This window comes from Argopecten irradians, chromosome 2 (genome assembly GCF_041381155.1).
Source record: "Argopecten irradians isolate NY chromosome 2, Ai_NY, whole genome shotgun sequence".
Taxonomy (NCBI): Eukaryota; Metazoa; Mollusca; class Bivalvia; order Pectinida; family Pectinidae; genus Argopecten; species Argopecten irradians.
Window position 1 is genome coordinate 21,543,078 of NC_091135.1, and position 72,089 is coordinate 21,615,166.

The 72,089-nt window shown below is 35.0% G+C and overlaps 5 protein-coding genes and 1 long non-coding RNA gene across 7 annotated transcripts in view; 2 read left to right on the forward strand and 4 right to left on the reverse strand.

Annotated features, from left to right (window-relative positions):
- Nucleotides 1-5,542, forward strand: part of LOC138314806 (galactose-3-O-sulfotransferase 2-like) — a 9,972-nt gene extending 4,430 nt beyond the window's left edge. Inside the window, exons 2-3 of the mRNA XM_069255355.1 lie at nucleotides 474-529; nucleotides 2,850-5,542. Coding sequence (XP_069111456.1) covers nucleotides 489-529; nucleotides 2,850-3,780 — 972 coding nt within the window. The 5' untranslated portion in view covers nucleotides 474-488 and the 3' untranslated portion in view covers nucleotides 3,781-5,542. The remainder of the gene's footprint in view (nucleotides 1-473; nucleotides 530-2,849) is intronic.
- A 14,260-nt stretch (nucleotides 5,543-19,802) lies between these two features.
- On the forward strand, nucleotides 19,803-39,539 carry LOC138314807 (uncharacterized). Its single transcript, XM_069255357.1, is given in 18 exon segments — nucleotides 19,803-19,939; nucleotides 21,666-21,704; nucleotides 24,479-24,568; nucleotides 27,769-27,858; nucleotides 28,365-28,493; nucleotides 28,895-28,981; nucleotides 31,049-31,168; nucleotides 31,418-31,504; nucleotides 32,088-32,192; nucleotides 32,806-32,898; nucleotides 33,325-33,501; nucleotides 33,946-34,041; nucleotides 34,237-34,552; nucleotides 34,820-35,014; nucleotides 35,413-35,720; nucleotides 36,255-36,757; nucleotides 37,114-37,191; nucleotides 37,850-39,539. Coding segments are annotated over 18 exon segments (2,883 nt in total). The 5' UTR covers nucleotides 19,803-19,883; the 3' UTR covers nucleotides 38,164-39,539.
- A 1,585-nt stretch (nucleotides 39,540-41,124) lies between these two features.
- LOC138314808 (homologous-pairing protein 2 homolog) lies at nucleotides 41,125-52,683 on the reverse strand. Of its 2 annotated transcripts, none has more exons than XM_069255358.1 (9): nucleotides 52,564-52,683; nucleotides 47,435-47,529; nucleotides 45,717-45,806; nucleotides 45,326-45,437; nucleotides 44,936-45,006; nucleotides 44,499-44,573; nucleotides 43,715-43,768; nucleotides 43,251-43,310; nucleotides 41,125-41,828 (listed from the first exon to the last, which is right to left on the reverse strand). In XM_069255358.1, the coding sequence occupies exons 1-9, from the start codon at nucleotides 52,586-52,588 to the stop codon at nucleotides 41,772-41,774; spliced, it is 639 nt and encodes a 212-aa protein (XP_069111459.1). In that variant the 5' UTR covers nucleotides 52,589-52,683; the 3' UTR covers nucleotides 41,125-41,771. The 2 variants fall into 2 exon arrangements, with proteins under 2 accessions (XP_069111459.1, XP_069111460.1); XM_069255359.1 differs by having other exon boundaries at nucleotides 47,435-47,526; nucleotides 52,564-52,639.
- A 5,553-nt stretch (nucleotides 52,684-58,236) lies between these two features.
- On the reverse strand, nucleotides 58,237-59,451 carry LOC138314809 (uncharacterized). Its single transcript, XR_011207420.1, has 2 exons — nucleotides 59,169-59,451; nucleotides 58,237-58,914 (listed from the first exon to the last, which is right to left on the reverse strand). It is a non-coding gene; the product is annotated as an uncharacterized lncRNA (long non-coding RNA).
- Nucleotides 59,452-61,973: 2,522 nt separating this feature from the next.
- LOC138314811 (uncharacterized) lies at nucleotides 61,974-66,735 on the reverse strand. The gene is made up of 4 exons (XM_069255361.1): nucleotides 66,299-66,735; nucleotides 64,703-64,851; nucleotides 64,073-64,200; nucleotides 61,974-63,468 (listed from the first exon to the last, which is right to left on the reverse strand). The coding sequence occupies exons 1-4, from the start codon at nucleotides 66,523-66,525 to the stop codon at nucleotides 63,277-63,279; spliced, it is 696 nt and encodes a 231-aa protein (XP_069111462.1). The 5' UTR covers nucleotides 66,526-66,735; the 3' UTR covers nucleotides 61,974-63,276.
- A 2,478-nt stretch (nucleotides 66,736-69,213) lies between these two features.
- Nucleotides 69,214-72,089, reverse strand: part of LOC138314810 (uncharacterized) — a 4,325-nt gene continuing 1,449 nt past the window's right edge. Inside the window, exons 2-4 of the mRNA XM_069255360.1 lie at nucleotides 72,062-72,089; nucleotides 70,319-70,449; nucleotides 69,214-69,943 (exon numbers count right to left, since the gene is read on the reverse strand). The exon at nucleotides 72,062-72,089 is cut by the window's right edge and continues 124 nt beyond it. Coding sequence (XP_069111461.1) covers nucleotides 69,686-69,943; nucleotides 70,319-70,449; nucleotides 72,062-72,089 — 417 coding nt within the window. The 3' untranslated portion in view covers nucleotides 69,214-69,685. The remainder of the gene's footprint in view (nucleotides 69,944-70,318; nucleotides 70,450-72,061) is intronic.

Genomic DNA, 72,089 nt, shown 5'->3' on the forward strand with positions numbered 1-72,089 from the left:
AAAACCCACTTGTCAGCGGTGGAGCATCTTTAAATGAAGGACTACCAAGTTTGTTCAGATGAATGACGTTGTCCTTCATTCAAAAAGAATAAAAATCTTTAAACGACTTCTTGTCATTTACTAAGGGCTACCAAGTTTGTTCAAATGAATAATATTGATCTTCATTAAAACTCGCAGGGGTCAAATAGGATAAACTCTTCTAGGAACTTCTTGCCAATAAATAATAGACCTAGTGACTTGATATTGGGCCTATATCATATTGGGATAAAGGGCTACCAAGTCCGCTAATTAGGACTTTGACATTCATTCAGGGTCACAGGGAACGAATAGACTACATCTTTAAACGACTTACTGTGCCCTTTAGTTCTATGATATATTGTATTAATAGTCAGATGACCATTACGGTCCTCTTTGCCCTCTTATTATCAAATGTTTTAGTATTTCAGTCTTGAACATTTTGCCTTGCTTTTCAGATATATGTGGTAACCATGCGTTTTTATTCGAAGTGGATCACAAATCTAGTGATTATGTAAGTACTTATTATTATTTTCGTCATAATGTTCTGTAAGTAAGTTTAGTTTTCCAATGTTGTGTCATTGCGTTAGGAGAGAAGTCAACCCTCTTTTTGGCACAGGGAGCTGGCACAATATTTGTTAACCAACAGTGTATATATATAATATCATAGTATCAAGGGTATGAATTCGGCGGTCGAGAAAAACAGACCTTTTTAAACCATAGTTTTTTAAATAAACATATTTTACCTTAAAGAGAAATAATTTATCTTTCCAATGGGTGCTTGATGAACAAAATTGGGCAAGTATTGACAAAGTTATGGCCTGATGAATCGGGAAACTTACGAAAAATATGCTAGGTAGAAATTTCCCTGTCCGCTCTAAGGTGTACCTCAAAACCAAGCTAAAATAACAAAATCTACGCTTGTGGTGGTAAACAGTACCCATAACTGTGTTCATCCACAATCTCCTTTGGAGGTGCCATGTCCCGTACTTTGTAGAAACTCCATTTAAAGGCCCACTACCTCTCTGAAACGGCTTTTAATTTTTAAAATGGGAATGAAAAACGAGATCGATAATTTTGTAGAGTCACAAAAGTTATTAACTTACCGTTAACTTACACATATCATCACTTTCTGAACAATTTGATTAAAATAAATAAAATGTTAATTTTCATAACGCGGGTCGTCTTATGTTTCCCGCTGTCGTCCTAAATACCGCACGGTAGTTGAGTATAATTGCGTCAGACGGCAAAACAGCGAAATTACTCTCCACTGTTATCATGTATTACGCAGGAAATGTTGTGCATGTTTGGTGTTGTAACCTCATCTTAGGCCATCGGTATATATTTTCTGTTGTTATTAAGGTTTTTAAGAAACCTTTATGTTTTGCTCCGGAAAGGTAGTGGGCCTTTAAACATCATGGTGTTCACTTATCATCACCGCCATGATCATTTCTTCTTCGGAACGCTTCTCGATTTTACCGACAAAGCGCATCACTACTTAATTTGCATAATGCAGTCACGATATGTAAAATCTAGTCTTGCATTCCCCTGCAGACTCTCGCAGCTGAACTCGTTCAGGGCGGCGAGAGTCTGGGGTTTGCGAGACTATGTAAAGTCTAAAAGCCTTCCGAGAAAAATACCATAATATATATGTGTGTGTATTCTGTTGGTTAAAAATATCGTGTCAGGTCACTTTGCTTCTGAGACTATTAGTATACATGTATGGCCATCGGCGGACACGCCCATATATGAATCATATCAATGGATTATTGTAATTTTAAATATATTATGGCGATGCATTCAATTATCATGACTATCATCTTAAAAATGAAATTAAATAAGTATAATCACTAAAATAAAAAATACAATATTTAAATTTCTTTGAATATGTCTGTATCCAATTACGTTCATACCACCTTTAACGCATTAACATGAATAAGTCTACTTTTGCATGTTCGTCGTCAAATTAAAAACGGTGTTGGGTAACAACGGTAGTCAGGATGACAGAAGATATAGTTCCGATTGGTGAACGTTATAGCTACAGATTGATTTGAAATGTAACTATGGAGTTCCCAAAACATTCCTGAAAGCCCCCCGGTTGTAGTCCCGTGCAGCCATTCATTTTGTTGTTTATTACCGTTACAATGTTTGAACACATATTCTATTTGGATGTCAAATACATATTAAATTGGATCTGATAAAACCTCTTTATTGTTATTTTGAAATCCGTCAGCTAATGACGAGGGCACTTGTTTACATTTCCTATAGCACTGTCAACTGAGTACTGACGAGCATAATATAATATACAATACAAAATACATACAAAGTGATTTGTATCAGATTTCATCTTAACCTTTATGATATATATTTAGTAAATAATAATCATTACTCAATAGTATATACACATTATGCAATGGTTACCAGATAATAAAGTAGAATTTGGAAATTTCTTTAGTTACAAGGTTTAACCAGCCAAAAGACCAATTATTCACAACGGGAAATGGTAGAATTATGTTGTTCCAGTTACATGATATTGGTTGTTTAAAAATGAATTTGTGTAAATACATCTAACTATCCTACACTAGAACAGTATCCGGAGGTAGTACATGTACAAGGCATTTACACAATGAAAACACAATATTTTACCTTAAATTTCGGGTATGTTTGTTAATCTTACTTTTTAGAATTACATAATTTTGACCCCCGAACGACGAGGTATAAGCCTGATGGCATATCGTGTCCCTCTTACACGCACGTATGACCATTGAAAATGCACGTGACGTGAAACATTAACTAATAAGAATGCTGTTTGACAGTTTTATTTTACTTTTCAGAGTCTCCATTACTGTCTTCATTTGGGTTATATCGTATCACCAGTATGATGGAAATATGACATATCGAACGGCGGATGGTCCATCATCTCCAGACGACACGTCCATATCCTTCCGCGTACCTCGGAGAACCTCACCCGCAAAAAACGTCGTATTCCTCAAAGTCCACAAGGTCGGGGGTTCTACACTGATGAACATGTTCTACCGATATGCTAACTCTAAGCATCTAAATCTTGTGGTTCCAATAGATACAACGGGCGATCACTGGAACTACCTGGGCTTCAATATCACTCTTCATACTCCAAATATAGTCCCCCTTCCGCGCGGTGAAGAGTATAATATTTTATGTAATCATGTTATCTATGACAAAAAGGCATTTTCTAAAATCATGCCAAAGGATTCGGTCTACCTCACAATTCTCCGGAATCCTGCTGATCAGTTTGTTTCAGCCGCGATGTATTACAACTTTCTGTCAGCACTAGAGGTTGCAACAACACACACTATTGGTAAACAACCGATCCCTGAAATCTTCCACGAGTACTTCCTTCACCAAGACAGATATTCAAGCCTGAGTACCTATCACGTGAGAAATCCTATGTCACATGATCTAGGACTTCCAATGTCTAGCTTTGATGACAAAGCGTTCATACAATATTTTATAGGAAATCTGTCCTTGGATTATAACCTTGTAATGTTGATGGAACATTTTACGGAATCCGTCATATTAATGAGACGATACTTATCTTGGTCTGTGGAAGACGTTATCTTTATCCCACTCAACGTTAATCATGAAAAGAAGAAAAAAGATTTTGTGCTTTATAATGACGACATTGACTTCTTATCTGAATGGAACTATGCAGATTTTGAACTACATCGCCATTTTGAACAAATATATATGATGCGGGTCGAAGCGGAAGGGCCGTCGCTGCAATAGGAAGTGACGTATTTTAATAAATTATTAAATCGTGTCCATTTGTTTTGCGATAGTGGCCACAATACCATGACGGTGGAGGAATCAAAGTGGTCAACAGCGTTTAATATATCGAAAGAGCAATGCGACATGATGAAGTCACCAGCTGTTCCTGTGATAAAGGCAGAAATTCGTAAATCGCGAGAACGTTACAATACGTGGGCTCGTTCAATCGGAAAACACGTTCTGCATTGATGTTGTTAAGTTCTCGTTCATCTAGGTATATCTTGTCTGTTGTACAAATATTGGAGCGGTCAGTATTCTAGATTTCCGCTTTGGGTTAGCGTTGATCTCATTCATTTATCTTACATTTTATCTGATAGCAGAAACATCGTGTTTTGATTCTAAACATCTATACATTGTCAAGCGGTGATTTCATAGCATTTTAAATCTTTTACAAATTGATAAAATCGCAGTTTTACTAACCTAAAAAGATGTTGTTGGGTTTTTTTTTGTGATTTGTAATATAACATCCTTAATACACTGGCTAATATCAATGGTTTGCATATAAGGCTGGCAGGCAGCTATCTGAAATACAATTATTTTGATTTCATCATTGATTAATTATCGATTAATGTTTAAGAATCTACGAATAGATCTTTTTCAAACGATTTTGGGGTCTGGAATAAATTCGGTAAAAATCATTCCATGATTTAATTTATTATATCTTGGCCTCCGTATGTATGGTCTGTTTAATTACGCACTGTCTATATGTTTGGGTACATGTATAGAGTATCTCGCTAGATTAGGATTGCAATAAAACTATAGTTCGTTTCGACATATATTGAAAGATTTGAAAGTATTTACCGCGCAATTGATCGTACGCCATCGAAGATTTGTGCAAAATTGAATTATTTTTATTTGTCAGTATTGGAGAAGTCGAAAGTGTAACGTGTTTATATCGTAATGTACGGACACACGGCGGATGGCAACGGGCAAAGGGGATTAAATAATATAGATCACTCGAGACTTCGTCTCAGGGTGACCTAAACACAGGCTAAATAGTATCAAAGAATTGCACCCCTTTGATAAAACGAGTTTATGAAGGGAAATAACTCCTGAGTCCTTAAATGTATACACAATAGCATTGGGCACTGACGACAGTCAATCGAAGGAAGTAGCCAATCGCAATTACCGTTTTTGAACATGAGGATTATTCTTAATTAAATCAAAAATGAATTCTTTTTAATTTACATTGTTACCTTTGATAATAAAACACTATTAACACGAAGCTGGTCCAGTCATGTATCTTCAACATTATCCTAATATCTTCATGCCTGCTGGTGTCTTTTGTTTATTTGTCTGATTTCTTTTTAGTTCCGCTATCTTGTGTGTAATATATCCCGTTTTTAACACTTTGTTGTGTTTTGTTTTTTTATTTCTATGATGATTCATGGCCTATTGACAGCTAAAGTCATTTAGAGTAACAGAATTGTTAATCTTATTGTTCAAATACCAGAAGAATGGGAAAGGAACAATCTGAAAGTTATAAAAAAAAATTGACGTTTTTTTCTTCGGTTATCTATTAGTAAGGTGTGAAAAATCCTTCTAATGGACAGACAAACATGTATGATGCCTTTAAACAATTAGCTACGACACAAGAAGTTTCGCACTGTAGAATTCTTGTTCTTATGCCTTGTGTATGTATGATGTTCAGATGGAAAAATTCTTGAGGGTTTTTCTTTACAATAATTACTTATAACACTGTAAAAATGTTACATGAAATTATAGATGTAAACATAATGAATTTTGTCAGTATTGCCAAAAGTCGTGTTCAGCGCTGATTTATATTTAAAATGAACACCTATGCATTGTAAGTATTGTTATTCTCAAAATGTCGTTAATTTTTGGTGGTGAATAACATATTAAAAACTCTTCTTGATTCGTGATTATGAAAATTACGGCACATATAACTACAGATGACCCCGGTAGTTATAGACGCATTACCTTAAAATTAATATGTGAGTAGTAATGTACGGGATCCGTAAGACGCCCTCGAAATTATGATACTCGGTGCTTCCCTATGTATTGACGATTGTAAGGGAAGTCGTGATGAAAGAGAGATGATGGCGTCAGCAGATAGTACTCGGATAGTACTGATCTGTATCTAACAATGGTCCTGAGAAGATAAAGAAGATACAAAAGGATAAATATCTAAGGAGTGTTGATTGAGATTATAAGTGATGATTTTACAATATAGACACAACAGTGTTATATGAGGCAGAGATACGGAATTCCATAAACGATTTCTGGGACAAAGATGTTAGGCTAGTTAGAAATGGATCATGAAGGAGATCATATGGAATTATATTTCGTTAAAATATCTGTTAACCAGACTCCGATTTCTCAAAACAAACTATAATTCATTAGAGTGCTTAATAGATATTTTCGGATTTATTTAGATTGTTAGGGATACATGTCATAGATAAAATGTTCGGGTTATAAGAACCGGGTATTTTAGTGTTCGATCGTCAGTCTTCAATATGGCTCTACAAGAGAATTTATACGGGTGTGTGCAACGATGAACTCCGTGTTAACATAAAGAAACTGATCCGAAGATGGACAACTTCAGTCTGTCGAAAACGAAGGTATGTACATGCGAAAAACATCTGCCGTATTTTCGTAATATAAAAACATGTTCTGAACACTATTGTAGATTTATCTATTAATCTTTTACAGGGGTTTCCCTAAGTGTCCAACGGGAGGCAATCGACGAGCATTGACAAGAAATAGACGCAGAAATAGTACGCGTCTCGGAGCTGGAGGCTTCTAACAAGTAAGAAGTCGTGGAGGATCTCTCGGAGCTGGAGGCTTCTAACAAGTAAGAAGTCGTGGAGGATCTCTCGGAGCTGGAGGATTCTAACAAGTAAGAAGTCGTGGAGGATCTCTCGGAGCTGGAGGCTTCTGATAAGTAAGAAGTCGTGGAGGATCTCTCGGAGTTGGAGGCTTCTAACAAGTAAGAAGTCGTGGAGGATCTCTCGGAGCTGGATACTTCTAACAAGTAAGAAGTCGTGAAGGACTTGCCCTAACCGTTTTTTTTAGTGTTACTCGTTTACAGAGTAAATATACCAGTGTCTACGTGACGCTCGTCGATATAAGAGTTTATTTCATGAAGAGAACTGACGATCCCGTCAACCCTACCAGATTCGGGGTGTCAATGAACATCTCAGAATGGAGTAAATGGATGCAGCGAAAGGCGGTATAAATAAAGAAATAACCGGAGGGAAACCCAAAGCTGACAAAGTGATGACGGATTGTATTTCCTTTTTCATTTCCCAGGAAGTGAAGGCTATGCCCGCATGTTGATGCAAACGTGTATGGTAACAAAACTATAAAGGAGCAAATGTTTGTTTTCCCAAATAATCGATCTCGAGTAACAAGTTTGAAAATCGCGCACGTAATATTAGTTTTAATATTGAAACCTCCTTGTGTGCAATATACATACAAAAAAGCTCGACGTGTTCACATGTTGGCACTAGTATTTCCTTTTGAAACATCAGCGAGAACTTAATGTTGTTGTATACATATTATTATTATCTTTAAGCTGATACATAGACTGGACCTAAGTACATGTTGACCAATACAGTTTATTCCCTCGTTTTGAAACCGTCTTTATAAACACGTTTATTTTCTGATATAGTCCACGGAATTACGTATATCTGCCTTATATAACACTGTTGTGTCTATATTGTAAAACCATCACTTAAAAGCTCAATCAACACTCCTTAGATATTTATCCTTTTGTATCTTCTTTATCTTCTCAGGACCATTGTTAGAAACAGATCAGTACTATCCGAGTACTATCTGCTGACGTCATCATCTGTCTTACATCATTACTTCCCTAACAATCGTCAATACATAGATAGGGGAGCTACGCGACGAGTATCATACAAATGTAATTTCGAGGGCGTCTTACGGATCCCGTACATTACTACTTAAGTGTCTTTTTTTTTATTCTTTAATCAGTTTTTGCCTGTACGAATAGACTGCGTCTTTGATTCAAATACCTTCCTTATAAACAGCAATTCGCTTATAAAACTTATTTAAACAATATGTAACCTCTGTACCTCTTTCAACCTTCAAGAATATCAAAGATACAACTTAGAAATGAATTCAATTTATTTTTTGCCTTTTTAGATCATTAGAAATTTTTGATACTGTTTGGAATGACGGGTGGCTTCTAAAGCTTTGCGATTTGGGCTTCATAGTTGTATTTGGACTATATTGAAAATATGTATACTGACACGTCAGTCATGTGGCTTTCGAATGTCATCAGTCTCCTGCTTAAATGGAAAGAGAAATTTGTGGATCATTATCTACAAAATGTGCTTGGTCTAATATAGATCGGTATGGTAAGGAGCAATGGATTCTAAATTTAATGTCGCCACACAAGCTGATATACGCCTATGTTTAATATATTACAGTAAGTTATAAATGGAGATTTTCGTACTCTGAAAATAAGAGTAAAATTGTCATTTTTACAAAAGGTATAAAGAAAGTTTTATAAAAAAAATATGCTACTTTGTTGTGGCATAGTCAGTGGTAGAAAATATAACACACGTGACATGTTGGTGTTATTTTGAGTTTTAATGTATGTTCGTCCGACAGGAATGATACTGAAATTTTGAGTATGGCTCATAAATTCTGGTGTGCATCTCATGGCCCAGCGAAGGTCATTTATAGGGCTGCCATAACTACTATCTTTAAAATCCAGGAACAAAATAGGAGTTAAGAGGTACTTTTGAGATAAAACGAATTTTTTTAAATGGTGTACGAAGGGCATTACAACCATATAATGTACGTGGTCAACATGTCCCTCAGTTAGAGTAAGAACAAATGTCCAAGTGTATTAAACAAATAACAGCGAAAACTGAAGTCGTTGATATGATGATGATGATAGATTTTACAAAATGTTTCTTTAAATATCCGCTAACAACATTGAGTTTCACGACACAAATATGAGTAAACCCGTGTTAATGATCATTTGCGTCCATTTCAAATGAATCCCGGCGACGGTTTTGCCTTCTCCTTATGTCATTGAAATTCGTCCCCAAATGACCCGTGCTGATGCTTCAGTACTCAAATGACCATCATTATTGATTTATCGTGGACACCCATGCATGGTTGGTAGTACTTCTGATGAACGAACCTTAAAAATGTATTTCTATATTTTAGAGAAACTGGGACATGTATGTGTATGTTATACTATATTGCCTGATTTCTCTATTCAATATAGTCAAATATGAAGCAGAGCTGATGTTTCAATTGCTATTTTTCTTTCGTTTATTTTTCTTTAATCAACTTGGTCATTAAAACAAATTGTAGTTTTAATTTTATTACAAACATCATACTGTATACCAATAGCATGTTTCCCATCAAATGCAAGAAATAGAAAGAATCAATCTGCAGATACATTAATATATATATATGTGTGTGTTTCTGGACCTTTCCGACCAAAAAAGACGAACTCAGATAGAACTATACTTTATCAACGTATACTATTCTGTAAAGTACGAAGAGAGCAATTTATACATAGTGACGATGTAACAGTAAATGTACCAGTGTTATAATTGATTGATGTTATTGTATGCAATGACATTAGCTTTCACCTTTTGTTAGTGAAGTACTCGCCCCCCTCTAAGGTGTGCTATGTTGTGTGTAAATACACAGTTCATGTTCATTAATGTTTCCAATAAATAATGCTTTCCCGTGTTTGCTTCTGGTTGCGCGGACATTTAAATATTACCTGTGGCGATCACAATTCAGGTTACCTGTAAACAGTACAGGTAAATCTAGGACGAGACCGGATGGTGTAGTTCGATTGGGTGAGACATCATCAGTTAACAATTACTTACCAAACATCTACGTGATTGTGTGTATCAGGGATTATATAATGTAACTCTTGTTATAGTTGATGGAGATTTTGTCTTGTAAGGAACCTGGATACTTTTAAAGGTAAGACATCGTATTCCAACATGTATTGATGCTGTCAGCCTAGAAAACTATAGCTACAGGGTATATTGCGGGTAACTATATATATATTACCTAGAAACTTAATGTAAATGAATTCATAGCGGCTAACAAATGTACATTAATTAGTGAGTGAATTTCATTTTCATTGCAGTATAGATATATTTGATTGATTTCCTTTGAGAATTAAACATGCAAATGTGTTTCCTTATATCAACTATAGTAACCCCAGAAAACCGGCGACCCATGGTCATAAAATTAAAATGTGGATTTTGTAAAGGACCTCAAACGCGTTTGATGACTCTTTATATAGTACACGTATTTCATTGTACCATATTCAGGAGTCAATACTATTTCCTATTTCGTAAAAAAATCATCTATGAAAAAGTATTTTACACTACCATAGATGGAATTTAAAACAAATAGTTCCAATTCATTTTTGTCAATTCAAAGGTATCTCCATTCAATTTTAAATCCGCAAAACTTTATCTCCGTAAAAGTGTTTGAAATGGAAATCGCGGAATTTAGTAGCCCAAAAGAAAGTTGTATTACAGTAGTTCAGATAGATTTCAGAGACGAACCATTTATTTCAGGGAAAGTCCTTACTCTCGATGATGTAAAGAAAATTGTATTCATAATATCAAGGCAATATTCTGCTCCTTTGCTGAGCACTGCATAGTTATAAACCCTTCCGATAAAATAAAAAAGGACAGGTATAATATAAAAAAATCGTCGAAAAGTTGTAATGACGGTATACATGTACCTTTTATTTATAGCCGTGTCATTTAAATTCATTACTACCACACACCAATAGAGCAGAAAGTTCTCAAGTTATTGATAGAAATAAATTAGATATTTGATATGTAAGTCTCATGTCCTCTAATCGTATACCAGATATTACAAACCAGTGTAGCTCTTATAAAAACATAAAAATTCATTGGCAGATTTAAATGAATTATCACAGGTAATGTTTGTGTTCATGTGTGGATATGAAAGAAGTCTTTATTTCATATTCGTTTTGTTGCCATTCATCGTAACTAGGTCACTATTCACAGGTTTATAAAATGGCCAATGCGTGATTAGTCCTTGGATATGTCATCACATGGGTTATTCAGAAATCTGCCGTATAAGAGTTACTTAGGATACATATTATAGTTACATGTATAGTGTATGGGTTTGGATCAATAGAAAGTACATTTATATGTTAAAAACTAAATGTCAATCGGTTGCCATGGTTTCAAATTGGGGAGGGGGTTAACGGGAGTATTTGTAGCCCTTGGCTTACAGTTCGAGTTTTTATTAAAGGTTATTTCGGTTCAGCTGTGTACGGTAGGATGTTGTTCCCGTTTCCATTATTTGAAAAGGTCTATTAACTTCATGTTTTGCTCATTGATATTGAAAATGAGGATAATGTCCTAGGTTGGCTATCACTCAAAGCATTCAATGGAATAAATATTTTCGTAGAACAATGAAGGATGAAGAGGGCTTACGTTGTTTGTTGTGTATTCTTATATCTGAAGTTGTCTCAAGTACTGTCTTATATCGGTAACACAACGTCAACTACTTGTTATCGAGACATTACTTTATCGGAAAATAACGTCACATCGGCGTCCTTATGCAAAAGTCCAAATTGTATAGATATCTATCAAGGGAAGTTAACGTACAAAAGGTGACGTAACAAGACTTAAGCTTGTTTATCAAAAGTCATTACTTCAGTCATTTGAATTGGTCGATGAAAAGTTATCAGGTCATTTAAATAGGTCATAAAACCGAGGTACCAAAGAGGTCACCAAAAAGATTACCTACAATACAGCAAAACACGGTCATAACGAAACTCTGAGACCAACGAAATCACTTCTGTATAAATATGGTTAAGCATAGTTCTCAATATCTTTTGGGGTTATAAAGTCATAGTAAAAAAAAACTAAAGGATATTCTATTGCGAAGCGAAGCGTCTATGAAAAAAAATGTCCGTCCGTTTTTGTAATGACTTCATAACCCCAAAAGATATTGAGAATAATGCGTATAATTCAATTCATATAACTCACTCGGGTACTAATTAGGCATAAATTTCGGCGAAAATACTTACTTTTTACAATAAAACAAATTGAGTTGTGGGCGCAGTGATATCTTTGATATCTACAAACATTACAGACATCTTATAGAACCCTATATATTAGAAAACGTTAAATAAAAACTACTACGTTATCCTCACAAAATCGTTGTAAGTGTGTTATATTGTCATATAGCCCTGGTTCTGTAATAAATAAAACCTTCATCTTTTGATTTTAGCGTAAGACCATTATATGATAGAACGTTCCGTTGTAGCATCTGATGACTACACCAGTCCCTCCTGATATCAATCATCATATCCGACATTTCAATAACCACCATTACTCCGAAGGAATTCTGCAACTTTCGTTTCTTCCCGACGTAAGACCATGTAAAATTGCTTGTCGTCTTAACTAGTATCTTGCCTGGGAGACTATTCTTATCAATCGAAAAATAAATCTTCTTGTCACAATAAATAATACAAATCTATAAACATATTGGTATGGGTTCACCACACGGGTTGACGATATTGATTTTACGGATTTCTATACCTATCGGTTTTTATGACCGACTACGACAAAACCCCTAGACCATATCAACTGAAGTTTATAACATCGTAAATCATTAAAACTAGTCGAGCCGATATTTTTCAGATATGATTTGGCTTCTGCAAGGAGGCAGCCATTAACACTGATATTCTATATCACAAGAGTGGCGAATATTAGTGACAAAGCTAGGAAGTTATATAAATAATAACAAATATTGATCATATGATATCGATACTCAATTATCCCTTCATGAGCATAAAGTTATGCCAGGAATAGTGTGAAGAGTAAATTGGCTGTATTACTGGTCATATTTTCTAAGGAAGTGATGTTTGAGCATATTTCTCGCTGCCAATAATCAATGTGAAGAACCGTCTTTCTGGTCTAGTTAAATGGCCTAATGAAGTGTATTTGTGGCAATTATTTCTGACATGAATTTATATCGTAAATTTACATGTTAATAGTTATATCAAAGCCATCATACCAAAACACCAATAGGCGCAATGGAATAAGCATCTGGGGCAGTGTAACACATAGGTGTCTTGAGGCAGTGTAACACATATGTGTTTTGAGGCAGTGTAACACATAAGTGTCTTGAGGCAATGTAACGCATAGGTTCTTGAGACAGTGTAACACATAGGTGTCTTGAGACAGTGTAACACATATGTGTTTTGAGGCAGTGTAACACATAAGTGTCTTGAGGCAATGTAACGCATAGGTGTCTTGAGACAGTGTAACACATAGGTGTCTTGAGACAGTGTAACACATAGGTGTCAACGGGCAAACCAGGCGTCCTACTCCCTGTATGATGAGCGCTTAGCAGGAGCAAAAACTATCACTTTTACAAACTTTGGTGTGTCTCGGCCAGGAGCAAAATTTAAAGGTTTCTGAAAAATTATAATAGCATAAGAAAATATATATAGATGGCCTAAGATGAGGTTACAACACCAAACAAATGAAAGATTTCCTGCGTAATATATAATTATAACAAACAGATGGAATTCATTTCGTTGATTTGCCTTCTGGTGCAGTGATAGTCAACTACGACGGCGGGAAACATAAGACGTCCCGCGTTATGTAAATGAACATTTTATTTATTTGAAATAAATTGTTCAGAAGGCGATGATAAGTGTAGTATTAACGGTAAGTAAATCAGTTTTGCGTTTTGGAAAGGAAGTGGTCCTTTAACGTCCCATCAGGTCTAAAAGCCATGATAATCTAAGGATGGCCTCACATATACGCAGTGTGTTGCTTGTGTCTTCTTGTAAAAGAGAAACTCGTTTATAGCACATCCTACCCGTTCATATAATACATACAACGGGCAAACCAGTCACTCACACTCACACTTTATGCTGAGCGCTATGCAGAAGCAGAAACTACCAGTTTGTAGACTATGGTTGGTGTCGGCCAGCAGACAGAATCCACTCCCTTCCTCACAGGGACAAACGCCCAACTGAATGTCAGGCAAGTTTAAGAGACACTAGGAAGGCGACAGTCAGTTAGGAAGAAGACAAAAAACAATATCCTAAATTAAGCTTTTTACGATTTTAAGATCATACGATAGGGGCAGCTTGTGTAATTCCAACGTCCTGTCTGCACGTCATAACTGATACCAAAAGTCAACTATTCTCCGCATTACATAGAAGGTATCGACGTCATTATGTGTACTTCGTCATTAATTTATCAAGTCAAGGTCTATATACATGTAATATTCAGTTAAATGTTCCACTGACACATGAACCACATGAATTAACGCGATGTCAACCCTGAACAGTACGAGAAGATAAAGAACAGACTGTGGTGTATGTCTCTCTGTGTCACTGTACATAAAAAGTTAATGAGTATATTATTGGTGAAGTAGACGTCATGCAGGGCGACTATAACTGTGCAGCTAGGCGTACAGAAGGAGGTAGTGACACACCTTGTCCTCTTAATAAAACATGCAGACATATTTCCAGTCTGTAGAAATCGATGTTAATGAAGCTATTGAACCTACAACATTCGTGGTGACGGCGTTATTGAAATTGAGAGAATCCCATTAGACTTACCGTATCATACATGCGTAGGGTGTGTGACGTTTCCAGTTAATTTACATATACCAATATAAATGTATTTCCTTCCTACGTGATCGAATGTTATATAAATACCACTTAGTTGATTAGGACTGTCATGACTATAGTGTATGTACACGTATTTAATTGGTGTTTATAAAGATAACAAAAGTTTATGGCGATGTGAATGGTGTTCATTTATTACTGGTACATGTGATTCCCATTGATTTGTTGACAACTACAATTTGTATATATGTATAAAGTGAATACACAAACACTCGTCACCCGAAAAATTCGATAACTGAACATGTCACTGGTCATTAGCTGGGAACAGTCTTTATGTGTCAGTCAAGATTTTAGTCCAGTGACCTTGTAGTGATGTGTAGACAAAATATAGATATTCTGGCAATATGTATGAATAATAATGTGATTAGTGTTTTATTAGAAAATAACAAAAAGAAAATGGATAGTTTTGTGTATTTCTTGTCTATTTCTTTCCTGGATGGAGTGAACCAACACATCATCATATTACACAAAGGTTGAACGAAAAAAAGATAGTGTACCTTATGTGACTCCAGAGGTATATAGATAAATTGAATATATATCTAGTACGAAAACTTTGAACTACTATCGTCAGAAAATACTACCTACCCGGCACATGTAGTTAGACAATCAGAGTATTTCAATTGTGCAACTAAATGAACATGTAACTCACAAAGACATCACGTGTAATTCTCTCTCTATATATGTATGTTTATAAGCTACATTTGTTTTTGGTTTGAGCGTTTGTGCAAAGTATGTGTTTATGAAAATTCCATGTAAAGATTGTGTAATGTATGTTGAACTGACGAGCTGATAAGACCAAACTTATAATGAACTTGTGTACTCCTGTGTTTTTATAGAGAGAACAAAAGTAGGCTTCATAAGGACACCTAAAGGTAGCACGTGTCGTTATGGATTATCAGGCTGTATAGTGACGTCACGAACCATTATGGAGTGAAGAAACAATAAGCCACATGTATCTCAGTGTTGTTTGATTATATTGAATAAATACCACGCGGTGGGAAAGGTAGTGTCGTCATCATCATTTTAATCATTTTATAAATATGCATATGACGTCCTTGTTTATATCTAAGCTGGCCAAATATCATCTCGCCCATACCCTGATTGTAGCTGTTGACAACGGTGTAAATGTTACTCAAATCGTCTGGTGTTCGTGGTCAGTGTAATTGTTTTTATTTCTTGTCACAGAGACTTTAAAATTACTATCCTAACACAGCATATCTCCTACTGTGTCTTGTTATCTTGAATATGATATCAGTATATCGTTTGAAACCATATTGGTGTTATATCGGAACATAAGAACAGTATATTGTGATGAGCATCGGCACATCCGACAGCTACATGTAGCTGTGATTCGTTTTCTATTCATATGGAATACGTCAAAAAGTTCGTTTATCCATAGTAGTAGTATGTTAATATATTTCAAGCCTTTTTTATATTTTAATTGATTTTACACATGAAGTGGACGTTATCGTCGAATCATGTCACAACAACACTTGCTATTCATACTTCGGAAAATATTTAAATGACGTCAGTTTGTTTGCATATCTAAACAACATTGTGTTTAACTGTTTGCATGCTCTTATAAAACTGTCTAGGATACTTAGCTATAGAGAAACCCTCTTGTCTGGTTTTTACACATGTTTAACGACTCATTGGAACACATTAACAGATGATTCAGTGGCGCTTTGATCCAAACTTGACAAATTATGTTCATGCATTTTTGTTATTTCAATGTTAACTTTCTGTAAATCATTAGATATATGCTATTTCAAATAACGTGAGTAGTCTGGTCTTCCAGTTCCCATTGTTTCGCCAGGTTAACCCAACAGTCATTTAAGTATTGGTCCTTATCTTGGAGACATCCTCTTGACATCAGTATGAGCTAAATATGCTTTACAATATCAACAATACACATTGTTTTTTCTCAACAAAAATGGTTTTTGATTTCATCAGTGCTTACAGTCGAAGAACACTCCTATGTGTATTTGCCTTTATATCATCCTACATTGCGACTTTGATCTTTATGTGTTTCTAAATCAGTAAGTTTATGGAAACAGTCTACTTTGACTTAAATTTTTAGTTTTGCTCGACACTATTTTGATGACTGTTGGAGAATCATGAAGATCAACAAACTTATAAGAACAAGGAGAATATCCGTGGATTTTGTAAACTGGACCTTGTTTATAGTCTAACATTGAAACTGCAGCTATGAGAAACTGCACCTAGGAGTTGACACGAGGAAGGAAATGACAAGCAAGTAAATGTTATTGCATGACTTTTGAGAACCAATGGATTCGTATCGGTCCCGATATTTGGGAAATCATGCCAAAGCTGATAAGTTGAGTGAACATAAAACTAGTATGTTCATCCCTATGGCATATACCCAACTCTTTTATTGTTTTCTGTTTAATAAACCAGTAATTTTTATTCTCGATACTAGTGGTAATAGGTTCAATGTTAATTCATCAGTTGGTCATGACCCATCAAAATGAGCACAAGGATTTTGGTCATGAGATAGATTGTAACACAAATATTGTGATATGTACAGTATGAGAACAATTGGATTATTATCAAAAGACTGTTTAAACTTTCCAATAACATATATATATATAATCCTATCCTATGGAAAAGTGCTAGAATGTTCGCCAAAATGCTGAGCAGTCTGTCAAAGGGTCATCTGAATATACAAAGACTTAAAGAAAGACTCCGGAAACGTTAATGGAAATACAAGAAAAGCATACCTCGTAAAATAAAATGCCCAGAGATGGAAAAGGGTGCACAGTAAAGTCAAATGGTGAAATGAAAGCGTTGAACATGGGGTTTGACAGGGGGACGCCCTCCTTACACCAATCTTCCATATCAAAATAGGTAAGATCACGTCATACTGCTTCACTACCACTTGAAGCATCATAGATTGAAAGATCTCTGCTGAAATGAAGGCCTTCTTGCTGCAGCATCTTTGATTCGAAGAGAAAATCGATCAGAAAAAACATCTTGTTCATGCCATTTCCACACACTAACATCCGCAAAAGTAAGGACATTATATATACATTAACAGCATACGTGAGTGTGACAACCGTCCAGGAACATGGTACTATACTCTGTTTTGCCATGTACGTAGGCCCCCATTCGTAAAAGGCGACTAAATTTGAAATTTTATCTTTTCTTTTAACAGGACTACGGCTCACACGCTATATACAATGACTGTTAATATCATTTTAATCTACCAACCAATCAAAACTCTTACTAACTACTGTCTCCCAATGTTTTCACGAAACATGGACGAAAACACGAACGATTGGCTTTGATAAGGGCTTCATAGAGGTAAATATCGGACTACAAATACAATAGTGTGGTGATGACAAGAATATTACTACCAAAGCATTGTTATAAGAAGCATTTATAATAAGAAGACACCAAAACCTGTCACCTGGCTTATGCACATATAAACTGTAACATTAGGTACCATTCTTGTTCCTAAAGATGTGCAAATCAGTAAACGTATATGGATTGCAGAAGAACAGTACTAACACGCCTGGTAGACTTTGGAGTCGCTATGTGAAGGATCTGAAGTCCAGTCAACATTGTAAGTAGATGCCAGGAACTTTTGATATTACGGACGGATTAAGGAAGTTAACAGCGAAAACACGTACAGAGAGAGGACCAGGTCATCAAGGTAGTCATAGAAATGACAAAGAAAAAGTTATGGAAGACACATACAATATGACGGTGTGATACCGTAGTTTAATGTTAAACCTGGCTGGTGAGGATAACGGTTAAAAACTTTATTTACACGCACGGGCATTAGGCATCAACATTTTCTTTCTGACATGTCATAAATAATTCGTAAATTTATAGAACCGTTTCATTTATTGAAGATGCACATGTATAGCAATAGAAAATGGCTATTATGTAGCAGTAATTTAATAAGTACGAAATTTCACGAAATGGAAATTATTCAGGAAAAGAGAATGGAAAAGTGTTGGATAACAAAAGGAGAATTGAAATTTAGGGAGACAATTTTAAGAAACGTGTGAAAAAGAATATAATCTTAAATAAAGTGTGTTTGACATGGCGCAAAATTAAAATGGTAACACTGGGAGACCAGAATCGGTTTATATTGAGTATTTCGACACAGGAAATGTAATTTGAAATAACATAAAATTCTAACTCGTTGTTTGCATTGTAAAACGTCATATGTGTGTTTATATTTATAACTCGAATTCAATAAACAAGTGGGATTTAAATCTACTATATTGATCCCGTACATTTATGAATAATCCTTTAATCGTCACGCCCCTACATTTAAAGTTTCTATCCACAGTTAAGTAGTCGATACGATTTTCTTCGCCAAAGAGTGGTCAATATGTATTAATCCGACGTAACGATATTCTGCGCGTAGAATTTGGTTACAATACCAATCTTGGATGCGTAAGGAACTGTTACTTTCATTTAGAGACACACATAAACTGTTTTTATTCTTTCTGATTAAAACCTGTCGATAAATAGCTATAAACTAAACTTTGAAAGGGAACTCTTGTTTAAGTTCAGGATAGTAGATTTAGGGTCATGGCACCAGGAAAAAGGAGGAAGAAATCATTCCTAGTAAGCTTTGTTAGCTTGTAGTCTGTTGACCCTGACCATGTTCGCAAACTGGGATAATCATAAGATACACTGTCTTATATCAAGTTTCACTGTTTCCCACACCAGTATATTCGTTTTTCTTTCAATTTTTTTTAAAATTTATTTGAATACTTTTCCTCATGAAAACACTAAATTTAATCATTTGAAGATTCATAAGGCAACTATGATGATCACAATTAGGTTATCATTTTTTTAAAACTATATATCCCAGCATTGAATCAATAAAGAAAGTGTATTGGTTTCGTATAACAAACTTTATAATTATTCGTTTTTTCTGCCTACTTTTCCATTGTATTTTAAGTTTTCGTACAATGATATCATGCAGTGAAATAACACCCTCGCCAGTTCCTTTTAGGATATCAAACTCACCAAACATAGGCGGTGCTAAGTTAAGAACATAACCTTTGGGGGATCCTTCCTACAGGCATTCGTGTCATAGACTGTGAAGTTTTTAATTTGATTATCAGTCAACGGAAATTAAATACCAGAGAATGCCGACATTTACCATAAACACAAAGGAATAGTTATATGGGATCTTTTATAACTACTCTCGGCGTAATTAGAATGAACAAGAAACTGTATATAGTTAGCATATTACCTAGCCCTAATGCTACTCCGTGTAATTATAGAGGTAAGCTAGTATATATGAGATTAGTACAGTTTATCCCCTAGCGTCTAGTAACATACACACGTTTGATTGTATCGATATAATTTGTGGGTGAATTCATGGACATTCAAAATGGACGGCCAACATTTTGCCTACGTTTTGGAAAAATATATGGAAAACAACAGAAGGTTTGTAAAAAAAATAGTGAAATGATCTTTGAATAATTATTAATAAGTGGTAATGAGATTTTGAGCTGCCGTAAAGCCATTATTATCTTCATGTACCTACCTGCAGGAAGGTACAACACGTAAGGGTTGTTAAGTTACAGACCCATAAAAATCGGTAACTGTGAGTCAGAGACATCACGCTAAAACTAAATACGCTATGTTTCAATAAAACATTATATTATTTAATTTAACATGGATCATGAATAACTAAAACAAGCAGTCATTCATATATTCTAAATTAAAAAAACAATATATATATTGAAATCAGTAATGATATATTGAAATCGATATTGGAGTCGATATTAACAAACCTTACCCTAAATTTGATTACTCGAGCAAACGAAGCGTTTTATGTACGTTTTCTGTGAATTTAGTGATGATATTTTCGACAAGAAGTTTAACAAATAGATAAATACCACATACTAAATGTCCGAGATGGAATGGGAGACAAGCAGGAAAGAGAAATCTCGGGGAATAAAACGTCGGTGTGTTCCCTAATGATAAGCGTCTTGAGCCTCGATGTTGGCACCCTTCATACTACTTTGAATTCGTAATTATTTTATTACGTCAATTATGTCTGACTGGTATTCTGATATGAAAACAACCACGAAAATCACAATACGAAGGATAGTCTAGAAATAAAACTACAGAAATGCATTACAGTGGTAACGTATACAATGTTTAGTAATACTCTTGGTCTTCAATGTTGAGATCCTTCATATAAATATACTTCTAACCCGGGTGCAGTAATTCTCCTTGTTATAATAACACCACAAAAATCAAAATACTAGTAAATGTATTCTGTATTTAATTATCGAATACCGAGATATGCGACATTAAACATAAAATTTTCCATGTGACGAAGGCTCTGGGTATTGTTCCTTTGTCAAGACAAGCCATAATCTATAAAGTTTCTGTTCCTGCTTGAAGTTGAGCGTAAAGGAAATGGAACGCCTGGTTAGCCCATTGTCAGTAAAATGTGAACAGATGGTATGTTTTGTTATGGCAGCATACGTCATTGAGAGAACGCTATAGAGACACGTCATGAACAGACTACAGCCTCCCTTAAATGCATGTAGGACGTTCAACCAACCAACAAATAAACTTAAAAAGGATAGATTCCAGAGATGTCTGGGCTTAGAAATGGAAAATGATTCAATCGGGAATTGAAAACTTCACGTGCTTTATTCAGTGTAGTTGCGGAAAACGGTTGATGTTAGTTGCTGATAATGTGGAGTTGTAATTTTCTTCTCTTCTCTGGGGCATTTTCAGTAGGCTTGTTACAGTATAATACCGATATAATTAGCGGTTTTGTATACAATGTTCATGATAGAGTTTCAATGATTATTAATAAAAGTTCAGTAGAGCAGCCAGGTATATCATACACACGACTGTCTCTATATCGCACATGGATATTGGACACGCAATTTGTATTGATAATTAGAACATGTCGACAATAAAAAATATTATGTATTTCTTGAGATATAAATGAACAAGGAACAAAACATATAAAAGTATGTATATCTTATTATGGTCGCCGTTAAATTGTCCATTGATTTAACTTATAAAACATCAATAGTTATAGGACTCTCACTATTACTATCAAACTAATAAAGTTTGTTTTGTGATGTTTATGCATTTCATGTATTTTGTTGCATTCAGTGATTCTTTTTCAATTCTTTTTCAGAAAAATCAGAGAGGAGAAAATGCGACTCGCGAAGAAAAAGTAAGTGGAATGATATGGAAATGATATTACGTATGAAAGCAATAACAAACCACATTTATTTAATTTTTTTAGCGCCAATGGTTTGTTTTATCAGGTAGTAACGTTAAAGAAGAGAAATGAAGTTTGGTATCAATGTTAATCAACTATAAAGATGTATCAATTCATACTCTCTCATATTTTGTCATCGGAATTGCTTGACAGGTTCACTATAACGAATGGAAAGTTTACACAGAATAGTATCAGATATGGAATTTACCATGAATCATATGAATCGTCATATTGCTACGGACACAGTTATGATTGTATCCATTATATATAAATCATAAATGCATATATTATCTATCTTAAACTGTTACATGTACTACTTTTTTCATTCTACCTATGGTAATACACAATATACAGTGTAGTTGACTTGCCTACGTTGAACGCATGGTGATAACCGTTTCGTCTTTAGGCCGCTTTATAACTCACAGTTTTCCGTACAAACTTGAGTTTCGAAGTTCATAGTGCAGTTCGATTAAACACTGTAAATTTATGAAATCCATTTATACAAATGAACCGTATATTAAAAAATGATATTATCATGTCTGTAGAATTCACGGGAAGTGCAACGGATTTTACGCTGCTTTTTAAACAGCATATTATGCTGGTTATGGCCATTTAAATAATATATAATCATTAATTTGTACAATATAACACATGTGTTATGACAGCTCGCGTACTTCAAAGGACTGTTACATATAATGTACATTCATATGCTATTATACATTATAAAGCAAGACCGTTGGTATATTTTAGTTTGGTAAATATTGGTAAAGCTGGGTACATGGTAACAGTGATGTAAGTTGTCGGAACAATCCGACAGTTTGTCTATGTATCATTATATGACATATCATTCACACGTACACGTACTACGTCAGAATATTGTCTACATAGCACGCAAAGACCAAGTTTCAATTAGTTTGTTGTTTGGTTATGTTTTAAAACATTTCCCTATTGGTCTGGGTCTTCAAAATGTTTATACTGTTATGAATTAAGATACTGTATTGATGAAACTTATGTATGCTTTAGACATTTTCATTGATCTTGAGGTAAGTGGCGAAAAACGATTCCTGTTTTAGAAATTAAATCTCTTTAAAATAAAATGATTTACCCAATTACCTGTGACACATGTGCAACGAAGTATTCTTTGGTCACTCAAGGATATACACCAAGAGATCGTCATTAAGATATGCAATTTCCTAAAATACACAATTTTCTTTTACAAATACCCAAAAAACAAAACTCTGCATGTTCAAAACATTCTGATTGTGCAGGACTTTGGGAGTTTTGTCTGATAGGAGACCATGACAAATAATGAAGCAAACTCGTTGCATTAAATGGAAACATAAAACACGTAAATGTTCTGCTATATGTTTATCCACTGAAGTTTGAAAGTAAAATCTATCTATATACATACTTTGTACGTGTGAATTATTAAACGCGTCTATATGTGAAGTGAGTGTCACATAACTAAGTGTACACAGTCCAACGTGACCACCTTGTGCCACGCCTGAAGGAAAAGAAATATATTAACGCAAATCCTTTAATCCATGTTAAATCCATTATCGTTGTAGTTTTAAACAGCAAACACTAAGAGCGAAAACAACGTCAATAATTGAGCTGCCTTACCGGCATATAAGCATTACACTATACACATATTTTACAATTACTTCCGTGGAGATTTCTTATATTCACGGTACAATCATAACACCGATAAGAAAACGCAATCATAACGGTCTCAATACTTTTCCAATAGCTTCATACCCGATTTATTTCTCAAGCTAATGGGGATTTAAATGATTCGATTCACCTTCATCCAATTATCAACATAAATGGAAAAGAATTTAAACTATCTAAAGAGATTTCTAAATACAAACTTGAGAATATAATTGATGTTGATCGTTAAAATACGATATCTATAGATTACCGTTCACAATAGTTCGAGGTTTAATGAGGTGTGTCTACTGGAAGTAGAAACGATTTAAGTAAATTAACACAACAATAAAATAAACAACGGTATGTACGTCAAAGAAATGAAATCACCCTAGTATATGTACACTGCAGGAGTCTTACGTTAGCCTCATTCGACTGTTACAGAACATTATTCAAGTTCGAGAGTGTTCTTGTGTGATACCCTGTATCAACGTTATGGTTTTGTTGATTTGCGTTTTGTTATAAATAATAATAATAAAATTATAATTCTTAATAGACATATAAGTCTAACATTGCTTATTAATTTTACATGGATAGTTCTTTCGTATTAACTGTAAACCAAATGTAGTGTTCGTTTCAAATAAAACCAAACTGAAATATCTTTCCACACGAGTAAAGTAGATATTTATTTGCAGAGATAAACTTTCGTTTATACACTTTGACAATCAGATCGTTCACCTAGCATAAGTATTATTGGGATAAAACACAAGATCTTACTTTGATCTTCCAGTACTCCGAAGGACAGCTACATTAGTTGAATGTTTACTAGTTAGCTAGAAAAACCTTGTTTCAAAGACGAATATTGATGATCATTATCGCATTGATCTTGTTGACATATTCTAATGGTGTATGATTAAAGTATACATTACTCCAAAAGGATTCCTTTTTTTGTATTATGTTTGTGTTTACTTATCTCAACAATTGCACTTACAGTTAAAATGGTGTTGTTTTAACTAATTACTTAACTTATATATATTCATAATTAACTTTGAAGTAATTGTAATCAATGCTATTTACAGATATGCGAAGGAGAAGGATGATCCTATTGTCATCCTGGCCTTGGATATAAAAAAGATCTGGAGATCACTTGAGGAGTTCTCTATTCCAAGGTTAGTATTTAACATCTCCACCACAAATATATACTTAAACGACTAATTAAGTAAAACATATCTTACATAGAACTGTACAAATGAAAGGATAATGAAAGAGATAAGAAAAAGAAAAAGTTTGAGAAAATAATTGTTACAGTGTCCTGCGGTAAATGCAGCATTGTATGTCGCGTCTGATTTGATGACGGCGACCAATACTAGCGTAATATGACCATCAACACAACAAAGAAAACATAGAATATTAACATTTGGATTTGGGTGCAAAGAGCTCTATTCATGAATGATCACATTTGTATGTGGAGCCTAATTCTTCCCACGAGAATTAACTCGAAATGTTTATCAATTTATACAAACTCTCGTATACAAAAAAGTGTCTGTATGAATAAAATCAATCCAAAATAAATAAGTCATTAGGGATTTTGACAACTCAAAATAATCAATACATATGAAATTATAAGCATATAGGTATGTTATAACTAGCAGCAATATATGATTTATACAGTATGATACAATTGTCACTCTAGTCACCTTTGACGTAGAGAAATATCTATGAAGCAAAAATTATATTCTGACATATTGTATTTGTTTTCTTTTAAGTTACCACGTGCTACTTTTGTATAGCGAACATAGATCAATCTACCATCATAGCATCCGTTACCGTGCCAGGTGGCATGTTTATTGTCAGCTTAACCAGGAAAATCACAAACCAAGACATATACCGAAACAATAAACGCAGTAATACTAAACATACGATCCATTGTGGTTTATAATTGTATTTTAGCAATTAAAATGGTGAAGTATGTTTTACTGCTATATAGTGGCGTTTCACCAGATAACAAAATTGAGATGAAATCTCTCGAAACTGTCAATATATAATATTCTTCATTATGGACACTTCGGCATTTGAGAACATATTTATTAAATGGCATGTGCCATTTATCGTCAGGATTTGCCTTTTGTTGTACTCATGATGTGTGTTTTGTGTTGAAACGGAAGGTTCATTTCCTAGAGTTTTTATCTGTATAGTCTATAATGCCCCATTTTATCGAGTAAAGAGTTCGTGACAATGTCTTGTATATGACGCGTGTATAGATATTTCAGAATGATGATTTATTCTACGGGTTACAAAGCCTCAGGAGGCTTCAGGGTATTTTAATTTACGTTTTATCAATTATTCATTTGATTGATATACTTGTGGGGTATATACATATATCAATATCAAATATTACTTTAGCAGTAACAATTTATCTTTTCTATTTAAATTAAAAAGGGTTTACGTTACACTTTAGATAACGGGTTGATGTGAATGTCGCCTTATCAATAGTACATTTCGATCTAGAGAATCAACATATAATATATTCCGTTTGTTTATAAGACAAGAAGGGACATGTCATTGATATTAGAACACATCTAAACAACTATATATTTTTTGTAATAATACCATCGTCCGAACGTTGTTGACACCTTGATGTTTAGTACACATAGCTGTTTATAATGTATTTATAGCATGTGCTTAACTTTGCTGTACTTTTCACAAACTGTATCCAGATCAGTACACATAGCTGTTTAGCGAATTTTTTACCTATATTCCCAGATAATTGTTCTGATGCAAGGTAACGATTAGATCACACAAAGTGAATTTGTCTATGAAGCTTTGTCAGCTTAATCTAATAATCCATATCAAAATGACAGAATCTTGTAAAACAATAATCGCTCATCATTTAGATAGTTCAAAAGGATATTGTTAACTGGGGTCTGACAAAAAACGTAAACTTAATTATTTTCTTTGTGCATGTTGGTCGGTAATCTAGAGCGGGTATGACATTTAATTTTTTTTACACTTTCACCGATTCAACCCCACACGATCGTTTTCTTACAAATGTCAGGCGGTATACAAACATGATATATAATTATCTTTCTTTCAGATTTTAGCCGTCTGTCTCTTTCAATAGTTCTTTGGTAAAAAATGGTCTCATCAAATCTGAATAATAATGCTACGTTACTAGGCATGCATGAATGCATGTAGATTTTATTTACTCATGTAACTTTAATGTCTTGTATTTGTAAGTTAGAAAATATACTGGGTTGTCAATTTGAATGGAATATATATATATATAATATATATATATATATCACATTAATATGAAACGTGATATACCTATTATAGAAGTGACCTGTCAATTTAATACTCGGTGAGTTGATATCTCGGCTACGCATTAACTTCTTATATATTAAGACAGGCATTGTGAGATGTTGATTGAAAATGAAAATTATTTTCTTTCAAGTTGCTGAACGTAATAAGAGAGTGAAGAAATGTAGTAATCGGATTTGTTTTCTCTTTCCATCTTTCCCATTTCAGACCAAAGTCTAAGGTATACTTGATACTTGGGCAGAGGCTTAAGTCCGTACATATCATCCATGCGTAACCTTTACCATATAATTATAGTTCAATGTACTCGTTCATTTTATTTACTCAACCAGTCTTGTGTTGTGATAATGTTTAACCAACATAAATATATTATTATTATTAACATTAGTATGTACATGTACCATAAACGACAAAAATAACAAAACATAGGCTCTTGATAGTCTCTAGCTTCACATAATTCTTAGAGAAATGTTAAGTAAGCTTACGAAACACCTAAGAACATTTAAGGGAATCAATACGAAGCGAGAATTTAAATCCCTGTTCTTTTGAACGATGGTTTAATTACAGTTCAAACTAAATATTATTAAAACAAAATAAACTTGAATAAAATCAAACGAAAAGATATGATGAATAGTTCGACCAACCTAAAAACAAAAATAAATCGGTATCATAAATGAAGTTAGCAATATTGACAGAAAATGCGTTTCCTGAACAATAGTGATACAGTAACACATAGAATTAAAAAGATCTAATTTTGCGGTGACACAAATTTGTGGACCGAAAAGTGCGCTAATTACATGTATATTGTCAGTGTGTCTTATATTAAGCAACCATAACATTTGTCAACGATCTAACTTCTCCGAAATCAATTTTACTTACCAAATAATTAAACTGTACCAAATAATTGCGTTTACAAAATAACTGTATTGCTTACTTATACATACATTGTTTATAAATGAATATCTTTGATTTTTTTTCTGTTGTCTATTCTCCATTGTTTGTATAATCATTTCAGCTATAAAATCGTGACATATTTATTTCTGTTTCCTAGTGATGCGTGGAGGCGGGTCGAGGACTTCGCCCTACCAAGTGCCTACCGCACATGTACTAAGGTGAAGGGCAAGATGATATTAATGGACAGGTATATTCATATGATTATAAGTCTTCTGAAATCAAATAGTTGTTCACAATCTTCAAGAAATCTTCCATCTGCAGAAAATTCCAGCAATTGATCCTTTTGTTTGTTCATTTTGTCTTTTATTATATAGGCTAATATCTCATTTGTGAAATTCTGTCATTGGATATTTGTGTGATACAAGCCTTGTATTCTACGCAATTTTTTGAAACTGCATAATCAATTTAATTGCAAACGCTATGATTGAAATGATTAGTAAATACCTAATAACTTGCTTGATTTGTCTATTGTTTTAACGTACAGATTTATTTTGATTGGTAACAGGACCATTTGGTTGATAAGTTAATTATTACCTAAAAAATAAATATTATTAAGGTTAACTTGAATAGATCTGTATGTTATATGGAGATTTAACACAAAAATACACCGCTTTATTTTATAATAACATCACCTATATAAACTATATAACAGGAGAGACATTTTGATCTTTACTTACTGGGTGTTTATTACAGCATCAGTACAGACGAGGCCTCGAAGCTGTCTTCTGTGTTTGAGGAGTTTCGAACTGTGGTCCAGTACATAATTGGCATTTATATGGACATAAACGCTACCATTGCTGATGATCCAGAACAAACTGCAAAGTAAATATTACTAATTGGTTATTTAATATGTAAAGAAACATAAAATATTATATCAAAGGAACGCTACTTTCATATGAAATTGTTATGAAACGAAGATACCCTATACGTTCGATAAATGTAGACACATCCTGTAAATGTGGTGTGGAAATGTTTACGTATTTCGCTTTTAAACATATCACTGATAATTAATCAACTTGAATATAGTGATATATCACCAGATATATGAATGAATCATGTTAATACTAAGCTTGGTGTAAGTGTTTTAAAATAGGTCAATGGTTATATTCACGTAAAGGTCCCTTTAATCGTGATTGGAAACTTTAATCGGTAAAATATGTGTCGTCGACCTTATCAAATGTTTCTAACTAGCAGATTAATCCCTAAAGTCTTTTTACTACAAGGTACTACGAGAAGACATGTCCGGCCATACTTACCTTGTGGTCATCATGTGTCAAACTGACCGTGGACTGTATCATTTCACTCAAACAGTAAGTGATGCAGCTGATCAAGTAATATCATCTTGAAAAATAATCCAATTTCATACTTAATGACAGCATCTTAAGATACAAATATAAGAGAAGAAATTATATATTGGATTAATATGGTTTGAATCAAACAAGAGCTTTCAGGAAAAAAGATATTGTTAAATCAAACAGATAGATATCATTAGGATAATACTACTTGATTGTCAACTCATACACAAATTATGTTTAGTTACGCTAAAACTTCTCTATATATATATTTCATACTCGTAATGCTACTACTCATATTTGTTTGTTTGATTAAGTAACGTCCTATTAACTGCCAGGGTCATGTAAGGACGGCCTCCCATGAATGCGGTGTATTGCGTGTATGTGTGCGAGGTGCGTGTTTTGGGAGACTGTGGTATATTCGTGTTGTGTCTTCTAGTATAGTGGAACTGTTGCCCTTTTTATAGTGCTATATCACTGAAGCATGCCGCTGAAGACACCTAGCGACACACCCCACCCGGTCACATTATACTGACAACGGGCGAACCAGTCGTCCCACTCCCGTTATGCTGAGCGCTAAGCAGGAGTTGAAACTACCACTTTTATAGACTATGGTGTGTCTCGGCCAGGGGACAGAACCCAGAGCCTTCCTCACAGGGGCGAACGCTCAACTCCAGGCCAAAAGTGAGGCGGTGCCAAGGGAGGCATTAGGAAACATAAAGTCAGTTAGGAAGAAGAGAAAAGATAAAATCCCAAATTTAGTCGCCTTTTACGATCATGCAGTAGGGGTAGCAGGTATAATTCTAACGCCCTACCTGCAGGGCCATACTACTCATATAATTTTTGCCAAATACATACCAAGGTTTGACCAATTGCTTATTATAGTGTATATACCAATATTAGATTTTATTATCATTACCAAAACTGAACACCTATCATTTCAGATACATGTAGTGTGAAGTGTTATTTAATTTCATTCTTGATTTATTGTTATAATACCTACCTGGACAAAATGATACCGTTGACGCTGTTTACAGAAATTATGTTTTCCCTTTGGAATAAGATTCCAGTAAACACATCTATACGACCTTTGAAATCAAAGGAAACCTTAGCGCAATAATTCCCATAAAAATTTGCATGCCGAAGTGTGCACTGCTAATGAAATGCAAGTATCTGGGAACCTTAGTGTACTTATAGACAGATGTGTGTCTAACGCACTATTCTAAAGTAGCATATATTAATATGTAATCAGCATGCACCGCCGTATCACTATCACCAGCATTGCACTCGACAACGCCTTCGTGTGATTAGACCGCAGACAAAGCACACAGGTAATTACCTTATGATACGGGTAATATGATTCTTGTAATTCACGAAAAACGGCCATACGTAATCCTTTCAGGTAATCTAGACACCTATCTTATAAAAAGATAAAAGTGCAGTTATACAGTACTTATACAGGTAAAACTGTGCATCAGCTATGATTCATATAATTTCTTATGTTCATCAATGCAATCCAAATGATGAATATAAATGTCGTTTAAACCAATATGCATGAGTACTCTATTCCATTTACTAATTTGTGGCTTTTAATAATTAATAGCATCATGTTGCTGACTATGAAACAAGAAAAACATAACATTTTAGTGAGTGGAGTCTGAGCCCGGCACGATAAAACTTTCTCAGATGGATTTTTTTCTCAAGTCTTTGTAAAATTATATGGCTTATTAGAGAAAAAATATCTGTGTGATAATAGTTTTATTGTGCCGGGCTCTGAAATTCACGTGAATTTTATGTCAACTTTTTCAAGTAAATTTCATGCGAGATTCACGTGAAAAGCACTCGTATTTTGCTCCCGTTCACACAAAACCCAAATGAAGATATAACGTCTGTGTAACGCACGGATTTACAATAAAAACCTGTTCTGTTGGTGAGTGATCTCATAACGTATCAAAATATTACCCGACACCAATAACATATAAGGACTATTTAGAATGAATTAGTCTCGTTAGATATATTTTCAATGTGAATTATATCAATGGAAACAACATCATTCAAACTGTTTATTTTGTTTTTCATAACCAGACACTGGGCAGAGTCGGAGGAGTATATGGATCTGTCTAAAACAATAGCATCCACGTGCACAACGTGTGTCAAAATGATAACAGTAACTGCTGACGTTGTGAAATTCCCGGTTCCTGATGCGTAGGTGTTGCAGTTTACTCTTTTACTCTTGTTTCTTCACTACAATGAAACAGCTAGTCTTACAATTATATAAATAGAACGAGTTGAGTACATCAACTGAACATGTGAAATTAAATTCAAAATAAATACTTGAAATATTACCTCTTTCAAGAAAAATAAAACTCGAAAAGTAATGTGTTTGTGTGTCACCTTTCATATAATGTGTTTTCAAACAAAGCTGCCATTTATTCATCGATACAAAATTTACAGGCAGAGAGATTCCTTCCTTGAATGTTCCGTGGATAAGTCGGCCGAAATATGTCCAGCACTGTCCAAGCTCATAGATGCTGCGAAACCGTAAGTTAACACGCTATACTTTCTTGTTTGCGTTCAAGACAAGCACACGATTAGGTATATACAAAAGACTAATACCATATGGTCGGTTATTGTCGCGGGTTAATGGTATATGTAACTGAAACAACCCTTAATATTTGACGGATCAGAATTTTACGTCCATCACGGAAACCTACGAAATTACGAAAATATCTTCCCGCGAAAATACCCTGCTATGTTGTATGTGACAAAATTAGTACGACTTATTTTTAGAAATCCTATTAAGCTTATTATAAAAGCGAAAAGTCGGGCAAAGAAAACCAGTCTAAATGCGTTCTTTGGCCTTCCAAAAGTCCTTTTATACCATAATGATGGTCAAGTTCTGCTTACGGTGTCCAGTTTTGACCATTGAAATTATGGGGAAGCCCCGTGTAAATTTAGCACAGTTTTAAATATAAGATCGCCTAATTCTTTGCTATTCGCTTTAAGGTTTTTTAGGGTACATGTTTTAAGAGAAAGAGACACGCTTTATACTGTATTTTAATGTGTATTTATAAATAATTTTTGGTGTTTCTAATTATTTGCTGTGATCATTCTTATGTTTTAGGGATGACGGCGGACCTACAGACGCCATGATGGAAATGATCACATGGTCTTTATTTAGTTTGAATCACGTGTCATGTTACGTGATCAAACCACTCCTGGCTAACGGGTAGGTATAGTTAGTATTGCTAAATATAACTCAAATTATTTTAGCATATTTGAGAACTTATATGTCAGCCGAAAAACTTATACTAACAGATAGTATTGATAGCAATATACCCGATACATACGACGATCTAATTCTCAGGGTTTCGAACTCAAGTTTCGAGGATGTAATTTTGTGGGACGGGGGATACAGACACAGGTCCAATGCGTACAAGTTGACCGTAGTTAATAGGTCATTGCAGCTAATTTGTAGCAATTCCGCTAATGTCTTTTCTCGAAAACCCAAACACACGTTCAATAAATATCAAAAATGCTTTTTAGCAGTAACAAAATCAAACAAAAACTCCCACCACCGTTCACGTCTAAACAGATAGTACCCCACCTGATGAAGAATGATGGCATCTTAACTAGCTAGAGCCGATTGTATGTAGTGTTACATAAAAGCCTTAAATCCTCTTCCTCATCATCCTCAGACATCCACGTTTGATTACACAAAGGCTACTCTGCACCTACCATATGATAAGTGCATCATGAAAAATAAACAAAGTGATAGCTGATAACATTTTCGAAAATATATCAAACAAAATATTTCAGAGAAAAAATATGGTATTTTACAGACACGTGGAATCAAAATGGTTTAAGGATTACACTGGAGCACTGGAGAAGATGTTCGATAAACTTCAGTCCATCAAAGAGGAGTCATCCACGGGGTATGTTATCTAAATAGATTTCCGGATATGCAGTCACTGGAAAACATATATCAACGCATGTTTTCCAGTAATTTTAACATGTTTTACACAAGATATCGAACATATAAATCAAATAAAATGGTTCTCCTTACCTTTTCATTGCCATTTCTGTGATAATTTGGCAATGTTTGTGAAAAAAAAATCGCCAGATCGATGTAATGTTTTATATTTGAATATCAGAAATAAGCTGAATTGCTGACCATTCTCTAATGAATGGAAAAACAATAATAACTTAAGCATGTCAATATATTTAATGATACGCAGACAAAGTATTCTCAGATAAATAAAGGTGAAATCTGGTGAATCTGAGATCAAGCTTATTTTAGTTCAAATTGACCTCAAAATAGTTTGCCTTATAGTATAAACATATATTGTTTGTTTTCACAGCGTCCAGGGTCGCAAGGAGACACCAACTCCCTCAGACACAAATCAAAACGCGGAGCCAGAAACAAAGGAAGAAACAAAAACAAACGACAAGAAAGTCGAGGAAAGTAGTAAAGGTGGTAAAAAGGGAAGTGTGAAAGGAAAAGAAACCACAGAGACTAAAGTAGAGGAAACAGAAGCGTAAGTAATCATGGATGTTTTTTTCTATTTCATATACGTAAAGAGGACGCTGTTCAATGAGACTTTATATTGTTATGCATATTACTTAAGTATTACCAAAACATAACACTGAATAATGTGCCTAATATACCGTGCCAGTTTATCTATGACTTACTACTTTAAAAGAAAATCAGTTTCCAACATATGTATGTTATGTTTATGAAAGCACAATGTGAAATTATCTACGTGGTGCATCAATCGTTATCCAGTTGTTCTGGATATGCTAGTCAATTAATAAATTGACAATCATTCTCATTATGGCTCCTGTTATATATTTCATTTTATATCACATCTGTAAAAAAAGGAGCTACAGCAGCAGTCAGTAAAAGGAATATGGGCTTTAATATGTATCTGCTGAGTTATAGCATACCGAACACAAATCAGTATATTATTTATAATTGCCAGCCCCCCTCCGCCACCACCACCACAAGCACCGGAGATCCTTACTACTCTAGAAAAGGAATATAACAAGTTCTCAGAAGATGTTCTCAGCACGGGAAAGTGAGTATCAAACTATTGGTGTAAAGAGCTATTGAACTATTAATTTCTTTTCTGGAAGAAATATGAACATCATCGAGTTTAATCATCTCGCTTGTGCAAACAGAGTGATATTTGTTGTGTTGTTCTTTACATCCGTTCCTAGGGGAGATAAACTCCATAAATGCGGCTTTAATTATGACGTCACTTTCCTTTCAGGGTGACTGTGTGTATAGAAGATGAGTCAGATCAGAACGTTCGGCTCTTCTACCGACCGGAAATACACAAGGAGCTCGCTAAATGCCGCTTCGGCGCATGCGATATGAAGGACCGTGTCCAGTGGCTGGAGGAAATAGGCCTCTCCAGGGACCAGATGCTCGTGTCAGACATCTACGTCATCAGTGACGCTACATTAAAGACCACCATGGACGTCGAAGTGGAGATAACCGCTGTTCCTCCTAAAGGAGCCGCTAGTCGAGTTGTTGTGAAAATCAAGAAGGGTGGAGCGTGGTCTATATTGGAACATTTTGAGAGGGTAACCATGAACACTTTTGTATTTTAGCATTCTGTGTGTACCAACTTTTGATTGACCTTAAATTGATGCGTACATGACTTGTGATTCTTACTTTTCAATAGGAATACCATTTGACACCATGTGTAACATCGTAGAAAAGGGTGTAACTTAACACAAAAGATGATGCATCATCCTAACAATAAAAAGATATACGTTCGCAGTAAAAAACCATAAACATGTATAGTGTTTTATTGTCACATAATAAAGAGTAAAAAATCATATTTTCAGGAAGTACTTCCAGAACACATGCGAATATCATTTAAGACAAACGAGTTGGAGGCGGTGTATGCCTACATAGAGGAACTTTCGGACGAAGAGGAGATTGTCCCTGAGGGGTGTACGTTTAAATCACAATCGAATCCGAAAGTTTTTATCAACTTTCCACATGGTGCTGTCCAAGATCCAACCAAGGTCTTGGTAAAGGTAATTACGACACCAATACCAATGTTGCTTAATGTTTTCTGTCTGTACAACTTCAATTACTATTGTTTAGACCTTAGGTTGCAGGTTTTCTTACTCAATTACGCCATCGCTAATACGATCTTTTACAGAGAGGTAGTCACACCAATGGTATTTACCATTCATATTCATGATTTCTGTTTTCATTTTTGGTTAACTTCCCTTCATTAGTAAGCAGATTGTGAACCTTGCATGGAACAGAAGAGTTATAGATGGAGCATAATTAAAATCTTGTCTATGATATGAATGGTAGCCCTAGCTCCTGTCTGTTTTGTACAACCCTCTATCACTCCACAAACACTATCATTTCACAGTTCCTCTGTCCGTATTTGCTTTAAATGGTATATATTCCTTTGCTTTAGTTTGTTAGTGCTGAAGAACAGATGAAGGAAAGGCCGTCCTCTAAAGACACACCATCGGACGGTATCATAGGCATTGTGGCAGTCTCGGATGCCGTGGAGGTTTGCGCTAAAGACTCGTCACTAGATATATAGAAAAACATTCTAGTCCAGCTGACGGTTGACGGAGACGACGGCGATGACGGCAAGGACACACATATAGTGGTCATCCGTTACCGTGGTGACCAGGTCCAAGTGATGGACAAGTCCCAGTGTCACATTACTAAAGTAGAGTCTGGCGTCTATAGCGTCCAAACACGGGGGCTTTGGTGGTAAGTATCATGAAACACAAAGCTTTAATTCTACCTTAAACGCACAAAGTAATGGTATGTAAGATATTTTTGTTTCTTTCAATACTTAACAGTTAGCGATTGAACATGTTTATGGTTAAAATTAAAACCATCGTCAATGTGAAACATCACAATCATTTTATAGACCCCGTCCTTTAACAATTGATTGTGGAAACCATCGCTTGTCATGAATTTTGCCTGCGTATCTTTGAGATAATTTTAAGAACTTGGTGGAATATCCATGTCGCCTTGAACTATAACGTTTGATTACCTATTGTTCCGTTATATTGATATGTCATTTAAAATGAATTCTTGTTTGCTTGGTTTCATATTGTTTATCAACAGAAAAGACAATGACAGCGAATGATACTGTTTAAGTCGAAGATCAGCCATTCCACTTGTATGCGTATTCAATATGATTACTAACATTAATTACTAACTTACATAATATGTCATGATACGCTGCCATTTTGGTGTATTTGATGCTTGATTATGACGTTTTATTTTCTGTTGAAGCGTCGGATTAGCAAGAATAAAGAAAATCTTCCTGAACATGCGGGACACAATTAAAAAGGAATTTCTAGTCATGTTTGGGAAAGTGAAAATGTGCAACATTTGTACTTTCATAGACAATACACTTCGAGACAAAGACCGTGGACTGACAACATTCTGGATGGAAATCATTGAAAAAGTAAATATACCTGTGGCAGTTTCCGAAAGAGCGAAACAGAACCTCATCGAGGTGAAATCTAGTAGGTCAAAGGACATCATAATTAGACAGAGTGAAACTCTGAACATTCAGCTGGATGGACAAGTAAGAGTGATTGGGGCTCCGCTAACAGATAAATATACCCTTACTTATCTAGAAAACACAGACAACCATTTACAAGTTCCTTTAGAAATCAAGAGAGATCAGGACAAGCCACCAAATGCAAGTTTTATATTCAAAGACGTCACTTCCGGTCAAGTATGTCATACAGTGTCTGTTCCAATCCGGGACCTCACGGAGCTCGCAACAGGTAAATCACATTATATATATATATATATATATCGTTAATTATCATTTATAAACGTTCAACATGTGCAATTCATTTTTCTTTTTCTGTTTGTTTGAAAAACAGAACTTGTTAATTATCATTCTTCAAAATTATACTTTCTTGTTTAATTCTTCTTCTAACAACCACACTTAAACGCAATTAAGACTGATGGTCATATTGTATGAAAACTTGAAATTCCATGTTTATTAAGAGTCCCATTGCCCTAATTCCTGTAACATTATCGCTGTTTCAAAATAAAAATCTAAATATATATTTATACATTGACTGTTTACACATCTAAATGAACGATTTTTTGCATACACTTTATCTTATAATAGAGGATATCACGTCCCGGCCTCCAACAAAGTACCACGACAAGGATAACTCCCGAGAGGAACTGAAACACAGGGACGAAGGTAGGCAGCTCATGTTATAGTGTCATACATAACTAAAGAGCTTGGTGTAACAATAAATCTTCTTCATGCAGAGTTCTTAACTATGGCGAACAGATATTTACTTCTGCGTCACTTGTCATGATTGCAGTTTATTATCTTTGAATTGATAGATAAGCATGTACTAAGTACAGAATATGAGAAACCAAATGTCATCTTAGGATGTTGGCAAAATGCTTAAGCCATTTGTGCTATGTAATACTATGTAATACGATGTAATGGGAAGGTTGATGTTTTAATATACTTTGAACTTCATTTGCCCTCTAAGCATTTACTAGTTCCATGTATGTATCCAACACGTTTCGTACCTAAATGTTCTTTAATGATTAGTCCTTCAAGGAACCGTAATTGAGTCAAAATTATTATGATAAATTCAACAGTACTTACCTTTCTCAATCTATACAGTTAACGAAATAAATTGTCAGTCCCATAAAAGTAACCGCGGAAATATCATTTCTACAAAGTATACAGCTGTGAAATATCACTTTGTTCAATAAAATAATTGTTTTTTTTTTCTCAAATGATTAGTACAATAGTTTATATACAGATAACTACCATATCATCATACAGTTTTGTGGATAACATATAAAGTAAATACTTTGCGTCATTTTGTTGTTTATAGCTGCCAGGAATGTCCTTTCCCACAGCAGTTTGATGTGCTTAGCGCATGCCCTTTCCCATGCTGAATGCAAGCGTCTAGGGACTCAGATGGGGGTATCCACGGAAACGATTCAGAAGCTTTTGGAAGCTTGCGAACGGGAACCAATCAATACCAACTTCCGAATCCTGTGCGAATGGCGGGGGAAATCTGTCCGATCGTCCATGGTGGATTTTCTTATAAACTCTCTTCGAACGATGGGACTGTTCAACCAAGCCGAAGTTGTAGAAAAGGTTTCTAAACTTTGCAGAGGCTTTGTGGAAGAGGATTTTCAATGACACCATCAGTGAATACACTTTGGCATATTTAATTTAAAACGTGGAATTTTAGACTTATTTTCCTTGGAGTTGGATGGTGAAGTGTACTCAAAACCATGGACGTAATAACGTGACTTCATGTTATCAAAACGTCATACGTTTATGTGTATGATGTCACGATCTCTGAACTATTGCTATAAGCTATTTGTTGATTAAGTATTTTAAAGTTTTGCTATCAGCAATCTTATGATTTACTTTATGGAAACATTAACATAGTACAATGAAACAATAAAATTATCTTCTTTATAAATACAATTACACTATACCAATCCCGACCCAGGACCAAAGGAGCAGATGTTTCAGTGGAGATTATTAGTTCACAGCTGTAGATCACATCTAACAAAAACATCTCTAATTCTTACTGTAGCACACAAATGCTCTACCTCTGCTAGTTGTCATGAATAAATTTATCGTACACCGCACTTAAGGAAAGGAATCTAGAAAATGTTCGTTTGGCCTGGACATATAAATATATTGTGTTCTCCGTAATATGATTTTTTTACGGATGGATTTTTTGAATTAATGCAACATAAAACATGTGACGGTATGTTTCACAGCTTCAAGTTAATTGCTGCATTTGTGTACAGTCCATTCATTGTGTACGAATTGGAATGTTTCTGTTCGGATCTCTCTGTATATGGTATTTCTCAAGACAGTAGAGTAACAAATGATATTGTGGAAAAACATTGTGGATCAATGGCTTTAATATTACACAGTGTGGTGGTGATGCGATACTCTAGCTTAGGTTTTCATCGCATTATGTCATTCCAAATGCTTTGTTGACATTCGAGTGGTTTGGTTTTATCCGATCAAAAGATGTGAGCTTCATACAAGGACAATGTGTTTGTAGTCACTCGGCAGTCGTAGGGGAAAATAAGCCTAATAAAATAGGCAGGATTAGCGGACAAGTGAAGGACTAGTGATATGGTCGTGTAAAACGATTCCAAATACTCGACCTTCAGGTATTCTAAAATGTATTGTATTTATTGGCGTGTTCGATACGGATTACTCATTGTTAATGAGTAGTCGGTGAATGCCACAATATGGAATAACATAAGAATCTTTCATATATGTGCTGTATTGCCTGGATAGCCATGTAGGCCTAATACAGCCTCATGCGACATGAGTATATTGTCCTAGACCAACCAGTATTACACATGCAGGTATGAGAGAAAAGTTATTACATATCAGAGCTTGATTCCTGGCTATATGTTATTTATGATATATGTCGTTATTTATCAAAACAACTGTGATATATTGTACCGCACGATTCATACTTTGAAGCATATGAAATATTTTTGTATTTATTTATTAATAAAATCAACGTGTAAAAAATAGCCAATTTAGTATTTGTTATCATTTAAAAGCAAAAGCTTTGTAAAGAAGAAACCATTCTTAGCGACATTTCAGTTAGATTTAACTTATGTTTTATGATGAAAAATAGCGTTATTAAATAAGAATCCATTTCCATCAATGTACTGTATATAAAACTACGCTTGGTTATGTTACACTCTGTCAATAATTGCACAATTGTAGACACTTTGAAGGAAAAAAAACGGGAATGCATTTAGAATTTAAATTATCAATCAAACATCCAATTCTACTGATAAATATATACAAATACGTGATCAAATAGCCCAACACAGGTAAACATTTATTACGGAAATTATCAAAGATTTATGTTTAAAAGCTATCAAAAATTGTTTTCATGGGCGCGTCTGTTTGTTCAGTGAAATAGATTTGGAATCAAAACCAATAAATTGTGTTTGCTTTATAGAAATAGGATATTTGTAGAGTGATTGTAAATATCACAATTTCTGTCAGAAAACTAAAATTACATACCAGGGATGTTTCAAATACTTGTAAATGCAATTCATTAGAAAAATAACATAACCAGAAACATTTGTAAAGGATGTCTTTGTCTCCGATAATGGAGTTGTTAGAGGAAGATTGAACACAAAATCATGGGTGTTAATACATCACTATGTGGCACATATTTAGGCAATGGTGCGCGATTGTATTGTGGTCCGTCGTCGTGCGTTTCCCGCAAGACTACAAACAATACATTGTACTTCATTTAAAATCCACTCCTCATTAACCGCAAAACGGATTACTGCAAACATTTGCGAAGTATCATTAGGAGAGGACAATCATATATAACTAAATCGGGCTGCTATGCCCCTTTGTCATTATATTAGTGCTGTATCACTGAATCGTGCAACAGAAAACCAAATAAGGTTAAATATTCTGACAAGCCGACCAATGGTCCTACTTCTAAATAGGATGCAACACATAAACAAGAGGTCCACAAGTCCTGTATCGCTCATCTGGTTTGTTCTGCCAAACAATTTAAGGATTTATCACTTAATTCCCCTATCGGGCCCCTAACTCTTTATCCTATACATACACAACTCCCTAACTCTTTATCCTATACATACACAACTCCATGACTAGTAGCAATTCAAAGCCTTTAGCCTTTACAATTGTTTACCCTTATAATCGGGCTCACGGCTCACCCCTTCTCTGGGGGGGAGGGGGGTCATACCCAAGATTTATGCAAACTCTTGTTTCTCTCCCCCCCCACCCCCCCCCCCCCCACCCCCCCCCCCCCCCCCCCAAGGATTTTTCAAGCCGAATTTGGCATCAATTCATGCAAAGCTATATGACAAGTAGTGGTTTAAAAAATTTACCACTAATTACCTACACCCCACCCCTCCTGCCCCATGAGGGTCAGAGTCAAGATTATACAAACTCTATTCCCCTGTCTGCAAGGAGATTTTTGGCCAAATTTGGTTACATCTGCTAGACACTATGCTTAGTAGCAATTTAAAGGAAATGTTGATGGATGGATGACGGATGCCACACCATAGCATAAGCTCACTTTCCATTTTTGCCCAGGTGACAAAGATAAACTCTTAAAAATAAACTTATAAATAGGTAATTTTAATATATAACAAACAACAATAACAATGTAGTACTGGGTATAAGGTAACATTGTCTGACATAATAAAGTTTTAGGTTTCATTAAAAATGATCTTTTGTTCTCGTGAAGATACAGCTATCAGCTAAAAGCTCATTAACATCTTATGACAAACAAAACAATGTCATACAGTATACAAAGTCATCATCATGGGCTCAGTTTCATGATCATTTCTGAACTTTAAGGAATTCCTTAACTCAAAATTGTCTTCATGAAAGCATTATAGAAATTATAAATGGGAACAATCGTAAGTTAAGGAGCTTTCCTTAACTTCTGCAATATTTTCGTTTAGATAATTTTAAGCTGAAGAATTCCTTACAATAAAGAATATTCGTGGAACTTGGTCCAGTTCATAATCTGTGAACAAGTCTCGTGAAATCCAATGAAGATGTATTCTGCTATCATTGATTTTTTTCTTAGTAATAGACTTTATAAACCACATATATCTCAAATTGATGATTATACGAAAATAAAGGAGTACTTATTTGCAAATGAACACAATATTTCATTAAAAGTCTAAATACAATATAAATAGCGCTTTGAAAATGCCAGAACTTCTGCATTAGGGGATTCAGTGTTTTGGAAATCTTCACACCTCCGGTGGAGATACTTTATATTCTTCATCTGTTTCAATGCCGACTTCCTCCTGTAATCAAATCATAATCATATCATTATTGTAGTATCATTGGCGTTGTTTCATGGCAAGAGTCTTGTATTGAACTAAGAGGCAGACAAACTAAATATTCAGTATCTATAACTCAGGGCGGTGAGTGTTCATCTATTCAATGATGCATACACACCAGAAGTAACAAGAAGTAAAGTAAACACTCAGGGACAACCACAGCTACAACCAGTCAAGATAATCAAGAGGCAGCACCACAAGCTAATACTAGCTTCCTTTGATGCAAAGTTCAGCCAAAGACATTATGATCTTTAAAAATGACATCTCTATGTTTCCCTCTGTCAGTACCGAATAAGCAAAAGAAAGGGAAGTAAATCTGATAGACCAGAATGATACAAAGGTGTTTGGTATTCTATTTCTGAGTGACCCTCCATCTCCACATCATGTTTCAGGCCTACATGTACAGGCTTTATTAGGTGAGTTACCATGCACTAGATGGGTGGTTTTTATCACTACATGAACATTGTACTTTCTTTATAATCTGGTGCCTCCATAAAGTTCATCAGAAATTAAATTCTGTCAGAGCACAGATAGCATTTTTTAAGAGTAACACAATCAGGTTAATTTTCAATATTTACAATTGCCACTGTTTCTGTATCGATAAACTATTTTGAGGCAGATCTGTTTATTTCCCAATAACTTTAGTGCAGAACGTGACCCGATTCGGTGCGTGTGAATACATGTAAACATTGGCGGACTTCTTTGACATTCCACAAAATCATGAGCCAATCTTTACAAATAACACATGTACGAGACAATCGGAGACATACAATAGAAGACATTTATTTTTTGAATGTATTATTGCTATTTGACATGAATAAAATAACTGAAATATGAAAACTATTTTTGTGACGTCATGGAAAAAAAGGGCGGGATTAAGCTGTCAGTCAACGGCGCGCTTTTTTGAATGGCTGTTGTGCATGGATCAACATTACGGCAGTATAACTTTGATGGCGAAAAATAAAGGTAAATGATTGTATCTGACGTTTTTTATTATTTTATTGTTTAAAAGAAAATATTGTAAATATAAGGATTAACCTCTTACTTTGCTTAGTTTATGAGATGATAATCCTATGGAGCAGTTGGTAAATTGTACGTAAACGCTTACGCAATTTACCTCGTGCTGCATTGGGTTTATCATCTCATAAACTAAGCAAAGCAAGAGGTTAATCTTTAGTTGACAAGTTTGAGGAGTATCTTATAGTATCTGCTGTAATTTTCAGTTTCACATGTGAAACTTTACACCTTAAGTTATGAAATAATAATCATAATAATAATAGACTTTAGTTAAACTTGATTAAATGTTGAGCTTAAATTAGCAGCTTGTCTTACACATGGTCAAGATAAATATAAAATATACAATATATACAAGTGGTGCAAACTTACATAAAGTTGTTTCTTTGTTTTAGGATAACCTTCCAGCACTGCATTCAATATGTCATTTGCCTGTGAAACCATTCAAACAATGATTATCTATCATGAGTTACAATAAATAAACACAGGATGATTCACATTACCAAGGTGTGGAACCTAATGCTGTTTTAGAAGAAATCCTTTTTTGACATCCGACATTTTAACATAGCTAATAACAATGCAATATGTGATTCATTTTTATGGCTATTGACTTTCAGGTGAATATTCACAGAATTTATATATTTTTTTTTATATTACCGTCAATATTCATCCATTCATCAAATTGCTACTAGGGCCCAATTTCATGATTTCATTTAAGTTAGGAATGTTCATGAAACTTGGCCCAGGTCACTTACCAGGTATTGGTTTTTCTATAAAATTTAAAAATCAAAAGTATACATAAAGAAATTTGAATATTAACACAGCTTAATACTTACAATTCTTTTCCTTTTTCTCCATTCCTTGACAAAACCTTTTCGAGAACTGTAGATCTGTAAGAACAATCATTAATCTTGATAGATCAGCCATTGTAATGCCCTCACAAACCAAAGCAGATTATTCAATAAAAACAGATGTTACTAATCATATAATGTTATAAGTTTTGCTGAAAATACTTGCAGTGCTATCAAACATGATTTCCATATAAAGTTAAGTACATCTGTTAGTATATAGAAATGTTTTAGATATGGAAGAAATTAAAAGGTAGAACATACCTGAACCAAAGCAGTTTTTTAATTTTCCAAATGCAAATGTAAGCAAGTTTGATTTTTTTAAGAAACAAAGCAGGCCTTTAAAATAAGTATAGAATATATAATTAGTTGGGGTCAAAGAAGTAATATCAACAGGATTTTCCAGATGACACGGGATCCAATCAAACGCAAGTCTGTTGGATACGAATTACTTCAAATGGTAAATATGGGACAAGGAAGTAATTCCAACCATGTGGACAAAACAAAATTGTCAAATTTTCGAGGCGATCTGCCCCTTTATCAAGACATACAAAACGAACACGATTACATAATAGGATACGAACAGTAATGCGGGACGAAGTAGATAAATATAAAACTATATAGCTCAATATAGTTTTATATTTATCTACTTTGTACCGCATTACTGACAATTTGACAATTTTATTTTGTCCACACGGTTGGAATTACCTCCTTGTCCCATAAATAATTAGTTGTGATAATATAATACAGTTAACTCCCTTTGCTTGCATACCTTGTCTTTTTCCTGTGGGGTGATGGTATTGCCACCTTCTTTCAATTTGTTCAGCTTTTCTTTACAGGCCGCACACTTTTAAGGGAAACAGAAAACGATATCAGGTGATTGCAACACGACAAACTGGCATTAAAAAGGTGTAAGTTTCTTTATAATACAAAAATGACCTTTATCAAATTGAACTTCTAAGGAATAACTGTATGAATAATCTCTTTTAAAGCTATGAGATAATTAACGGAAAACTAAGGTGAATTATCAGACAGCCAGACATTTAATAAATTCCTTGTAAATTTGAATATGAAAAGTAATTATATAACTTTTACAAAACTAGAACTGTCAGCTATTTCTTTGCTGGGGTATAATAAGTGCTTAAAAAAATTCAATCCATCAATACAAAATTTGGACTTTCTACTGAGTGAACCAGTTTTAATAATCACCTCTTTTTCATATTCTGCCAGCTGCTTCTTGGCATCTTCTGTAGATATTGTATTGTTAAGGCCTTTCAATTCTGCATAGATCAAATTTATAAACAACATTACATACAACTACTTATTTCATTTTTCATCATATCCAAGGACCCAATAAATCCCAATAAAAGAAGAAAATGTTTATTTCAAATGTGAACACTTATTCAATATACCATTGATTATGAACAACTTTGGGGTTTGGAATTTTTTTTTCAAAGGAAAAAGGTTATCAAATGAATTCACAGGTCAACCTGTACCAATGAAGTTTTCACATGATATTTATTGTTATGCTTGGCTAGGGAATACATGTGTATTTATGCATCTGATCCTTCATTTCAAAGTCTTTACCATTATACTTACCGCTTTCCAGTCTGCGGACCTCGTCACTGCGGAGTTTGGTCAACTCTGACAACTTGGATATCTGTGCATCCATTTCTTTGATTTCACCATCATCAACATCAGGAAACTGTGACTAAACAAATAATTATACATACACTGATCAATTATAACAAGAAAGGTTTCTTTCTAATTACAGATGAACTTGAACTTTGCCGGTTATAATCACAACCAACATATATTCACTACACATCCTTCAGAAGTGAAAATGTCACTGATGATAGGCCTAATAGTCCAATTCCGCTAGTTACAAAATAAAAAGTTATGTTGTTCAGCTAAGAATTATACCTAGCTGTTTAAAACATATTTAACTTATTTTTGTTCCTAATGGGTTTTTTTTATATCTTGTTTTTACCTGGTCAGCTACATAAACTTTCTGTTTACCATACACTTTCTCTCTGATCTTTCCAGCTTCTGTTAGCCCCTCACATGCTTTCACAACAGCCTGGAAAACATTTAAAAATCAATTCAAAACAAGATAATTGTATTGATATAAACATGTAAATACAGCTAAAATAAAAAAAATATATATAGCGTGATGACCTCAGACAGGAAAAATTTCCAATAAGTACATCAATGTATCTGTACCTGCATTTGTATGTTTGAATATAATGAACATTTTCATCATTTCAATTACAATTTGTGTACGCCTGAAGAAAAACAGCTAGCAGCTATAATTCTTTAAAAGAAGATTAAGTCTTATTAGTGTTATTTTTACTACATTTTATTTTTATACATTTAGAATTGATAAACAAATTATAGCAGTGTGGACAACTTTATGGACATAAGTGTAACCCTCCACCTCTGCGTTGCGAGTTCAAATCCCATGTGTGGGGAGCTACATTCAGTTGCTAGGTACTGTACGAGTATGCATGCTGGTCGGTGTTTTTTCCTCGGGTACTCCCTCTTTCCTCCAACAAAAAAACCTGACACCGGGTATCTTTGTAAATGACCCTTGCTGCTATAGGATGTTTAACTAAAACTAAACTAAAACATTGTATACTACATGCAACTATATACTTATATATAAGTTATAAATCTTATTTATATACAGTGGAACCTCCCGAAACCGATCATGGTTGGTGCATATAATTTCGGCCGGTTTAGAGAGGGTTCGGTTTGGAGAAGTGAACCGAATACCGATCATCACGATCCGGATTTAATCGATCGGAAGTCGTTTTTTACATTAGTGCACCGCACGTATGCCTAGTGTTCGTTAAAACCGACCGATATTGATTGTTAATGTGAATGTTATCACAAAAGAGAGAATCATACGTTTAAAAGGAATGGATTACAGCAAACTTGACTTTGTTACCGCTTATAAACGTAGTTTAGTTAGTTGCGTGAATGTTCCTGGGGATGTTCTCGTCTGCACTAACCTGCATACGGCCGATCGCTTCCGGTTACGTCAAGAATCAAATTTATGGTCTAATATTACACGATGATCAGTTGATGCCGGTCATTATATGACAAAGTCATTTTCTAAAACAATACATGGCTTCGGCTTCTTCATACAGATAATTTACGTTATCCGACAACTACATATGTAAATAAAAAAAACCCGTGTGATTTGAATACGAAACTTTCTCTTTATTACTAGCTCTGCTTGTTTTCCTACAGTAAACAAACCGCGTGCACATGGTAGACCTTCGTTAGATATCTAAACAATAGGCATGATTAAATAATTACACCACCATCTCGGGTATAATTACCGTGTACCTATAGCCTTCACATCTGTATACATGCCCAAGGACATGGCATGCAACAACTATGGTACAGGTACGTGTGTATTTCACGGTCGGTTGATCAGACCTCAATGCAATCTATCGGTGTCGCTCAGGTAAGGCCGGTTTTCAGAAGTGTATTTTAGTTACATTTGACTATTCCGATCTCAAAATCGGTCCGGTATTCGGAATTGGGAGGGATCGGTTTTGGGAAGTTTTATATACTATTAATAAAGAGGAATTCATTCCGTACATGACATCCATGTTCGGTTTCCAGAGGTGATCGGTTTTGAGAAGGTTCGGTTTTGGGAGGTTCCACTGTACTATACTACACAATATAAATACTCACTGTTTTGCCAAATTCTTTGTGGAGATTGTTTACGATGTCTATTGCACTGTATGGCCTATTCTGACGATTGAGATAATCCAGGACTGCTTTCACTGCTGTAATGAAAATATGAAGGAGAACCAGAAGGTAACAGTATCAGAAGTCAGAGAATAAATCCCTGCATAACCAGTAGATCGACTGTACAAAGTGCTGAAGTGTACATGTATATATATATATATATTACCAAGTTACCATGTTACTAGCCCGAGATACTCTGGCCCTGACACCAGACTTAGACATTATGACAGATAGATGTCTGGTTTAGGGCCAGAGCGCAGTAGTACTTGAAAACCTGGAATAAGCCGACACCGTTTGGTATCGGGCCAGGTACTCTCCGATGCAGACTACTAACAAAATATTACCACAGAGAATCGCCACTTACCTTGGTCTTTTCAACAAATGAATAATTTATCTACTCATAGCCATCCATTTCATCACGCATGCACGTTCTATTGTGTCAACACAGTAGTTTCTTTTCCGCAACTTTAAATTTCCCTCGTCGTCGTCGCCATTTTCTCGTAGTATGCAAATCACCTTTAATCTCGACGGATTGGATATAGCTATATTTGGGTAGATATGATATTCATTTGTTGAATAGACTAAGTTTAATGGTGCTTCTCGGTGGTCAGTCTGAATCGGAGAGTACCTGGGCCGATACCAAACGGTGTCGGCTTGTTCCAGGTTTTCGAGTACTACTGCGCTCTGGCCCTAAACCAGACATATCTGTCATAATGTCTAAGTCTGGTGTCAAGGCCAGAGTATCTCGGGCTACCATCAGCTGAGTCGGGCTACCATGTTACACGTACATACAGTTGGTAGTAGACTAAAGGTTACACATTGTGCACACGGTGTGAACTACGAGTGGACACGGAGTGCACGAGGTTTAGACTACAGGTAGACACGGAGTGCACGAGGTTTAGACTACAGGTAGACACGGAGTGCACAAGATTTAGACTACAGGTAGACACGGAGTGCACTACGTGTGAACACGGTGTCCACTACAGGTGGACATCGTGTCCAGGTAATATGTCCACTACATTCAGACAACAGACAAACTAGATGATGTGTTACAGAGATATGAGAAAATATCTATTTATTCTGCAGTCTATATGGACTTTGACAGATAGAAATATTTATTGCGATCAGAAACATACATGTAATATTTATTGCAACATAAAACTGCCCTTAATTACTAGAAACCATTCGCACGGTAATGTTTATTTGAATTGATACATATAAAGTAAAATGTATCAAAACATCATCATTCAATTTAATTTATAAATCAAAACTTTTAGTAGAAGTTATAAAAGCAAATTAACTGCGTAGCAAATTAACTGCGTACAGGTTGTTACGGTAAACCACGTACTGGTTATGTCTCATCAATGGATCGTTCAAGTCCGCATTTTCCCAGTAAAAACTTTTTTCTTGCTAGTGATATATAGTTTAAACATTGACTTTTTATCTTATAAATCTTACTTTGGATAGTTCGAACCAAGGACGTAGATGAAATTCTTGTAAGAACACATAAAGTGATGAACCTTACGTGAAGTAAGATTTTCAGTGTTCCAAGAGATATTTTGATCAGCAATTTTTTTTTTATTAAAAAGGATATATTGACGGGCATAATAATAGCAAGGACATATATAATAAACATAAACAGATTAAGTCCTTCATAAAATGTTTAACTTTGTATACATCGAATATTGTTTTCAAAACGACAAGGTGTGCGAAATAGTTTTAAGCCCTGTCAAATGTGTATACGTGTGCATTTGCTTCATGGAACCTGGTGCATTGCAAAGCATTGGAAATATGAAAAATCGTCCACAGACGTTAAAAGACGACATTAGAAATTGCATTCTATTGTGTCAACCGATTGAGGAACCTGTTAGCACTGGCTTAAGAAAGTAATAATTTAGTATTGGGCATGTGGCTGCTTGCTAGCATCAACACTGATCAAAGGACGGTTAACAAAAATGTAGGTCACATGCCTGATGATAAATTAAACAGACAGAGTCAAAATAAAGTCAACTTCTGTCCATTTAAACTGTAAATACATAGTTGTTGATTAGATTATGAATTTGGCACAATTGTTTTAATTTTAGAAGCTGATAATTTGACAATATCCTATTCTAACCTTCTTTTACAAACCACGTGAGTTACGTGGTAACAAAATGCGTGATTCATACATGTATGTAGTATATATATATTGTACGCTGAAAATATGCCTGCTCGAAAGGTAGACCCCTAGGCTAGGACTGCAGTTGCCATGGTCACTTGGACTTCACACTGTTCCATCAACCACACGGTTATGATAATTTAAATTACCTAACATTGGTCAGACTGGGGCCTGGGGCCTTCATTGGCCCCCTTCAATATGTTCAGTCAGGTGTATCACAGCTAACAACACCTGTATACGTACCTTATCCCAACCCCAAGAGGTCCATTTGTAGCCTGCTGTTATACATTGTACTCATCGTACAAATACGTACAGTTTTACAACGATGCTCGTCAATAGGGATATGTATTTCAACTGGTTGTTGCACTTTAATTAATTTGATAATGAAGCTTTATATATTAAAATTAAAAAAAAAACAATAATCAAAATACGTGTATTATTGGGAAATGCATGGTTGTGACTGACATGCTTGATTAACACGTTGTACAGCTCCCGTCATCTCCACTACACGGCTGCCTGTCATGACAATAATTGAGGTGTATTCAGCATCACTTACTGTGTTTTCCCAGCTAGTTTTTACCTCATCCCAATTGCAATCTACCCCCCAGAATACGGTGTACGGTGTACCCAGGCTCTCCAGTATGTATGTACATGTATCTCCTTTACATAAAAGACAGTGTAAATATTGTGATTTTAACGAAAGAGAAACTGAATCACATTTTTATGCGACTGTGCCTTTTATAATGAAGAACGGCAAAGACTTTTTAACAGATCTAATAGTATTAATAATGACTTTTTAAAGTATAGTTCTGATGAAAAGTTTTATTTCTTGATGTCAAACAGTGAAATGCAGTCGATTTTAGCTAGTTTTATATTCAGTTTTTTTTAAAGAAAAGACGTTCAATTTCTTTTTAGTTACATGTACATATTGTCAAAGCTATAACGTGTACTACATCGAATGTTTATATTTTTAACAGTGTCTCGTAAGTCATTTAGACTGGACATTTTAATTCAAATATATTTTATTGTATGTTTGAAAAATGTGTGACACGTACTCTAATAAAATAAATTATTATTATTATTATATATCTAATAAGAATGGTATTCTATGTGTTTCAAATTCATAAACCTATATGATTTTTAAACGGTAAAGTATATTTGTTTGTCTTAACAAACTTCCATTGTAACAATTTCTAAAAACCACATGTACAAAGATAATACTGCCCCATTCTCATAAAGCCGTGCAAACACAGAAGGCAACGATTCTGCCCTCTGGCTATATCTATCGATGATCACCGTGAGGTACCTTTATAACTGGATACTGGCCTACCTGTATGTTTGACAAGTTATAATTATTGGACCATGACGCAATATACGGTCAAGATAACTTGCGGGGTCGGGCATATTGTGTTTACCGGTAATTAAGAATCAAAACAAGCTGAATTGGGTACTTGTAGGTAGACTAGCCACCAATAAGTGGAGGACGTCACATAGTTTGAAGTGGATTTAATTATGCATGGTCTTTTATAGACTTTCAGTTTTTAATAAAGGATATGTAATTAAACTCTTTTTACGTACATTACACTTAGAACTTAAATTAGCAAAGAAAAATAATATACAAGTGTATATATATTTTAATGAAAGACGATCTAGAAGGGTATCGCTAGATAACTGATTGATATGCATCAAATCTTTTTTATTTAAAAGCGATGTATTACCCGGTATATGATTGTACATGTATTACTTACATTGTATAGTTTATTATGAAATATAAAGTGTCTCAAAAGCACAATAAGACTGGTTTATGCTGCAATTCACAGTTGTTTTTGACTTGTGAAAATGCTTGTATTTCATGTAAATGATATATATATTTAATGCAATCTACCTATAATACATTGACTTTTGAAAACGTAATATATTTTAGATATGAAATGGAACCTACAGATATAAAATCAAATAGACATATACTTAATGAACATAAATTTATCTTTTTTACTTTTGCAATGAAAAGGTTTTATTAATTAATGTAGCAGAGATGTATTTACCAAGAAAAATAAAGTATAGTTATATATACTGTACACTTCATTGTAGATGTTGTAATTAAAAAAATAAACTCTAAAACATTATAATTATGTATTCTTTTAAATTGAAGAATGTATTCCCCCGATTCCTAGCTATAACACATCAACTTGTCTGTCTAGGTCTGAATGTACCTGGACACCATGTCCACCCGTAGTGGACACCGTGTTCACATGTAGTGCACTCCGTGTCTACCTGTAGTCTAAATCTTGTGCACTCCGTGTCTACCTGTAGTCTAAACCTCGTGCACTCCGTGTCTACCTGTAGTCTAAACCTCGTGCACTCCGTGTCTACCTGTAGTCTAAACCTCGTGCACTCCGTGTGCACAAGGGTGTAACCTTTAGTCTACTACCAACTGTTACACGTACAGCCTATTGTCGGGAAAAGGTAAAAATAAAATTTCATTCACAAATATAACTGTTATTTTCTGTAGAAAGTCTTATTACATGTATTATTTTCAGCTGATTTTTTAAGAAATGTACAAACTATACAGTACTGTAGCCTATCACAGTACAATACAGAAATTTATCATGATATTACCATGGTACTCCCATAACATGAGAGTCGACTGGTCAGCCGTTTTTTTAATCGGACGTTATTTTGCTGACTGTCGATTGTTAGACACGACGTAATGTTCCAAAAGTGTCTCGTCGTGCTATACCTCTAACATTGTTGGAGTAGATATTACCATGGTCGTCGTCAGAACGGTGTCGTTCTAGTAAACTCGGGCTAGGCCTACTGATTAACGTACAGGCAAACAGTCGGCTCCATATACCTCTATTTTGACATGTAGTTAATTTAATTATTCATACAAGCTGAATAATGAAATATATACCTTGGGCATCCTTAGTCTTGCTCATCTTCTTATACAAAAAATAAACACAGCTTTGTAAGGTGGCGGGAAAATTAAACCTCCAATGCACAAGAATTCAATTAAAGGGAGTTAACTCTAGATCTGGATCTGTAGTTTAAGATGGTACATTTGATCAATATATATTCTCTATTAATTATAATATATAATTATATTCTTATTTTTTTATTAAATTCACATTAACTAATACATATTTGAAATAAGAACAAGTAAATAGAAACTTAATTTTGAACCACGATTATGCCTAAAATGACTTTACTTAGGTAAGAGATTTAGGTACGTGTAGAACCTATACATACGTACATGTATAGTAGTTATACAGAAACATATATCTCATTTAGACATGCAGTATATTGTATGTTTTTGTCAAGGACACTTATAAATCCTTGGTTTTTGTATATAATTTGAATTTAAATGAAGATCATTAAAGGGATATTGGGTTTTAGAGTCTTGGGGGGACAGTTGTGTGTGGGTGTGTGTGTACATGAAGGTGTGTAAAAGTATAAATGTGAATGTCATGTAAAATTGATACAAATGAAATACTTCTGTTTTTTGCATTTATGATGTTAAATTGTCTTTGTCTGTATTGTCTGTAAAAATAAAAATGATCTCAAAAATAAAAAAAATAATAAAAAAAAAAAAAAACACAAGAAAAAAATAATAATATCATAGTACATTGTATGTGATCATGTACGTATAATTGATTCGTTACCTCTACATTAAGTCGCCAACTTGTGTATGTCAATTCAAATGGGAGTATGAAATAAACTTTCTTTTGTTACTATTGAGATTTTTATTTGCTATTGTAAGCAAAGGGAGACAATCCAAACTTGTATTACAGAAAAAAAAATAGAAAAAGCTGGGCTTGACTAGTCTTACGCTGTAAAAAAGAGAGAGAAAATTAGAAACAAATGAAAACTTTATTATGGATTTAATTCAATAGGAGCCCGCGAAGGGACATGGAAATATATTTATTAATCCGTGCACACGTATTGTCAATCAGTTCGCACGGATTACTAATCCGTGCACACGGTTTACTAATCCGTGCACACGGTTTGTCTATCCGTCCGCACGGTTTGTCAATCCGTTCGCACGGATTACTAATCCGTGCACACGGTTTGTCAATCCGTGCACACGGTTTGTCAATCCGTGCACACGGTTTGCCAATCCGTCCGCACGGTTTGTCAATCCGTGCGCACGGATTACTAATCCGTGCACACGGTTTGTCAATCCGTGCACACGGTTTACTAATCCGTGCACACGGTTTACCAACCCGTGCACACGGTTTGCCAATCCGTCCGCACGGTTTGTCAATTCGTTCGCACGGATTAGTAATCCGTGCACACGGTATGTGAATCCGTGCACACGGTTTACCAATCCGTGCACACGGTTTGTCAATCCGTGCACACGGTTTGTCAATCCGTGCACACGGTTTGTCAATCCGTCCGCACGGTTTACTAATCCGTGCACACGATTTGACAATCCGTCCGCACGGTTTACCAATCCGTGCACACGGTTTGACAATCCGTCCGCACGGTTTACCAATCCGCCTATAATTAGACTAGATCTATGCACTGGGATTACTATCTTCACTGGACAAGGGTTCAATTCAATTCTAAGGGTTAACACGGACTTGTATTAAGGATTACACGGTCATAGAAGGTAAAGACATGCAACTTTCTCTTATATAACCTCTTTGGTCAATTCTTTGTATTATTTTGTTAGGGAGAATAGCTGTATTCTACTTCTTACTTCGTGTTAATGTAATCAAAATGATGTGAGAAAACATACCAGGTGTACAATTGTCACGTTTTTCTTCGAGTTTATACGACGTTCTTATACAATATTGTTATATATAAATTTAGAAGATAATGGCTTATAATTAAATCCAGATTTTGGGATACATATGATAAAATGTGGTATTACAGTGTATTGTCTGAAGTTTATGCAAAATATTGTATTTTTTCTGTTACAGGTATGGATGACGGATGTACGTGTATGCCATTGGACAAGCGATATTTCGTCAAATATATCCATAGAATCGCTTGATTAAAAATCATAACTTCAGTTTTGATGTGGAATATGTCCATTGGTCATTGGGATAAATCATTTAAGTCCTTTTAGCAACCCAGAGTTTCTGCAAGCTTAAAATACCCCTATAGATATTATCCACGGTGACACAACGGGCTTAGTAAACTGTTAAGTACAGTGCAGATAATTGTCAGAAATAATGAATGATCTTAGTTCCTGACCAATGAAGGGACTGTCTTCACGGAAATACAAGTGAATATAAGACATCGTTTTAAATAGATGGAACAACGTCTTAGAATGTGACGTGACAGTCGGGGAAAACTGTGTACCTTCGATATATGAGTAGTGCCTTATTATGCCATAGCCATCGAAAAGCAAGTTTCGAACTGGCAATTTATATAATTAGGGGCAGCATGCCAGCTGACGCCTGATTCACAGGGACATGAGAATTAGTTACACTTTATATAACCATGGACACACCAGAGTGCCCACAGACCATTTTAGATGTTTTAGAGGCTAGATAAAAAAAAATAGGTAAAAATCATACTCTATAGTTTGGTATCAGTGTCTTAGTAACTCGGGCTACCTTGCTTGTCGGGACATTACTCGGTTGTCTGACCGATTGGAGCCCTACTCTTTATGTTGTCATTATTCAAGAATGCTACATATGTAATATCAATACCTATAATTCCTTCTAAAGTTGCCGTAGCTATCATATCATTTCTAAACGCATGCACAATATAGACGCCTAAGAATTAGTTAAAGGAGAGTTGCCAAGTGGTTCAGATGTCCTGACATATTACCACACTACCTCTGGATCGCGAGTTCAAAACTTTCTTCCCTATGTATACAACTGTATACATTACAAAGAGGTATGATTTTTACCGATTTTAATCTAGACCCTTAAAATATATAATATGCATTGTCATCCAAAAGGTCTGTTACAAGTGTCTAGATTCTGTATAAAATAGTTTTGACAAAAATCCATTTGTAACAAAACTTTTGGAGGACAGTGTATGTCCAATATTACGAGTTTAAGTACATATGGACCATCAAGTCCCTGTGGTCAAGGATTACGTCCTTATAGAAAACAACCAACTGTACTGTACCAACAGAGGAATATTAGTTAGCTATTGAGTTCTATAATTAAAGTCTAGGTTCTCATATAACACTAGATAGAACAAAAATGGGTCCTTCTGCGCAAACTCCAACCAGGGTAGCTATATTGAATTAAGGCGCATTATGCGCTAAAAAATCCTGAAATTCTAATATTTTACCTATTCATTATCAAAATTGATATTTTGAACTTAAATCTCAATATGAATTTCCAAATTCATATCATGGTTATCTAGGAATAATTGCCTGTCAGAAAACATTTTTACTTTTGAAATTCATAATTAGCCAGCCAATCAGCGGCCGGGTTTAATTTTATCCTGGGCTCGTATACACAGGGGCCATTTCGAAGGTCTTTTTTTTTCATTTTGTTGGTTGTTCCCTACTGTGGTTCACATCGTGTACAAGAGAAATCGCTGTAGTGTGTGGTGTATAGATAGGAGGCTGCGAAGAATCACTCCATACTATAGATTGACGAAATACAAGCACGAGTTTCATGTTTTCCCATTATTCAGTCAATATCCTATCTTTAACAAAGCACATCATAATTTCTACAAGATAACTTATTAATCTTTACTCATCCTCGATAACCCAGTGGTTAATATGACTGTTTTTATATCGACCGTGGATATATCGTCAGTGATAGCAACCCATGGAGTATCGAGGATGACCGCCCCTCACTGGGCATCCTTTTTTTGCGCTGAACCATGCAGGTAAATTGAGGTTCTTGGAATTCTCAAAATCTTACATTTTCTCCCTTTAAATGTTTTGCATATACAGCAATAATGACCATATAATAATGTAGAAAGCAATGTCATTTACAACGGCTAACAAACCAAAACCAAATCTGACGCCGACGCCAAGGCGATTCCACAAAACAAGGAATGTGTACCTAAATACTCTATGGTGTTTTACCAAATTCTGTAAAACATTGCTGCACACAACGATGCGTATGGTACATGTATATATTTAAAAAAAAACAACAACATATATTTGTGCCTTTCTGTGTTAATTAAGTCATATGTGCCTGTATATAAAGAATAACACAGTGCTTGGGATTTTGAGCACAGGTATTCGTCACATCTCCTCTATATTCGCCAATGTTATCCACTCCTACTTGAAAGTACACGTACCTCATGTTTCGAAATTTGTTACAACGCTCAGCCGAAAAAGTTCAAAGAATATTACAAAAATAACATTGAAGCTAGTCCAAACTGTCTTTATAAGGTCGCAGCCCTTCGTACATGAAAATAAAGAAAAAACACACTCTTTAAAAAGTTTGCGGCCGCCATTTTTTTTATCCACTGTAAAAAATCTCATCAGCGCGAATGCGATGTTTGAAGTCAGCTCATTATATAATCAAGCGATTCAAACGCTTTTAAGATCCGACGAACGTGATCTTCATCCGACAGAAGCTCAGTGCTGTTGCTCTTTATTTGCAAGCGTTCAAGTGATAAACTAACGTCCAATATAATCACCTGACCAAAAACGGCATATCTGTTACGGAAATAAAAGTTTCTTTCTTCTCTTATGTGGGTTTCCTTCTCAAATGGGGATTTTGGGACAAGGATAGTGTGTGAATATATATGGATAAAAAATAAACAAAAAATTCGGCTCCGTTATTTCCATAAATTGAACTTTTTAACATTGCATAATTTATGCTTACTGAAGCCTTCGGTCATATTACCAAACTTGATATCGTCTTTAGACGTCACATTGTCAGATTGGTTCCCAGTCGTCAGTAAGCCAAACACAGGGATCTGATAATTAGTTACAGTTTATAGAAATACAGGTTACAAGAGTCGTGGTTGTTGCATACAGAATATATTCCACAGGGTGAGTTACTTGTTAAAAGTTACGAGCTTGAACTCGAGTATGGAAAACATTGTATGACCTGTGTCTACCACAATACGTTTTAAAGGTCTAAATCTTACATTTGTCTTATACATGTACACCATGTAGAGTATGATTCCAGCCGATTTATTATATAAATCTATACAACGACTGAAAATGGTTATACATGTCTATAAACTAATTAATTTGCAGATGCCTTTGAGCTCCAACATTCGGACGAGGACAACTGTACAATTTTAAAAGTGAACGAATCCATGTACAGGTTGATGTTTAGAAACAAACAATATATTGTGTCCATTTAATACTAGATTATTGTACATGTATTTCACCACTATATGAAGACGGACCATGTTACAACTCATTTAAATATTGCTAATGTAAATATTTTCATATGTACAGGTCAGCATACATACACTGATTATACATGTAACAAAAAATGTGAAAACGTAGCCAAAACAAATCGATTTATTGTGACAATCAATCAACTATCATTTGTAAAATAATGGGATACATTTGTGTATCAGTCAGCGTATATACATGTTTTTTTTTTATTAAAGTCAACAATAAATCCATGGAAAATATCCCGTTTGACATAAAACCCCAAAACATGTACCTTTTCGACACACCTTTTATTTAAAAAAAAAATAGGAATATAAAACGAGACTGATAATTTTGTAGAGTTGCAAAAGTTAATTAACACTACACTTATTATCATCTTCTGAACAATTTAAATAAAATGTTCACCTTCATAACGCGGGTCGTCTTATGCTTTCCGCCTCGTTGTAATCATCGTGCGTTAGTTGACTATCACTGTGTCAGACGAAAAAACAGCTCAATGAATATTTTCTTCACATGTAGTTTTAAAGAAACATTTTTTTTGAATGGCAGTGTTTATTGGTCTTTGGTCCAATTAGTGACAGTCGCGCGATGTCTTTCACCTTGAGTTCGAAACCTATGTGGAGTGGGGCAGTTGTCAGGATTTTGAAACATATCGATGGTTTTCTCCCAATACTCTGGCTTTATTTTTTCTCTCGATAAGACTCGTCCTTTTATAGCCCTGTCTGATCTTATCCTTGATCACCAGGCGAGCATGACATTATTTTAAGGACAATTAATAATATGGTTAACTAATCAATGTCAGATTTTAGATAGAGCCATTTTAGCATCACATTGAAACACAGTCAACCGGTATTCTTCTTAAAAACTTTGGTATCGTTTTACCACCAGTATGTCGTCTCTCCGTTGAGTTACACAATAATATTTGACTACTTTTTCCCGTAATGGAAGCACGTGTCATTGTTTTTGAATTGCCGTCAACTGGAATATGAAGTAGAAATTGTCTATTAGATGAAGTACATATATACATGCATTGCGTATATTCTTTTTAATATTACTCTTTACTCTGTGATCTAATTACTTAAAATGTTAACATCGACTTCTAAGCATACTTACAAATTGAAAATAATCAATAATCTGTAGTCATCAATTAAAAAACACATTAAACGTTTTGTAAGATACATGTTTATAGGTCTCCATTGTATTATCCATTAATTAAACCTAGATTTCCTTACCTCATGTTGCCGCCGTGCCCTCTATAATCAATTGACTCGAAGGTAGTCGATGGTTCAATGTTCAATGTACACGTCACGGTTTAATAATATATCAAATAGACAAACCGTGTGCACGGATTAGTAAACCGTGCGGACGGATTGACAAACCGTGCGAACGGATTGACAAACCGTGCGGACGGATTGGCAAACCGTGTGCACGGATTCACAAACCGTGTGCACGGATTGGCAAACCGTGTGCACGGATTAGTAAACCGTGTGTACAGATTGACAAACCGTGTGCACGGATTAGTAATCCGTGCGAACGGATTGACAAACCGTGTGCACGGATTGGTAAACCGTGTGCACGGATTGACAAACCGTGTGCACGGATTAGTAATCCGTGCGAACCGATTGACAAACCGTGTGCACGGATTGGTAAACCATGTGCACGGATTGACAAACCGTGTGCACGGATTAGTAATCCGTGCGAACGGATTGACAAACCGTGTGCACGGATTGGTAAACCGTGTGCACGGATTCACAAACCGTGTGCACGGATTCACAAACCGTCTGCACAGATTAGTAATCCGTGCGAACGGATTGACAAACCGTGTGCACGGATTAATAAATATATTTCCATGTCCCTTCGCGGGCTCCGTCAATAGGAGATTAAGCACAATATCTTTTTCTGTATGAATTAAAGACTTCCACGTGCTTGTAGATGGCAATCTGATAGAAATATTAAGCCTAATTTGGATTTGGACATGTATTAATATATCACATGCAATGATATTACATATGATTGAATAAAAATATATATTAGAAAAACAACTTGTAAGTCAATTGGAATTACAAGAGAAAAAATAAAGGTAGTAATTAAGGATGTATTCTCCTGAGGTTTCAGTCCCGTTGAAGTCTAGTTTCGACAAAGATCAAAGAAGTTATGAGATTTTCAAATACAATTTATCAATATCTGTAGCAAGTTGCATATTTTGGTAAAAAAATTACATTTCTGTTTTTAGCAGATTTTTTTTTAAATGCGGATTATAAGAAATGGCCCATTTGCCGGCCATTTTGAAATTGTGTCTTTTTTCACCATTTATTAGAGCCACAGTTTTACCATTTTTACTGAAATCATTTTTACTTAAATCATCACTGCGCCAGCATTTTTAGCTATATCGAGCTAATTTTTGTTGTTATTCTTTACTAAGTTCGTGGTTATTAAAAAATTGAGCATTAATGTGTGAAATGATACACTTTTGTCACTCTATTTCTGCATTCATTGATAATTTGAGCACTTTCATTTTTTACTCTAAAATACTGAAAAATAACAAATGTTCAAATGGGGCAAAACAAAAAAAAAAGTACACGGACCCCCCATTTTTCTTCCTGATTTGGAAAGAACAACCCTTCCCCTATTGATATATATATATTAAAATATTGCAAAATATTAACAAAAGTTTAATACCAGAACTGTTTCTATAAAGGGTTAAATTCGACAAAAAAGTCTGAAAACGGTGAATTTTGTAGCTCAAAATTAAGGGGTAGGGGTAGCATATGTTGTTATTCTGAGAAAAAAGATTAGTCTAATAAATCAAAACGGGTATATTTTTAAAGAAGGCTACTGGAAAATAAATTCTACAAACATCCCTATATATCAAACACCTCATTAGGAAATTATGGCTTAAATCTCTTGTGTATATGGTCAAAACGGCAAAATTCCCATAAAATCCAATATTTTGTCAACTAGGTATCTTTGAGTGACAATAGCTCAAAACCGAGCACACGGACATTTGATTTTTCTTCCATTTTCTTTTATGGTATGAACTCCTATTTCCAAAAATCTATATGAGAAAAAAAGTTTAAGACAAGAAAATGTTGACTTTTCAGAGGAGCACATCCTTAAACCAATGAATTACATACATTTATTTGTACTATTTTTTGGTTTATTTATTGATATCAGATTATAGGTTAATACGATTCATTAAGATGTTACACTAGTCGGTGTATATGGCATGCTTCCTACAAATGCTCATCTTTGTATCTTCGTTTCACACATCATCATCATCATCATCATTATCATCATCATATCGCCGTCGTCATCACCATTATCATCATCACATCATCATCATCATCATCATCATCATCATATCGCCGTCGTCATCACCATTATCGTCATCATATCGCCGTCGTCATCACCATTATCATCATCATCACCATCATCATCATCAGTAGTCGGTGCGTATGCTGTGTACTTTCGTTGAATCGTCATAGTTGTCATTATAATCATCGTCATCATCGTCATTATGTTATCATCGTCGTTGTCTACCACCACTGAACATGAATCGTCGTCGTGGTTTTGCAATATCACTGTTTTCTACCACAATAAAATGAAGATTTATTTAGACACAATGAACTCATTTCTTATTCGTAAACAAAATATTAGATATTTTAGCGTCGTGTTCGTGTAAGTTTGCTCAAATAGTGTAGCTGTTGTAATCCGGGGGTTCTGGTATTAATACTAGCGATATAATGTATAGTCAGAAAATTCGTCTGTTGTATATGTATACCGCTATTAGTGATCTATTAATCTAGTGAAACGATTCAAAACGTTCTTTTGTCTTTTTCGTTGAATTAAGGTTAATCACTGAAACTATCGTCACTTTCAGCACGATTTTATATATATACTGTTAACATAACGTAATGTTTGAGAACGAAATGCTGCTTTTAAACGCACTGACATTTTGTTGCCATGACTTTTGTTTTATTTCATATCAGTTTCAAGCATATGGGGTTCATTCAGAAGAAAAACTTCGTACAATGCCATGTTTTTCATTATTTTCATTAATTTTTATTGTCGTAAATTTTATAAAATGTACTAGAAATTAACAATGGAAAGTGAAATGATGTGTTATGATATGATATGCAGGCTATTTTACACTGTAAATAAATAGATAAATTAAGGATAAATAAATATCTAATTCGTATATTGTAACAAACACAATATCCTGATTATGCATTACGACAATAAATTGACCACCCGTTATTAACTAGTGCACTGTCTCTCTTTGTTACGTGTAGTTGGATACAAACACTATACTATACTCCTCTCCCACATCTGAGCAAACATACACACCAACACACAGCAATTAAATTATTTAACTTTTAAACACTTTCCATTTATTGTGGGTAAAACCCCTTATCTATCTCTTTATCAGTGAAACTACATCATGGCACATGTTCCCTTACAACACCCAATAATTACACACATTTTTCGAGCACCGTTTTTATGTTTTCAACTACGTCACTTTAAAACAATTTATCGTGGATTTCTCGCAGACAGCACATCCATTCCACCACCCTAAATCCTAAATAACAACAATTAATTTTATATAAACCGCACCCATAATGCATCCCTAACACACATCCATTAAAATGATTCATTCTTAAATCTACCAACTAAACACCTCACGTATCAACTGATCATTCTATTCATAACCAAATCCTAATTATCGATTTACGTCCTTTTCATTCATTAATATCATCTCCCAGTGAAATATCGACTTCATTCATCCATTGATTTCACCTTGACATTTATTCATTGATTCGACCTCCCTTTCATTCATTGATTTGATCTTGAAATCAGTCATTGCTTTGACCTCATATTCATTTCATTGATTTGACCTCTCATTCATTCATTACCTCACATTCATCCATTTATGTATTTAATCTCACATCCATTGTTTTGACCTCACATCCATCCATTGTTTTAACCTCACATTCATCCATTTATGTATTTAACCTCACATTCATTCATTGCCACCAAATTCATACAGTGCACGTACACGTATGTGATATGGAGACAGAACACCCATGTTTTGCAATGTTTTGTTTTCCTACATACAAGTGTACATTATATGTAGATATTGTTTGGTATAATTAACACAGTTAATTACCGTATTATTGTTACTGTCTTCAACATTCATAGAAAATATCCGAACCATTATTTCAGCAAGATTTTTTCCCGTTTATGTGAAGGGAAAACGGCGTAAAATATTACTGTTTGCAATTCCTGAGAATTCGATGCTAGATTAAGATGACGACTAAAATCAAGATGTCCATTTCATCATTAAAGCTCAGTTTTTGGTGAGAATATGTTCTTGAGACCCGGGATTTTGCCGAGTTCCGTCTGACTGAGGAGGCCATCACGATCCCTGTCCCCAGCCTGGAATGCCATCTGTACGATCTGTCGGATCATAAACTCATCCTCAGGGATTGGGAACTCTTTGCTCTTTGATGCGGCTTTCAGTTGGTCCTCAAACTAAAACGTAAATAAAATTCGTACATGTCATAATGTAATGAGTAGATCTATACATAATCAATATCATAATCATGTAATGAAGAGTGAGAAGAGTAAAGCAAATTCAAGTATTGCAAGAGTCAATGACCACAACGCCAGCATCAGGAAATCAATGAACGTCAAAGCAACAAGTCAGAATATGTTCTACGAAGCTATGCAAATATCTAAAGAAAGATAACAAAAACGATAGTTTTCGTTTGTTGCGACGGATGTACTATTCACAACGCAACGAAGCTATGACAGAAGTATTATAGTTCGGTGCTCATTAAGCAGCCAGGACCATTAATGGATAATGATATGCCATAGCAACGGCCTCAACTGGTTTTCGAACTTCCGGTTCAAAGGTGGTGGTGGTTGGGGGGGGGGGTGGGGGGGGGGGGGGGGGTAGTGGTAGAATATTAGAATATTAGAATATACTAAATGAGCGTAAACTCGTCTTTTAAGAAGAAGATATAAATCGAATTAGCAATTACTTGGTTTCTTATACATGTATTAATTTCCATGTAGCATCAGTTTAGACAACTCGCACGTGAACTGCAATAAGATATTGCGTGGTAAGACTCACCTCTGTGGTATCAATAAACCCGTCCATATCCAAATCTAATCTGGAGAAGGCAGTAGACAAATGGATTCCACCTTGGATATCAAACAGTTCCACCTCGAAAATTACTGTAGCCTTTCCGGGAACATTACCTGAAAAACGACATTTCCGGTTTTAATCTTATAGTTCAGCAAGATAAATACGTGGTGCCAAGACAATAAAACAGATATAAAACACAAATGTGATACAATTACGTTGATGAGAGAAGATAAATAATTTTATAACAAAATAGATATTGGAAGATCCAAGTATACGTAGGACACCAGAGGCAATCACTCAATATAAGATTGCAGCATTGCTTAAAATAGTCCGAATATCAGCTATATCAGGAATATTCTATGTACATAATTGAAATAAGTTATATGGATTAATATTCATGATATTCCCAAACCTTTATTCTGACGTTCTTAACGAATACATGCTAGTCTTGTTTTGAAGTTTCCGTCTTTCTTGTTAATTTCTGATTTTATGATTAAAACTTGTTGTCTATTCGAATGTGGGTAGAGTTAGTTTAACGTACCGTCACGTAATCGTTTCCGGGTACGAGTCTATTCGAATAACTATAATAATTGTATTAACATTTGTACCACTTACCTCGTCCCTTGGACCCATAAGCGAACTTTGGCGGGATCGTGAGCTTGCGTTTCTCGCCAACACACATGTCTATAAGACCGATATCCCATCCCTTTAGGGCCATCTTACTACCGAGCTGGACCAGGATAGGTTCGCCACCGTCTTCACGACTGTCGGGAGGAAAACACAAATATACAATAGTAAACGTCGTGTGTTAGGAATGTATCGTGCTTATGATTGGGAGACTATTTTATGTTGAAGAAAATTGTGTTTTCGCAGTTGGTAAAATATTTTGTATTCCAATATGACCACAAATTAAGAGGGTTCATATCTCAACGATAAAATGTTCCATAAATACATGTACATTTGACCAACATTATCAATACACATGTATCAAAATGGTCAATGTTCAATCTACAAGTGTTATTTAGTATAGATTATGCGATATATGTTACTGTGATCCGTAGTTTTGCCACACTACATGTATTATTACTAAGATTATACGATATATGTTACTGTGATCCGTAGTTTTGCCACACTACATGTATTATTACTAAGTGTTATTTGGTATAAATTATACGATATATGTTACTGCGATCCGTAGTTTTGCCACACTATACATGTATATTTGGTATAGATTATACGATATATGTTACTGTGATCCGTAGTTTTGCCACACTACATGTATTATTACTAAGTGTTATTTGGTATAAATTATACGATATATGTTACTGCGATCCGTAGTTTTGCCACACTATACATGTATATTTGGTATAGATTATACGATATATGTTACTGCGATCCGTAGTTTTGCCACACTATACATGTATATTTGGTATAGATTATACGATATATGTTACTGCGATCCGTAGTTTTGCCACACTATACATGTATATTTGGTATAGATTATACGATATATGTTACTGTGATCCGTAGTTTTGCCACACTATACATGTATATTTGGTATAGATTATACGATATATGTTACTGTGATCCGTAGTTTTGCCACACTATACATGTATATTTGGTATAGATTATACGATATATGTTACTGCGATCCGTAGTTTTGCCACACTATACATGTATATTTGGTATAGATTATACGATATATGTTATGTTACTGCGATCCGTAGTTTTGCCACACTGTACATGTATATTTGGTATAGATTATACGATATATGTTACTACGATCCGTAGTTTTGCCACACTATACATGTATATTTGGTATAGATTATACGATATATGTTACTGCGATCCGTAGTTTTGCCACACTATACATGTATATTTGGTATAGATTATACGATATATGTTACTGCGATCCGTAGTTTTGCCACACTATACATGTATATTTGGTATAGATTATACGATATATGTTACTGCGATCCGTAGTTTTGCCACACTATACATGTATATTTGGTATAGATTATACGATATATGTTACTGCGATCCGTAGTTTTGCCACACTATACATTTTGTACTTAATGTCATATTGTTATTTATTTGGACAAGTCGAAAGCTCTACACATTTTACAGACTTTGAAATATGTCTAAAATCGAAAGAAAAATAATTCCCTAATACACGATATACATTTGCTGGTAACGCCTGCAAGTATTTACCTCGATTCGAATTTAGTTCCGTCTTCCAAGAAACCGTCGAAATGTACTTTCAGGACATCTTTGGCCTTGCTTCTCCGTGTACATGCACTTCCAGTTGGAGCGACAATCACTTCAATTTCGACTTGCGGAACTTTTCCTTTTTTATTAACGGAATTTTCTTCGGCAATGCTAACCGCCAGTGTCACTATAAGGATTAAAGCTTTAAGTAGTTTTCCAGGTCCCATCATTGAACGTTTGTCTGGTCGAGATATCAGAACGAAACTGGACACTTAACGCACTGTCCAGTCAAATATTGTCGGCCGGTCAAACTTCCGAAGTCAATATCAACCGTTCCACTTGATTGAATTTCGGGTACACGTGGATGTTGTCAATCATTACTAGTAGTATCATGGCTCGTGCTCAATGATCCTGACCTCCGGGCTTGATAGACCGGGAGCAGGACGTCCCGGTGTATGTACTTCCGTGTGTCCTGACTCCAAGGGACAATACTGTCATGTTAAACGTATTTATAAACGTTTTCTGCAAGCCTGTTGTAAATTACATACAACAAAATGGACTCTGGGTTAATATTTAATTATAATTCTATAATTTTCTTTTTTGACCTCATTCGTCATTTTTGTTTCTGATATCTATACATAGAGTTCTCCGAGCATCTATACTACAATGTAAACATCAATTACGCGCTATTAAAGATATTTTCAGTTTTTATAGTTTATATTGTTATACTTACTACCGTCTATAACCCATTCAATGAATTTCAGTCATTGTAATGTGACATTGTAATCTTCACTGAGGAGGGAATAAAATAAAACTAAAATAGATTGTTAATCATTATTGCACAAATCTGCTGAAGTTGGTTAATGTTCTAAAATTTGAAATTTTTTTATTTACAGTAAGATGTAAGAATCCCACGTTTTTCTAAACTACAATCTGTGTAATTGTTTGCTGACGAACATATGTGTATATAAAGACCATAATACGCGTGTTTCCTGTTCTCTGTTAATGAAAAAGTGTTTCTGTTCTTTCCTTTTACTTTTCAAGCTATAAACAATATACAACATATTTAGCGCTATGTTGTCTCGCTTGTCTGCCAATAAAGAGATATAATTATAAGCATCGCCATCGCTGCGAGATGAAACTCATTATCTTTAATTAAATCATCATACGAAACCACTGCATAGTTTAAGAATTTATTTTAAATATTGAACATTTTTTTTCATTATCGTTTGTAATGATTTTTTTAAAGATATTCACGATAAGGATTTTACTCAGAGTTGAGGAACGGTATTGAAATTGGAACCTTATGCATTCTAATGAAAAAGACATTCTCTTTTAATACGAAACCCACGTACAACACGGCTTGGTCTCCCAAACCGTCCAAAATAATGCAAATTTTTCCTTAAACTTTCAATTTCAAATTGAAGATTCATGTTGTTTTTCTCGCGCGAATTCACAATGTCAATATATACTTGCACGTATATAGTCAGAATGAATTATGCCAAAGTCTTAAAATATATGTATTGGAGCTGAACAACGATTATAACAAATAACAACAATTTGGTCTATAAGCATAGAAGCTTTAATGAGGAAAATGTAAATACGTGTTAAGGCACAACAAAAAGGCTATGTCATCGTTAAATGATTCCAACGTTGAAATTTGTAAATGGCAGAAAACTTTGTAAATTAAAATTTATTGACTGTCGACTGACTGCCGTTTCTCTCGGAGTTACCTCCCTTGTATAATAGTGATCCCAGGACAAATGGAAGTTAGCATTATTTACTTTTATCATAAACATATATACATATATCTAATACATTCTCTGGTTTTATCAAAGAATCGGAAATAATGGTAATGTTCATAAGTGGCAAATACATATTTTTCAATAACTTGGAATGGCATTTGTCACCATATTCACATATAATGTTTTGACAGTTTTGGGTTCAACATTATGGTCTTGATGTAAAGTATGAGCAAATCACTCGACAGTACTAATATGAAATAAAACACGTTAGTAGAGAGGATATTTGGACTTTTTCGATGGTACGTGTAATTTGTAATATTTAAGCTAACCTCCATTTGTCCAATTATTCTTTGGTTAAGCATCACAGATAACTCAGAGAGAAATGGAAAGCGACATTAGAGAGGCCGTTGAGAGATACTCAAATAGACTAAGACTTTATCATGATTCATTTTAATTATCTTTTCAGTAAGTGCCATCAACTCCCAAGCACCTTAGATCATTTATATCTTAGATAATATTATATCGACATAGGTTTTGGTTTTACTGAACACACTTATTGGTGAGTATATATACTGTATCTATTAGAAGGCAGGGCAATGCAATTGTAAATGCTTTATTCCGTCTTTGCATATACAGAGTTAGCTCCCTTGCGGGTAGGTATCGATTGTTACGTCATTATTCTGTGAGCGCAATTCACGTCGTTTTCTCCGAAACGTATGACGTTACGCTCGCAAACACATGACGTCACAATCAATACCTACCCGCAAGTGCAGATAACTCTGTAATATGCAATTTCGGTTTGTAAGGGACATGATGTCATTTCTGGTAGGGAAGTCACGATAAACTAAGGTATTTCAAAGGTTCCCAAAACGAGGATTGATACTGTAACTTGTAAACTGCCTTGAAGCTATCGCTAACACCTATAATCATTGCATTCGAACCTGCTATAGACACTAGTAAACCTAATGGCATTGTTATTTGATGATAGAAATATGTACTGAACCATTTGGACTTGCTAAACTGAAATGTACACTTTTGTGCATATTTTGCCAAAATTTACAAACAGCACAGCAATCTACACCCTTTTAATCAACTTGGTTATGTACAAATACACATAAGAAGTGATATAAACAAGGCTACTACCTCAACATGACTGTTATGGACTGACCTCACATATTCTCCAAATAACCTCATCACCAAATTTCCAAATATGGTATTATTATAATTAAATTCTCCCTTATAAATCTAAAAACAGAGGCATCTCTAGGTTTTGTATTATCAAATAATTTCAAAGTTTATGGAACGCATATCTATAGGCTTTCTTTGTTTGATTCAATTAACGTCCTATAAAAGCCAGGGTCATGTAAGGACGGCCTCCTATGTATGCAGTCTGTTGGGTGTGTGAAGTGCGGGTGTGTGTTTTGGGAGACTATTTGATGTTCTCTGCCAAAAAATAATTCACTTTCTTTCCCAAGAATATTTACTATTTCAAACCTATTCCTACAATTTAAGCACTCCATTTTGAAGCACGACACTATTAAAAATCCCCTTGTTTGTAGTAGTATAGCATGGGCCTATGGATTTATTTGTTTCTATTTAATGAAGGTACACATGTAGTTTTGTTTAAATAACAGATTTTATGTCTCTACAGCTCATCTTTTGCACCCGTTTCCTCTTTGGCTTTCTTTTTCTTTTCCATGTCCTCAAAAAGTTTAGCGAGATTGTTCTCCTGTTCTTGATCCCCCTGTACGACCAATGGCGAGTCGAGATATTCCTCAAGGTCAAGAAGGCCGTCATTATCTTTGTCGGCGATTCGGAACGCCTCTTGGATCACCAATTCCATCTGTTCCAGGGTGGAAATCATTGGGAACATTTCTAGTCCCTGTGCTGCGATTGCCATAAACTGGAAAATATGTCAAGATTGGAATTTCTTCTTTTTGAAAAAAAAATAAATCATTTTGTATGTTAATCTCATCATGCCCTTTGTGTAAAATTTTTAAACGGAATACAATAACCTCTGAGAATGCTCTTCAATATCATTCATGAAAGAAATTCTTCATAATCATTTCACTACTGTTAACCATCTTCACGTCGCGTTTCCATGTAATTCCACTTATCATTTAAGACGACAAAATATCGCGATTTGAAGTCATCTGAACATTTTTGCAACAAATAATTTCCGCTATTTCTAACGGCTCGGGAATTATTCAAAATATATAATAGCACTTGAAAATAAATTGGTCTGCAGTATGCAAGATGTTATATAAGACATGATTACCTGTGCCACGGACAGTTTCCCGGATTTATCCGTGTTTAGTAGGTTAAACACCATCACGTGGTCAGGACTGTCCTGGATATCCTGCAGTTCCACTACGTATTCCAGCGTATCATTGGCGGATACCTCGAACCCTGAATCAGTAAACATTATGATAGGCCCACTACGTACTCCAGTGTATCATTGGCGGATACCACGAACCCTATATCAGTAAACATTATGAAGGCCCACTACGTACTCCAGTGTATCATTGAAGGATACCTCGAACCATAAATCAGTAAACATTATGTTAGGTCCACTACGTACTCCAGTGTATCATTGAAGGATACCTCGAACCCTGAATCAGTAAACATTATGATAGGCCCACTACGTACTCCAGTGTATCATTGAAGGATACCTCGAACCCTAAATCAGTAAACATGATAAGTCCACTACGTACGCTAGTGTATCATTGACAGTTACCTCGAACCCTATATCATTAAACATTATGATAGGCCCACTACGTACTCCAGTGTATCATTGACGGATACCTCGAACCCTGAATCAGTAAACATTATGTTAAGTCCACTACGTACGCTAGTGTATCATTGATGGATACCTCGAACCCTAGATCAGTAAACATGTTAAGTCCACTACGTACACCAGTGTATCATTGACAGTTACCTCGTACCCTAAATCAGTAAACATTATGATAGGTCCACTACGTACACCAGTGTATCATTGGCGGATACCTCGAACCCTATATCAGTAAACATTATGATAGGCCCACTACGTACTCCAGTGTATCATTGGCGGATACCACGAACCCTATATCAGTAAACATTATGATAGGCCCACTACGTACTCCAGTGTATCATTGACGGATACCTCGAACCCTAGATCAGTAAACATTATGATAGGCCCACTACGTACTCCAGTGTATCATTGACGGATACCTCGAACCCTGAATCAGTAAACATTATGATAGGTCCACTACGTACATCAGTGTATCATTAGCGGATACCACGAACCCTATATCAGTAAACATTATGATAGGCCCACTACGTACTCAAGTGTATCATTGAAGGATACCTCGAACCCTAGATCAGTAAACTTTATGTTAGGTCCACTACGTACTCCAGTGTATCATTGGCGGATACCACGAACCCTAGATCAGTAAACATTATGATAGGCCCACTACGTACTCCAGTGTATCATTGACGGATACCTCGAACCCTAAATCAGTAAACATTATGATAGGTCCACTACGTACTCCAGTGTATCATTAGCGGATACCACGAACCCTATATCAGTAAACATTATGATAGGCCCACTACGTACTCCAGTGTATCATTGAAGGATACCTCGAACCCTAGATCAGTAAACATGTTAAGTCCACTACGTACGCTAGTGTATCATTGACGGATACCTCGAACCCTGAATCAGTAAACATTATGATAGGCCCACTACGTACTCCAGTGTATCATTGACGGATACCTCGAACCCTAAATCAGTAAACATTATGATAGGCCCACTACGTACTCCAGTGTATCATTGACGGATACCTCGAACCCTGAATCAGTAAACATTATGTTAGGCCCACTACGTACTCCAGTGTATCATTGAAGGATACCTCGAACCCTAAATCAGTAAACATTATGATAGGCCCACTACGTACTCCAGTGTATCATTGACGGATACCACGAACCCTTAATCAGTAAACATTATGTTAGGTCCACTACTTACTTCAGATTATCATTACCTTACCTTTCTTTGTAGTGAAGTTCTGTCGCTG

Bases quoted from the DNA above. Each gene is read 5' to 3' on its own strand.
- LOC138314808 (XM_069255358.1), bottom strand. From the start codon at position 52,588: ATGAGCAAGACTAAGGATGCCCAAG. The intron at 47,530-52,563 runs GTATATATTTCA...TTTTCATTACAG, and splicing joins CAAGACTAAGGATGCCCAAG to CAGTGAAAGCAGTCCTGGAT. The intron at 43,311-43,714 runs GTAAGTATTAAG...ATGGTTTCACAG, and splicing joins GGAGAAAAAGGAAAAGAATT to GCAAATGACATATTGAATGC.
- LOC138314811 (XM_069255361.1), bottom strand. From the start codon at position 66,525: ATGATGGGACCTGGAAAACTACTTAAAGCTTTAATCCTTATAGTGACA. The intron at 64,852-66,298 runs GTAAATACTTGC...TCCTCCCGACAG, and splicing joins GGAACTAAATTCGAATCGAG to TCGTGAAGACGGTGGCGAAC. The intron at 64,201-64,702 runs GTAAGTGGTACA...GTCGTTTTTCAG, and splicing joins TTATGGGTCCAAGGGACGAG to GTAATGTTCCCGGAAAGGCT.